Raw genomic sequence first — 72,089 nt, forward strand, 5'->3', positions numbered from 1 at the left:
TGTCTGGTGGCTGTGTGAGACACACAGTTTGGCCACATGAGCGTGTGTCCCTTGTTTTGAGGAAAATTTTCTATATTTTGTAAAAGTTTCGTAAGTTATCGGTTTAGTCTTGAACCACTCCCAAAGCATGTGTAGGGCCCCGTAGTCTCATTTTAGGGACAAATTGATTGAGATTGAATGATTAATGGTTGGATTGAGAAAATATATGCTAAATGAATGTTCAATTGTCTTGTAAGTCTGGTAATGCTCCATAACCTTGTTTTGACATTGAATACGGGTGAGGGGTGTTACATTTATTGGTATCAGAGCTACAATTTAGTCAATTCTAGGACTAACGTAGTGTGTGTGAGAGTCTAGTTATACATGCCATATATAAACTTTGATAGTGTAATAACTCCTGACATTTTTAAAATGTGTTTTCATATAGTAAATGGATCATAATCAAGCTATAGCTGATGAGGTTGAGAGTAATGCGCCCGTTCTTGCTTAAGGGACAGCGCTGTCTGATTCTAGACCTATGAATGGTAGCCAGGGAGGAGAGGCTAGAGAAGCCTTCTTCGAAATGATGAACGAATAGTTCACATAGTATATCCAGATGAATCTGGTTGCTTAACAACCTCCACCCCCTCCTAATCCCCAATCAGTTCTTGAGTCGAGCTTTTAAGATTGAATAAACCCCAAGTTGACAAGAATCGTAAACACGGGGCTGAAGAGTTCAGAGCTAATGTTTATGATGATCTTGAAAGAGTAGAGCTTTGGCTTGAAAATACGATTCGAGTGTTTGATGAGCTTTCTTGCACATCGGCTAAATGTTTAAAATGTACTATATCACTATTGAGGGACACCGCGTATCAATGGTGGAATACACTAGTATTAGTGGTGTCGAGAGAGAGTCATTTGGGAGTTCTTTCAGACTGAGTTCTGGAAAAAATACATAAGTCAACGATTTTTGGATCAAAAGCATAAAGAGTTTTTAGAACTGTAATCGAGTGTGAAAGAGAATTTGTGTGGTTGAGTAAATATGCTCGGGAGTATGTTTCTACTGAAGAGAATATGTGCAAGCGATTTGCTGACGGGCTGAACGAGGATATTAAACTTCTATTCATGATTCTAGATTTGAAAGAATTTGTTGTATTGATTGACCGGGTTACAAAGCTGAAGATTTTAGCAGGGAAAAGAAGAAAGTTGATTCAGAGGCTAGGTATTCAAGAAAAAGACAGATGAATAAATCTTATCATTTTTCATCAAAGAAATCCTGAGATTCATATAGTTGGTCATATGCATCAGTGGGATATCAGAATAGAGATCGTGGAAATCAACATGTGAGTTCTAAAGCTCAAGCAATTTCTGTCTCAGTGTTGGCAGTGTAAGAAAAAACAAACCCGGGTGTCAATAGTGCGGGAGACAACTTTATTGAGAGTGCTGGAATAAGAGTGTCAAAGCTTGTTTTAAATATGGCTTGACAAATCACTTTATTCAGGATTGTCTAGAGCTATCCGATAAAGATAAATTTTAAAACGCAAGACTGAATAAGACGACTGCGAGAGGAAGATCACCGAGGAATGTGGGAAATATGTCCAGTGGTAGAGGTATGACTAGGGATTCAGCTATGAGATCTAAAGCTAGAGCACCAACTAGAGCTTATGCTATTCACGCTTGTGAAGAAGTATCATCGCCAGATGTTATCGTTGGTACATTTTCTCTTTACGACACTAATGTGATTCCTTTAATTGATCCTGGATTGACACATTCATATGTTTGTGAGAATTTAGTGTCTAGTAAGAAATTGCCTGTCGAGTCTATAGAATTTGTCATTAAAGTATCGAATCCCTTTGGAAAGTATGTTCTAGTTGACAAAATATGCAAGAAATGTCTTTTAATGACTTAGGGTTACTGTTTTCTAGCTGACTTGATGCTTTTACCATTTGATGAGCTTGAAATGATTCTGGGCATGGATTGGATAACTCTACATGATTCTATTGTGAACTGTAGACAAAAGATTATAGAATTGAAGTGTCAGAATAACAAAATTCTTTAGATTGAATATGATAAGTCGGGTGGATTGCTTATAGTGATTTCATTGATGTCGGCTCAGAAATATGTGAGAAAAGGTTGTGACACGTATCTAGCATATGTTTTAGATGCCAAGCTGGCTAAAAAGAAGATTGAATCAGTTCCTGTAGTTTGTGAACAGTTGGATGTATTTCCAAAAGAATTGTCAGGGTTACCACTAATAAAAGATGTTGAGTTTGCTATTGAATTAGTACTGAGAACTTCACCGATATCTATAGCTTCGTACAGAATGGCTCCAACAGAGTTGAAAGAGTTAAAAGTTTAGTTACAAGAGTTAATAGATAGAGGTTTTACACGACTGAGTTTTTCACCCTGAGGTGCACCTGTGTTGTTTTTAAAGAAGAAAGACGGGTCAGTGAGAATGTGTATTGACTATCGTTATGTCAACAAGGTTTCGATAAAGAATAAATATCCATTGTTGAGAATAGAAGATTTGTTTGAATAGTTGAAAGGTGCAACAATATTTTCAAATATTAATTTGAGATCTGGCTATTATCGGTTACGAGTTAAAGGCACAGATATGCTGAAAACTACATTTAGAATAAGGTATGGACATTATGAATTCCGTGTTATGCCTTTTGGATTGACTAATGCTCATGCCATTTTTATGGATTTGATGTTCGAATATTTAGACTGTATTTAGATAGATTTGTTGTTGTGTTCATTGATGACATTCTGATTTATTCATGAGATAAGTCTGAGCATGCTGAGCACTTGAGGATTGTGTTGAAAACATTGAGAGATAAGCAACTGTATGCTAAATTTAGTAAGTGTGAGTTTTGGCTCTGGGAAGTCAGATTTTTTGGACATATTGTCTCGGTGAATGGCATTCGAGTTGATCTGAGTAAGATTTCTGCAGTTATTGACTGAAAACCACCTAGAAATGTATCCGAGGTCAGAAGTTTTCTGGGATTGGTTGGTTACTATTGACATTTTGTCAAAGGGTTCTCATTGATTGCTACACCGATGACCAGACTACTACAGAAAGATGTAAAGTTTGAATGGTCCAAGAAATGTCAACAAAATTTTGTTCAATTGAAAGCATTGTTAACTAAGGCACCAGTGTTGGTTCAACCTGAGTCAGGTAAAGAATTTCTGATTTATAGCAACGCGTCATTGAACGGTTTGGGTTACGTATTAATGCAAAAGGGAAAAGTTGTAGCTTATGCCTCTAGACAATTGAAACTGCATGAAAAGAATTATCTGACGCATTATTTAGAATTCGCCGTTATTATATTTGCATTGAAAATTTGGCATCATCATTTGTACGGTGAAAAATGTCACATCTTTACTGATCATAAAAGCTCAAAATACATTATAACTTAGAAAGATTTGAATTTGCAACAACGGAGATGGATCGAGTTATTAAAAGACTATGAGTTAGTAATCGATTATCATTCAGGGAAAGCGAATGTAGTCACAGATGCTTTGAGTAGAAAATCATTGTTTGCTTTGAGAGCAATGAATACACGGTTGGCAATATCTAATGATGGTTTGATTTTAGCTAAGTTAATAGCTAAACCAGTATTTCTTCAGCAAATTTACGAAGCTTAGAGATGTGATAGTGAATTGCAAGCTAAAAGAGTGCAATGTGAGTCGACTAGTGATTCAAAATACCAAATCAGATCTGATGATTGGTTGATGTTTCGAGATAGAATCTGCGTACCGAAAAATTTAGAGTTAATTTAGAAAATTTTAGTTAAGGCACATAGTGGTTGTTTATCTGCTCGCTCAGGGAGTACCAAAATGTACAATGATTTGAAAAAGTTGTATTGGTGGTCAGGTATGAAATGAGATATTTCTGAGTTTGTATCGAATTGTTTGAATTGTCAGCAAGTGAAAGCTAAGATCAAGTGCCTTCGGGTTTGCTTCAACTTGTGATGATACAAAAGTGGAAATTGTAACACCCCTTACCTATTCCCGAGACCGGGACCAGGCACGAGGCATTACCAGACACATACTCGAATATTTTCGGGAAATACAGGTTATAAAATTTCATTCCAATTTGAACCCAATCAAACAATATCTTAATGTCCCTATTATGGGCCTACGAGGCCCAAAACATACATTGAAAATGGTCTGGGACTAAACCGATGACCTAAGGAAATTTTAAGAAAATTTCTAGGTTAATGTCTCACACGCCCGTGTGGAGACAATACACACACCCGTGTGCTTTGGGACACGCCCATGTCCCCAACCCGTGTAGAATTTATTGAATTTATTTCCTATTTCGAGCCTACAGGGGTTTTCACACGGCCGAGCACACGCCTATTTCCCTAGCCCGTGTCCCTCACACGGCCTAGACATGCCCGTGTGATCCCCCGTGTCCAAGAACTTGGACATTCTATTTATGACGTCAACATGCATTTAGAGGCACACGGTCAAGACACAAGCCCGTGTGCTAGGCCATGCCCTCCACACGGTTGAGACACACGGTCGTGTCTCTACCCATGTGTTTACTACCATGCATTCTGACTTAAAATTTTTAGGTGTAAGGGACACACGGCCATATCACACGCCCATGGGGCAATCCGTGTGTCACACATGACTTAGACACACACCCGTGTGTCTACCCGTGTGGACCTTGTTGGGCTATTTTCCAAGCCTTTGGTCACCCTCTAATGTTCATACCCACTTGTAGTTTTCAATAACACTTAACATGGTCTAATTATACTCTTAAATGACCTTAATATACCTCATTGCATGTAAACCTCATCTCATCGGTCTTATACATGCTCTGTTACCCTCTTTATATTAAGGATTTCTATAACTGGTAACTCAATTAAACTTGGCTCATTGTCTTAACTCATTGCCAAATTGTGGCCTAACCAACCCATGTGATTTGGTCATATTACATATGACTAATTGTAACACACTATATTTAATCATCACAAAAACATTGGAACATAATCATGCACAATTTGGTAGGTCGTAACCAACACCAAAATGAGCCAATTCCTATGGCCATACGAGTGAATATGTATACTTTTATAAGCCTTCATATTGGCTAATCAAATGACACATATAACAAAATAACAAAATCCCTATAAATGTCATTGAACAAAACCAAAATATCTATATACCAAAGCTAGACAAGATGATAGTGTGTTGATTCTCCAACCGTCTTCCAACCTCTACGAGTCCTCGAGCTCTGTAAAACATGGAAAAGAGAGGGGTAAGCATTTACATGCTTAGTAAGCCCGAATAACTGGAAAGTAAACATACCAATTAGTTAGCATACATCCATATTAGGCAATGAAACCAACAAGCATGAATTAGTTTTCCCTATCACATGCACTCAATTAACAAGTTAGTCTCATAACAATACAACATGTAAATTTGTCTTATATGAGCTCATCATCCAAAAATTTCATTTTACATCTCATGTTAATCTTGTTGAGTTTCTCGAAAATCTCGATGGATTATCCATTTACCGTCAAGTCATAAAAGCGATCATCTCAAGCACGCACTCTCGCGAACCTCACATCTTACGGCGGGATTACTTGTCCAAGCTAAATCCCTTATAATATCAACTCATAGGGTGATGTTGGGAGTACCAGTCTAGGCTAAATCCCTTTTAGCGACAAACACCCATAATGAGCTCGGATCTGAATTACCAGTCCAGGCTAAATTCAAACCCTAGTCGGATTACCTGTCCAGGCTAAATCCATTATGCACACATATTCTTCGGGAGACTCGATCACGCAAGGAACACCCGTCCGGGCTATATCATTTCTATATTTGAGATCAACGGATTACCATCCAGTCTAAATCCTTTTTCTGCAACACATGCAGGATCTCAAGTCATGTAAGCCATGGTTTATCCATTGAATTCCCCTTTTTACTTCAACCGGGACATTTATTATCATATCATTATTATTAACATATCTCATGGATTTTCATGCCATAATTATAACCAAATATCATGCATTCATAACACATGTAATTAGGCATATTAATAGTTTACTTAAAGTTATTCAAACTTACCTGTATTCGTTTCGATTTTGCATCTCGGTTATTCTAAAACCTTTCATTTTCCTCAATCGACCTCCGAAATTTGTTCCTCGGGGTCTATAAAAATAAAAATGAATTATCAATATCTCACATTATTCTTTTCAAGTCTAAATTTCACCCCCGAACAAAATGATCGTTTTGCCCCTAACCTTTCACATTATTTACGATTTAGTCCCTAGGCTCGTATAATGAAATGCATGAATTTTCTACATTACCCAAGCCTAGAAGAATATTTTTTCCTCTTATAGAAGCCCACATTTTTCCATTATTTCACATTTCTACCACATATTTTATACCTTTTGCAAAAAGGTCCTTTTAGGGGTTTTTTCATGAAAATCACCTAGAAAAAGATGTTTAACATATATCTAACTTTCATATTCCTCCATAAAACATCAAAGAATAAACATGTCACACTAGGTCACTTTACAAACATGAACCCTAACTCAAAATATGGGTAGAAATGGAGAGAGTAAGCTACTGGGATTTTAAAAATACGAAGAACATTAAAAACGGGGCTTGGGAGCATTTACTATTGAGCTTGAAAATGTTAAAAACCCTAGCTATGGAGGGCTTGAGAAATTCGGCTGGACGAGGGAGAAGAATGGCTGATTTTTGCCTTCATTTTCCCATTTTATTTCATTAATTAGCCAAATGACCAAAATACCCTTAAGCCCTTTCTTTAAAATTTCATCCATACATGCCTATTTTTGTCCAAAAACTTAGAAATTTGAGAAATTTATATTTAAGGACTTGTAATTAATAATCTAAAGCAATTTCATACAAATTGCTTCTAGAATCCAAGTTTTGCACGTTATTCAATTTGGTCATTATTTTCCAATTGAACACCTTACTCATAGAATTTCCTTATGAAACTTTAAAACATACATATTTTCATATTCTAGACCTCATAATAATCATAAAATAAATATTTCAACGTCATATTTGTGGTCTCAAAACCACTGTTCCGACGAAGCCCTATTTTGGGATGTTACAAAAATGGGATAGAGTGAGTATGGATCTCGTATCGGGATTACCCCTGTCTCCAAAGAAGAAAGATGCAATTTCGGTTGTCGTTGATCGACTAATGAAATCTACACATTTCATTTCTATACGTACTAATTTTTTTCTTGATAAATTGGATGAGTTGTATATTTCTGAGATCATTAGATTGCACGGGGTGCCAATCTCGATTATTTCGGATAGAGATCCGAGGTTTACGTCGTGGTTTTGGAAGAAATTGTAAGAAGATCTAGGTACAAAATTGAATTTCAGTACAACTTTTCATCCAAAAATCGACGGTCAGTCTAAGAGAGTAATTTAGGTTCTCAAAGATATGCTTAGATGTTGTGTTTTAGAGTTTGAAGGTAATTGGAAGAATTATTTGCCGCTGGTTGAATTTGCGTATAATAAAAACTTTCAAATGAGCATAAATATGGCATCGTACGAAGCTTTATATAGTCACAAATGTCGAACTCCATTGTATTGGATCGAGCTTAACGAGAAATAGATTCACGGGGTTGATTTGGTTAGAGAAACTAAAGAGAAAGTGAAAGTAATTTGTGACTGTTTGAGAGCAGCTTCAGATCGTCAGAAATCATATGCGAATTTGAAATGAAAAGACATTGAATTTCAGATTGGTGATAAAGTGTTCTTAAAAGTATCTCTATGGAAGAAAATACTTTGATTCAGTTGCAAAGGCAAATTGAGTCCGCAATTCATCGAGCCCTATGAGATTATTGAACAAATAGGGCCAGTAGCATATCGGTTAGCAATACCAATTGAATTAGAGAAGATCCATAAAGTTTTTCATGTACCGATGTTGCATCGATATAGATCAGATCGATCACATATGATTTCTCTAGCTGAGAACGAAATTCAACCCGATATGGCATACAACAAAGAACCAATCAGAATTCTAGCTTTAGAGATAAAAGAATTGAGAAATAAATGCATAGCTTTAGTAAAAGCCTTATGGAAATGTCATGGTATTGAAGAGGCTAAATGGGAGCCTGAGGAAGCTATGAGAAAACAATACCCTAACCTATTCACTAGTAAGATTTTTGGGGACGAAAATCTCTAAGGGGGGAGAGTTATAACAGCTCGTTTCTAGTCAAATCAGAACAATAGTTTTGGGACTACAAATTTGAGGTCAAAATATTTATTTAATTATTATTTTAAGGTCTATATCATGAATATATGATTGTTTGAAAATTCTGTGAAGTAAATTTATCGTTTGAATGCTTAATTCGGTAAAAAGGACTAAATCGCGTAAAGTGTAAAAGTGGAGTTCTATTAGCTAAAAGTATTTAATAACTATAGAACCTTAAATTAAAGGTCCTTATGTTGTAATTAGACCATTATAATGGTGGGTGGGCAATTATGGGCATATATTATGTGATATTTAATGTTTTAAACCAAGGTTAAATAAGTAAATCAATAATAAACTTAAGTAAAATAATAACAAAACAATGTATCATCTTTCTAAATGACTTAGTCCACCGAAAATAAAAAGCTTGAGAAGCATGGGAGCTTTCTAGGGTTCAGCTATTATATTTCTTGATTGTAAGTCTGTTTTTGCTCGGTTTTTAATGATTTATATGTTTTTGTGACCGTTACATCTAGTACTAACTAGCCCAGGGGCTATTTTACAAAACTATTAAAGATTTTGAAAGTTTCCATTGATGAATATGTATGAGTTTTGATGTTTAATGATAGATTATGAATATCTATTATGTATTATACAAGTTTTGTAAAGTAATTTTTAGTGAAAATGTAAAATAGGGATTAAATTGAGAAATGTTCAAACTTTGTCGTTAAAATGTGAAATAAATGAAAATTATGGACTTTTTGGGGCATAATAGTAATTTTGCTAGCATGGGTTTAATTGAAATTTTATTAATTTGTGATTTTATGAAATGAGGACTAAATTATGAAAAATGAGAAATATTAGGGGCAAAAGTGTAAATGTGTTTTCAAATGTGTTTTGGACTAAATTGAATGAATAGATGATTGAATAAGTTAATTTTGAATATAATTAGATCAAGAAAGGAGAAATACGAACTTAGATCGGGGAAAGAATAAAGTCAGGAATAGTTGACTTGATTTACTATTTTAGCATTCGAGGTAAGTTCGTATGTTATAATTTCATTTCCAATGTATTCTATATGCTTTGATATAGTGTAAATTGTGATTATTGGACTACGGACAAGTTTGGAAATGATAAAACGATGATTCGACTGTTTGAATTCTGGTTGAACCTTAGGAATAGTTTAGGATACTAGTGACATGTCATTAGGGGATACAGTGAGTTGGCTTCGAGCCATGATATAGCACTTCAGGTGCGAGATAAACCGATTTCGATTTGGGCCATACATATCAGTTGATTTAGGTTCAGGCCATGATATCAGTATTTTGGAGATAAGTTACCTTGATTTAGCTACGGGCCATGGTATAGGTACTTATTGTGTGAGACCCTTGTGTATCCGACTTCTATTCTGAATGGTTCAATGGGTAAATGAAAGATGAGAATATGTATGAGATTAGTATGAGATGGTACAGGTATGTGCATAGACCATATTGCCTTTGAATCGAAGAAATGGTGAAGAAAGTATATAGTTTAGTGAATGAGTTATTGAAAGGTTTGTTAGTTGATGTGAATTCTTATACTTATGATCAGTGGTTGAATTATGTGTTACGATTATATCGAATTTATGTCATACAAGGTTACTAAGCTTAATAGCTTACTTTGTCTATTTTTTTATGTTTTATAGTGAATTCAAAGCTAGCTTGGATTCAGGGATCGTCAGAGACATCGTCACACTATCCACCTATCTCTTGGTAGCTATGAACTTGGTATTTTAAGTATATGAAGTGTATAGGGATTTTAGTCATTTTGGTTATGACATGATAATGATTTTGGCCAAATGAATTGGCTTGTAAGTGTATATGTTTTGGTATGTACAAATAGCCATGAGTGATGGCTTAATTTGGTATGTTTGGTATGTTTGAATCATGTACATATATGTATGATTATGTCTTGTGAATTGAGTTAGTTGATGGTTGTGTGATGAATGATGATAATATGTATTATGAATGTTAAATTGATGATTTGTGGATGTTGGTATGCTTCTGAAATTAGGCCAAATAATGCATATTTGAGTTTGGTCATTTTGATGTTTGAAGTAGTTGATATTTGGTATGAATTAGATGGCAAATTGGAATATTTTGTGTCCTGTATATTTTTGACATTGAAATGGTTTAAATGATAGTTGCTTGAGGTGGATGCCTATTATACATTGAGTTGATGCTTTGAATTGTAGTGTAGGCGTGTGACAATTTGGGTGGCAAAATGGCTTGGTAAATAGCCTATTTTTTGTCCACACGAGTAGAGACACAGACATGTGTCTTAGTCGTGTGTGACACGGTCAAGTACACGGCCGTGTGGAGTGTAACACCCCAAACCCGGCCTAGACATTATGGCCGGATCTGACATACCACATCGAAACGTTTCAAAACATTTTAGTATTGTTGATCTAGAAGAACTTACTTAGTGTTTTAAAAGATAATTTCATTGTAGGTTAAAGTGAATGGAAGTTGTGCACCAGGTAGGAAGGTGAGTCCACCGGACTGCTTAAGTACCAAGCTCCCTTCGGATCCAATCCTAGACATGCACACCGCCATTTCCACACCTCAATGTCATGTATATTTTTAGGAAACCAATTTGATTAAGTCCTTTTTAGGAAAAGTGATTAATTTTGGAAAATATTTTCATTGTGGAAGCTTTGCTTGTTGTCGTGTTATTTTGAAATCAATTACTGTTCTTGAAAACACACCCCAGAGCTATCCAATTTCAACAGTTAAATATAAGTAATACCTATCTTAACAAAACATATTAAAACCATCAAGAAAAATTAAGCGGCCTTATTACATTTAAAAACCCAAAACCTTAAGCATAAATAAAAGGATGTCCAGTTCACCAGAAGAAAATCAACTTGCAGAACGTGTGGCCACTCCGAATCCCTCACAGCTCTAAGACCATTATGGTTGGGGATTACCTGCGTGGATGAAAATAAAGGGGTGAGTTTAGGGAAACTCAGTGTGTAAATTAACCCAACCATAGCCTATATCAATTCAAACCACAGAAAACAGAACGAGTTGGCCTTAGCCTAGAACAGAATTCAGAATAAAGCCCATAGGCCCATAACAGATCAGAATAGATATTACATGGTTATGCAAAACCCAACCCATATCCAACCATATGCACCCCCATACAAACCTTTCACCATGTGGGGAGACAACTCGACCCACCCAACCGCTACAAGCGACACAAATATGCAGCATGGCTACCAAAACAGATAATGTGACAGAGTCACCAGATACAGATAATCGTGGCAGAGCCACCAGAACAGATATATGTGGCAGAGTCACCAGATCAGATAATTGTGGCATAGCCACCAGGATGCTTCCTCCATAATATAACCCATGTCCCAATGCAACAGATATACAGTCATGGCATGCATCATACAGAATCAGATCGTCATGCTTTTCAGTCAAAAGTAACCCTAGGGGTATACTGGTAATTTTACACATAGGGGTATATCAGTAACTTCCATACATAGGGGTATTCAAGTAATTTCACTATTCTTAAGGTTTTCATGCATAGCATAGCCATTTACATACGACCAGAAACACTCACCGTGTTTTCTTACCGAATTGGGCCCGTTGGCCCATTATCCCAATTTTGGCCCGTTAAGCCCAAAAACATCGAAATGCATGGAATCGTGCACTTTGCAATCTTATCACTTTAATTTACCATATACATCGAACTATTAATCTCACGAGCATTCGCACACTCACAAGTTCTCAAAATACCGGCTTTTCGGCATTTCGGCTTTTCAGCTTTTGCTGATCTAGTCTATAAGGGGGTGTCAGTTACGCACCTGTTTGCGACGATATGCTGATGAGATCCACACACGAACTGCCTACAATTGGATCACTAACACGTTAATTTGACTATCAAAAATGAACTACGTATTAACCCCTTACCATAATCGGCCAATAGCACCTTAGGCACTAGCGATCCTACCTTTGTCGAAATTAGCGATTATGTCTAGATCCAGTCATTCCACTTGTCCAAGCCTTTGATCAACAGCCTCTAGATCCCACTATTATCAAAATAAAATAGTTATAACAACCCTTAGAGCTACAAGCCAAAATCAACAGCCTCCCTAACCTTTAGGGGTTTTGGCTTTTTCTAAAACCTGAAATAAAGATTAAATTCAAAAACATACCACCGATTCCTTCAGTCAATGATTCCAATTAACTCCTACTCGATTTTGATGTAGATCTAACCCCTCAAATGATAACAAAAGTTGAGCCTTTAGTGATCTTAGAATTCGGCTATGCCCCTATGGCTATGCGTTTTCGGCTTTTTGTAACAGTGAAGAAAAGATAAGTGTTTTGTAGTGGCTTTGTCGACAGTAGCTTGGGGTTCAGAGGACTAGAGAATCGGTCAAGAAAATAAGGGAAAATAAGAGGGTTTTGACTAGAAGAAAACGACACAAAAGAAATCAGGCTTTCGGGATTTCGACTTTTTGAGGTAATCGACTATAGGCTTAAAAACAACTGATAAAAAAATGAAGATGAGCAGAATGGTAGAGAGATTCAGCAGACAAGAAGAAGAAAAGAAGTTGATGAAGAGAAAAAAAAAAGAAAAAAGAAAAAGGAAGAATGGTCAAGAAACGACACAACTTACCCCTAATGCCGAACTTATACTTGGCATTTGACCTAGCCGAAACTTGCCCCCTAAAGAAAACCCTTGGCCGGCCAACTCTTGCTCCTCAAGAGTCCACCATTTGGCCAACACTGCTCTCCCTAATCAACTCCTAAATCCTCTCCCTTATCCCCTCCTTACTCAATCCCCTGAGCAACTCAAACTCCTCCTGACAGTCTTTTACTTGAGTTCCATTACTTACCCTTTCTAAACATAAAAATAATTCCCTTAATATGCTCCCATTGTGACTTGAACCTTAGTTCTCCCTAGCATCCACACGCCACTTTTATAGTCTTCCCAGTGGCGTCACATGCCACTTTGTCACCTGCTTCTTTGTGTTTTATTTTGCCCAATTAATACTTAAAAGCCTAGTTAACCAGAACCCCTTTTTTTCTTATAGAACTAAAATTAACTAAAATTATCGAGTTTTAACCCAAGCTTGGGCCTTCTAGAGGCCCACTAACATAATTAAACCTACGTTAAACAGACAGAACACAGAAATTTTAAATTTTGCCAACATACATAGAATTCCCAAAAATTGGGGCGTTACAACTCTACCCTCCTTAAAGAAATTTCGTCCTCGAAATTTACCTGATCCAAACAGATGAGGTTATTGCTGTTGCATCGCCTCTTTTGACTCCCAAGTGGCTTCCTCTCTGCCATGATTACACCAAAGCACTTTCACTAATGGGACAGATTTTCTTCTGAGAACCTTAACGTCTCGAGCCAATATCTGCACAGGCTCCTCCTCAAAGGTCAAATCAGTCTGAACATCAATTTCTGCAACTGGCACGACATGAGCAGGGTCAGAACGATAACGCCTTAACATGGAAACGTGAAAAACATCGTGAATCCTGTCTAACTCTAGAGGAAATTCCAATTGATAAGCTACTGGGCCTATTCGCTTCAAAACCCGATAAGGCCCAATGAACCGCGGACTCAACTTGCCCTTCTTACCAAACCTTAATATCTTCTTCCAAGGAGAAACCTTTAAGAAGACCATATGACCTACTGAGTACTCAATCTCCTTACGCTTCAAATCTGCATACGACTTTTGCCTATCAGATGCTTCTTTTAACCGATCCCTAATTATTCTGACCTTATCCTCAGTATCAGCTACCAACTCTGGTCCAAGAACTTGTCGCTCTCCTAGCTCCGTCCAACAACTAGGTGTACGACACCTTCGTCCATACAGTGCTTCATACGGTGCCATTTGAATACTCGCCTGGTAACTGTTATTGTATGTAAATTCTGCTAACAGCAAGTAATCCTCCCAACTACCTCGAAAGTCAATCACGCATCCCCTCAACATGTCCTCCAGAATCTGAATAACCCTTTCCGACTGACATCAGTTTGGGGATGGCAAGCCGTACTAAAGTTCAATCGCGTCCCCAACGCCTCATGCAACTTTTTCCAAAACCGAGATGTGAATCTGGGATCCCGGTCAGAGATAATCGAAACTGGGACTGCATGAAGTCGCACAATCTCCGCCACATACAACTTGGCTAACTTTTGAAGTGAAAAGTCAGTACGTACAGGTATGAAATGGGCTGATTTGGTTAACCTATCCACAATCACCCACACCGAGTCTTTCTTCGATGGTGTTAAGGGCAGCCCACTCACAAAGTCCATGGTTACCCTCTCCCACTTCCAAAGTGGTATCTTCACTTGCTGCAACAGTCCAGAAGGTAATTGATGCTCAGCTTTCACTTGCTGGCATGTCAGACATTTCCCTACAAACTCTGTTACTTCTCGTTTAAGTACAGGCCACTAGTACAATTCTCGCAAGTCGTGATACAACTTGTTCCCTCCAGGATGCATGGCACAAAGTCCCCCATGAGCTTCCTTCAATATTGTCTGCCTCAAATCAGAGTCTTTCGGAACAAAAATTCTTCCTCGGAAGCACAGAACTCCCTCGCCATTTATCCCAAACTCAGAAGTTTCCCCTTCCTTAACTTGTTGAAAATGAACGACCAAGGACTCATCGTTCAACTGGTTTTCCTTAATCTGATCCACCCAAGTTGGCCTCACTTGCAACTCCGCCAACAGACTTCCATCATCATACAGACTCAGACGAGCCAACATTGCTCTCAAATCAGATACAGTTCTACGACTTAGAGAATCGGCTACCACATTAGCCTTGCCCGGGTGATACTCGATCGAATAGTCATAATCCTTAAGCAACTCAATCCATCTCCTTTGCCTAAGGTTCAGCTCCTTCTGAGTTAACAAATACTTAAAGACTCTTATGGTCTGTGAATATAATACACCTTTCTCCGTACAAGTAATGTCTCCAAATCTTAAGTGCAAATATCACTGCTTCCAACTCCAAATCATGAGTAGGATAGTTCCCCTCGTGAGGCTTAAGCTGTCGTGATGCATATGCAACCACCTTACCCTCTTGCATTAACACGCAGCCCAAACCTACATGTGATGCGTCACTGTACACAACAAAATCCTTCCCAGACTCCGGCTGAATTAACATAGGTGCTTCAGTCAGAACTTTCTTCAACTTCTCAAAAGCTTCCTACTGCTTCTCAGTCCATACAAATGGTACTCCTTTCCTTATGAGTTTTGTCAGAGGTGCTGCCATCACAGAAAAACCTTCCACAAACCTTCTGTAGTATCCTGCCAATCCTAAGAAACTCCGTATTTTTGACACTGACCTAGGCAGCTTCCACTCCAAAATCGCTTTAATTTTCTGAGGGTCCACCTTAATCCCCTTTGCAAAAACCACATGACCTAAGAAGGTTACCTCCCTCAACCAAAATTCACACTTGCTGAACTTCACATAAAGTTCCTTCTCCCTTAACACTTGCAGCACTATACGGAGATGCTCATCATGCTTCGCTTCCGTTTCAGAATATACTAGGATATCGTCAATAAATTCGAGTACGAACCAATTCAAAAATGGTTGGAACACATGATTCATCAGATCCATAAATGTTGCGGGAGTGTTTCTCAGTCCAAATGACATAACCAGAAACTCGTAACGACCATACCGAGTCCTGAATGCTGTCTTATGGATATCTGCCTCCTTGACCTTAACTGATGATATCCAGATCGAAGGTCGATCTTGGAAAATACAGAAGCTCCTCTAAGCTGGTTGAACAGATCGTCAATCCTTGGCAGTGGATACTTATTCTTAACCGTCAGTTTGTTCAACTGGCGATAATCAATGCACATCCACATCGTACCATCCTTCTTTTTCATGAATAGCACCGGTGCTCCCCATAAAGACACGCTTGGCCTAATGAAGCCCCTATCCAACAACTCTTGAATTTGTGCCTTTAACTCCACTAACTCCTTTGGTGCCATCCTATACGGTAGGATGGACACGGGCGCCGTTCCAGGCAACAAGTTGATTCCAAACTCAACTTCTCGGTTCAGAGGCAATCTCGGAAGCTCCTCCAGAAAAACATCTTGGAACTCCTTTACGGTCTTAACCTTATCCACTGTCAGACCCTCCTCTTCCGTCTAACTTACAAATGCCAAATAGGCCTCACAACCTTTCTGAATCCACTTTTCGGCTTTTAATGCCGACACCACATTGGACAAATAATCCCTTCGCTCACCTATCACCATAACCTCCTCATCCTTTGTGGTCCTTAACACCATTCGTTTAGCAGCACAATCCAAAGTCGCCTTATGCTTAACAAGCCAGTCCATTCCCAGAATGAAATCAAACTCTCCGAACAGTAACTCCATCAGATCTCCAGGGAAAATCCTACCTTGAGTTTCTAAGGGTACACCCCTATACAGTTTGTCTACCCTAACCGAGTGACCCAAAGGACTTAGTACAGATACCCCACTCACAATCTTCCCAGAGTGCACACCCAACGACCCAGATTTGGCACATGCAATATAGGAATGAGTAGATCCAATATCCACCAAAGCAGTATACGGCATGCTAGAAACCAAAAACATACCAGTTATGACGTCAGGTGCGTCGCCCTCCTCTCGACGATGAGCTGCATACATCAATGCTGGCTGTCGAGCTTCAGTATTTCTGGCACCCCTGCCAGGTGCCCCTCGACCTCGACCATTTCCATTTCTGCCCCTACCTTGTCCACGTCCTCTCGGTGGTTGAGCAACCCTCTGTACAGCAACTTAAGCCTGATCAGCTCTCTGAGGACAGTCCTTAACTCTATACCCCATAGATCCGCATCGGAAACAAGCACCGGAACGTTTCCTACACTCTCCCAAATGTACCTTACCATAGTCTCCACAAATTGGTGGTCTAACAACATTCATCGGTACTGCTCGAACTGGTTCCTCCACTCTTGCTCTCTTAACATTTCTATTAGCACCACCCGAGGGTCCTGAATCCTTCTAAAAATGGTTTTGATCTTTCTCCCGATTCTGCTTTTCAGCACGCTTAACCTCTTCAGCTATCTTTGCCTTCTCCACCAAGACCGCAAAGTCCCACTCCCTCTGTGGAGCAATTAACACCCTAAGGTCATCCCTAAGTCCATCCTCGAAGCACACACTTTGCTCATATTCCGTAGCGACTATGCCCACGGCATACCGGCTCAGCCTTAGAAACTCAACCTTCTATTCAGTAACTGTTTTACCTCATTGCACCAAATTCAAGAATTCCTTTCTGCGGGCGTCCATATAACTTGCCCCAACATACTTTTCTTTAAAGGCCGTCTTACACAGTTCCCAAGTTACCCTATTAGCTGGGGCCCCTTCTCTCACAGTGAGCCACCACTGATAGGCCTTGTCTCGTAGCAACGATACAACTCCCTTCAACTTCTGCTCCACAGAGTAGCCCAAGTCGTCCATAATCTATTCTGTGGCCTCCAACCAATATTCCGCCACATTCGGGTCTACACCAGACACGCCCTTAAAGATCTCCGCTCCGTTAGCCCAAAGTCATTCAGAAGTAGATCCCCGAATTCCGTTGCCTGTACTTGCCCCGGCAACCCTTTCCAGAACACGAAGCATTGCCTGTGATAGGGCATCATCCCTGGCACCACGGTCATGAGACTCCACCTCTGTTCCCGGTGGTACCGGTGCATCTGCTGCCGACATATGTCCCGAAGACGAAGATCTCGCTCGAGCATTTCCTCGGCCTCGTCCACGACCTCTTCTACGAGTGGTACTTGTACTCATATCGTATTATCTGATTACGAATTTTATGCATTAATTCAATATTCCAGTGTTTATTACAAATGTTTTATGAGTCAGACAGTAATTCAAAGTTTATTTTCGCAGAATCAAAGTCTAGCTATAGTTTTAGTCTCTTATCAAATTTTCCTATGGCTTTAGTATCATCCTATCCTAGTAAGGTATCAGTACAGTCAGATAATTCAAGAAAATATCTAGAAAAGTTCAGAGTAATACTTACAGGCTTGGGCCGGAGATTCGGAATGCCACCTTTTAAAGATCTAAATTTTGAAAATCGAGTTTTTTTTTCAAAAATCTTTGTTTTTGTAAACCCATTCCACAGTCGAGTTATTGCAACTTGGCTCTGATACCACTAAATGTAACACCCCAAACTCGGCCCAGACATTATGGCCAGATCCGACATGCCACATCGAAGCGTTTCAAAACATTTTAGTATTGTTGATCTAGAAGAACTTACTTACTGTTTTAAAAGATAATTTCATTGTAGGTTAAAGTGAATGGAATCTGTGCACCAGGTAGGAAACTGAAAAAAGAGGAGGTGAGTCCATCGGACTGCTTAAGTACCAAGCTCCCTTCGAATCCAATCCTAGACATGCACATTGCCATTGCCACACCTCAACGTCATGTATATTTTTAGGAAACCAATTTGATTAAGTCCTTTTTAGGAAAAGTGATTAATTTTGGAAAATATTTTTATTGATGAAGCTTTGCTTGTTGTCGTGTTATTTTGAAATCAATTACTGTTCTTGAAAATGCGCCCCAGAGCTATCCAATTTCAACAGTTAAATATAAGTAATACCTATCTTAACAAAACATATTAAAACCATCAAGAAAAATTAAGCGGCCTTATTGTAACACCCCGTACCCGAGACCGTTGCCGGAGTCGAACGCGAGGTGCTAACAGACTTAATTACTTTGTTTTCACAGTCCATTAAAAAAAGAATTCCAGACAAGCTGGCTAACCGCGTCACTGTCGCCTTAAAAATCATATCTCGAGTTCAAAAACTCAAAAACTGATTCCGTAAATTTTCTCCGAAATTAGACTCATATATCCATCTGTGGATTTATTTCTATAATTTTTGGTTGGGCCAATTGGTACAGTTTATTAGTTAAAGTCTCCCCTGATTCTGGGTTCGACTACTCTGACCTTCATGTATTTTGACTTGGATATCTCCCTGTACAGAGCTTCAATACTCATGCCGTTTGTTTCTATAGAAACTAGACTCAGAGAGGAATCCATACATATAAGGCATGACTTCTAACTATCTCTGGATAATTTATGGTGAATTATCAAAATCGAAACAGGAGATCCAGAAACCGTTCTGGCCCTGTTTCACGAGAACTTTAATATCTCTTAATATACTGTTCATATGATTGTTTCGTTACTTTCATATGAAAATAGATTCATCAAGGTTCAATTACATAATTTATTCACTATTTAATTCCATTCCTAAAATTTTTTGTGATTTTCGAATCCACACCACTGCTGTTGTCAGCAGCTGTTTTCAATGTAAACTTTACCTATTTCGTGGTTACCATGGACCAACTAGGGTTTTGTCATACATAGGTCCACATATGATCATATTTAGCCATTCCAATGGCTGATCATTTGCCCAACACTTCCATTCCAAACCATAGTCACATCATGAAACCATATATACATACATAAACACAAATGGTCTAATGCCATACTCCACTTCTACAAGCCATTTTCGCATGGCTGTACACACGTACATCACAAAAAGTGCTTAAAACAACAAGGGGTAGTCCTATACATGCCATATCCAGAGTTCAACTAAAAGAGTACCAAAAGAGCTTTGATAGTGTGGATGACTTCGACTTCGATGATCCCGAATCCGATAGCTAACGAACAAAATCTATAAAACAGAGAGCCAAAGCAACGGGGTAAGCATTTTAAAGCTTAGTAAGTTTCAAGTAATGAAATCGGCTTTGACTAAAGTACATTCACATAGCTAAATGAATCACTTTATTAATTCACATTCTCATAATCATACTTACTTCACACTTCATCAACATATACACACACAAGGTATCAACCTATCTAAAAGCCGAAAGTTCGTTAGTCGATTGACCGAATACTATTTAAAACGAATCGACTTTTCCGAAGCACATGCAAACATACCTTATCGTTTGGGTTTGTCGAGCGTATTAATTGAATTTATTACAGCACAAAACGCTCACATTCAAACCCAAGTTTCTTCGGAATTTAGCCGGATATAACCACAAGCACAATTGCCTTCGGGTCTTAACCCGGGTATAGCAACTCGCACGAATGCCTTCGGGTCTTAGCCCGGATATATCAACTTGCACAATTGCCTTCGGGTCTTAGCCCGGATATATCAACTCGCACAAATGCCTTCGGGTCTTAGCCCGGATATATGTCAACTCGCACAAATGCCTTCGGGTCTTAGCCCGGATATATCAACTCGCACAAATGCCTTCGGGTCTTAGCCCGGATATATCAACTTGCACAAATGCCTTCGGGTCTTAGCCCGGATGTATTCAAATGCTCATGCACACATATATCAATAATCATAACACATCCATATCTTATTTTCGTTACTAAGGCTCAAACACAAAACATTTATTAAACCTTTCCAATTTCGGCTCAGTAGCCACACACAAAGAGCATGATTTCGATTGGCTTTATAACATAGTCTCTATGCACATTCGACTATCCGTCATAGTATGACTAATCATTTCAATATAATTCAAGTAGGATCATTACTCGAAGACTTACCTCGGATGTTGTCGAACGACTTCAATGGCTATTCAATTACTTTTTCCTTCCCTTTATCGGATTTAGTTCCCCTTTGCTCTTGAGCTTAAGTTCAACAAATTTTAAAATAGTCATTAATCGACTATTCAAGTATTACTTTCAGAATAATATATATATTGATTCGACTTTCACACACATAGATTATAGTAAGCTTTATAAAAATCAATAAATAATTCATTAGCAAATTTTCATTAATGTTTACAACATAATCACATATTCACTACGAATCAAATTTCTCATTTTACAGAATTCAAAATGTGTTGTATTTGATTTCATTTGAAACTAGACTCATTAAGGAGTTTAAGCATATAAATTTTATCTTATAATCATTTTTGTACAATTTATAATGATTTTCTAAAAACAGAACAGGGAATCTAGTAGTCATTTTGACTCAGCCCCACAATACTTCAAATATCTCAAGATCGGTAACTCTTTTGTTTTTATAGTTTCTTTTGTAAGAAAATAGACTCTTCAAGCTTTAATGACATAATTTACTCAGCTTCTAATTCAACTCCTACAAATTATGGCGATTTTCCAAAATCACCTTACTGCTGCTGTCCCCAAGCAGATTATTACCAAATCAAATACTAACATTTGCATTTCACCTTAATAGCTAGCTTAGCAAACCTTAATTTAACATATAATTGTTCATAACACAATTAAAGCATCCTCTCCATTCCATCAATTCAAAACACATACATTGCCCAATAGTATCCAAAATCATATTCGGCCTTAGTACACATCTTGTTAGCCGATTTTTCTCCATTTAGCAACTAATGCACATATGTGCTCATTTGTTAGACTCTACTTCACCTAACTACCATTTTCTTTTTCATCCAAATAACATGAACAACAACCATTTCTTGAACATTTTCTCTTCAACAATTCTTCATAAAACATAAAGACTATAACCCAATCTCATCCTTTAATAACTAAAACCGAATGCTCAAGACACCACACCATTTCAAATTTTGGTCATGGGTTAAGCAAGGAACTTGATGACTAACAAAAAAAAATGCTAAAAATCCAAGAATCATCCTTGAACTTACCTTGATTTAGCTAACCACCATAGCTGAATTTTTCAAAGCTTTTCTCTTCTAGGTACGGCAATGAGGAGCAAGGATGGAGAAACTTTGGTTTCTCCTCCTATTAACTAGTATTTTATTAACCTTATTCCTTATTTTATTTTTTTCTAACATACCTCACTAAGCCAACATGTTCCCAACATGTTTCCACCCATAGCATGGCCAACCACTAGCTCAAATTTTGGGTAATTTGACATGCAAACCCATCATTTTCATAACATGCATTAATAGCCCATTTTAAATTAGCCTATCATATTTTCACCATGTCTCATATCGATCCCTATTTAATAATTTCTCATGCAATTGGCAAAATTGGAGAATGAAACTTCCACATACTCATGTACACACATAATAAGCATAGAATATGGAAATTAATTATTTTTATGACTCGGTTTTGTGGTCCCGAAACCACTTCCCGACTAGGGTCAATTTTGGGCTGTCACACTTATTACATTTAAAAACCTAAAACTTTAAGCGTAAATAAAAGGATGTCCAGTTCACCAGAAGAAAATCAACTTGCAGAACGTGTGGCCGCTCCGAATCCCTCACAGCTCCAAGCCCACTATGGTTGAGGATTACCTGCGTGGATGAAAATAAAGGGGTGAGTTTGGGGAAACTCAGTGTGTAAATTAACCCAACCATAGCCTATATCGGTTCAAACCATAGAAAACAGAACGAGTTGGCCTTAGCCCAGAATAGAATTCAGAATAAAGCCCATAGGCCCATAACAGATCAAAACAGATATTACATGCTTATGCAAAACCCAACCCATATCAAACCATATGCACCCCCATACCAACCTTTCACCATGTAGGGAGACTACTCGACCCACCCAACCACTACACGCCACACAAATATCCAGCATGGCTGCCAGAACAGATAATGTGACAGAGTCACCAGATACAGATAATCGTGGTAGAGCCACCAGAACAGATATATGTGGCAGAGCCACCAGATCAGATAATTGTGGCATAGCCACCAGGACGCTTCCTCCATAATATAACCCATGTCCCCATGCAACAGATATAAAATCATGGCATAGATCATACAGAATCAATCGTCATGCTTTTCAGTCAAAAGTAACCCTAGGGGTATAATGGTAATTTGCACCTAGGGGTACATCAGTAACTTCCATACATAGGGGTATTCAAGTAATTTCACTATTCTTAAGGTTTTCATGCATAGCATAGCCATTTACATACGACCAGAATCACTTACCGCGTTTTCTTACCGAATTGGGCCTGTTGGCCCGTTATCCCGATTTTGGCCCATTAAGCCCAAAAACATCGAAATGCACGGAATCATGCACTTTGCAGTCTTATCACTTTACTTTACCGTATACATCAAACTATTAATCTCACGAGCATTCGCACACTCGCAAGTTCTCAAAATACCGGCTTTTCGACATTTCGACTTTTCAGCTTTTGCCGATCTAGTCTATAAGAGGGTGTTAGTTACACACCTGTTTGCGACGATATGCTGACGAGATCCACACACAAACTGCCTACAATTGGATTACTAACATGTTAATCTGACTATCGAAAATGAACTACCTATTAACCCCTTACCATAATCGGCCAATAGCACCTTAGGCACTAATGATCCTACCTTTACCGAAATTAACGATTATGTCTAGATCCAGTCGTTCCACTTGTCCAAGCCTTCAATCAGCAGCCTCTAGATCCCACTATTATCAAAATAAAATAGTTATAACAACCCTTAGAGCTACAAGCCCAAATCGACAGCCTCCCTAACCTTTAGGGGTTTCGACTTTTTCTAAAACCGGAAATAAAGATTAAGTTCAAAAACTTACCATCGGTTCCTTCATTCAATGATTCCAATTAACTCCTACTCAATTTTGATGCAGATCTATCCCCTCAAATGATAACAAAAATCGAGCCTTTAGTGATCTTAGAATTCGGCTATGCCCCTATGGCTATGCATTTTCAGCTTTTTGTAACAGTGAAGAAAAGATGAGGGTTTTGTAGTGGCTTTGTCGACAGCAACTTGGGGTTCAGAGGACTAGAGAATCGGCTAAGAAGATGAGGGAAAATAAGAGGGTTTTTACTAGAAGAAAATGGCACAAAAGAAATCAGGCTTTCGGGATTTTGGCTTTTTGAGGTAATCGACTATAGGCTTAAAAGCAACTGATAAAAAAATGAAGATGAGAAGAATGGTAGAGAGATTCAGCAGACAAGAAGAAGAAAAGAAGTTGATGGAGAGAAAAAAAGAAGAAAAAAGAAAAAGGAAGAATGGTCAGGAGACGGCACAACTTACCCCTAATGTTGAACTTATACTTGGCATTTGACCTAGCCGAAACTTGCCCCCTAAAGAAAACCCTTGGCCGGCCAACTCTTTCTCCTCAAGAGTCCACCATTCGGCCAACACTGCTCTCCCAAATCAACTCCTAAATCCTTTCCCTTATCCCCTCCTTACTCAATCCCCTGAGCAACTCAAACTCCTCATGATAGTCTTTTACTTGAGTTCCATTACTTACCCTTTCTAAACATAAAAATAATTCCCTTAGTATGCTCTCATTGTGACTTGAACCTTGGTTCTCCCTACCATCCACACGCCACTTTTATAGCCTTCCCAGTGGCGTCGCATGCCACTTTGCCTCCTGTTTCCTTGTGTTTTATTTTGCCCAATTAATACTTAAAACCTCAGTTAACTAGAACCCCTTTTTTATTATGGAACTAAAATTAACTAAAATTACCGAGTTTTAACCCAAGCTTGGGCCTTCTAGATGCCCACTAACATAATTAAACCTATGCTAAAAAGACAGAACACAAAAATTTTAAAGTTTGCCAACATACACAGAATTCCCGAAAATTGGGGCATTACATGGAGCACCCCAATTTTGGGCCTAGTCAGAATAGTGATTTCGAGACCACAAATCTAAAGTAGACATTATTATTTTATGAATAGGTTGAGGTCTATGATATGTTTTCATGATTGTGTGAAAATTTCATGAAGAAATTAAATTGATAAAGTGTCCAATTTGACATTTAGGACTAAATTGAAAAAGTTGCAAAATGTAAATTCTAGAAGCTTTAAGCATGAAATTTTCATGGATTATTAATTAGAGGTCTTTAAATAGTAATTTTCCCAATTTCTAATTTTATGGACAAAAATAGGCATGGATAGGTAAAAATTAAAAGTTTAGTGAAAATGATATTTTGGTCATTTAGTAATTAAAAGATTAAAAAGGGCAAAATGAATCAAATTTTGATCATCTTCTTCAAGCTAGGGCCGAAACTTAGAAGCTCTCCATAGCTAGGGTTTCTTCACTTTCCAAGCTTGATAATAAGTGCATCCTAGCCCCATTTTTAATGTTCTTTGCATTATTGGAGTTGCCATCAACCGATCTAGCTATTTCTACCATTATTTTTAGCTAGGGTTCATGTTCAAAAACTTACCCATGTGTGACATGCATGTATTGTTATGTTTAATGTAGGAATATAAAAATTTTAATGTGTGATAAACATCTTTTACTAAGTGGTTTTTCATGAAAACACCTAAAAGGACTTATTTGTAAAAGTTATAAAAATGAGAAGTAGAAATGAGATTTGATGAAAAATGTGGGCTAGTATAAGTATGATATAGGTTTAGCTAGGCTTGGTAACAAAGAAAATGAATACATTTCATTTTATGAGCCTAGGGAATAATTTGTAACTATGTGAAAGTTTAGGGGAAAAACTATAATTTTTCCAAAGTATTGTTTTTGGACTGATTTGAACAATGTGATGATCAAATGAGCTAAGTTTTCTATTATAGATCAAGAAAAATGGAGTCCCAACCTAGATCGGGGAAAGAACAAGATTTTGGACTAGATCGAATTAGTTGTCAATATTTTGTACCGAGGTAAGTTTGTGTGTAAATAATGCAACTTTATATTATGAATTTTTTATTTGATGTTGCATGAATTTTTTACTTATAGTTATGAGTACGTTCGACGAAGATTTGATGTGATAAAATTCTGATTGAACCTTAGGAATAGATAGGATACAAATGTCATGACATTAGAGTTATGTGCAATTTTTTGTAAGACCATATCTGGGATATGGCATCGATACTAGATTTCGTGTAACACCATGTCTGGGACATGGCATCGATACAGGACATCGTGTAAGACCATAGCTGGGCTATCGACATCGATATATGTGATCCCATGTAAGACCATATCTGGGATATGACATTGGCATCCTAATATGTGTACTAGATTTCCCAGGTATCCTTTAGCATTCCAAGTGGTTCAACGAGCGATTTAAAGGTTTTGTTAATGATGTGAAAGGCTATGATTACGTTATGAAATGGTAGAGGTACGTATGCAAAACTCATGAGAAATGATGTAACGCCTCGATTTTTGGGCCAAAAGTATTGGGCCTTGAGTCTGGGTTCGGGTTGAAGACGGCCTGAATAATTTGGATATTATCATTATTATTATTATTATTATTATTATTTTGGTATGTTTAGTGTAGTAATTAAATAAATTACGAAGGGTTTATGATGTGGGAAAAAGGTCCAGGGCTCGGCCCATAGCTTTAGCAAAATTCTTAAATTTTGCCCCTTAAGGGAATCTAGGCAGTAGGCCTTATTAATAATTTGGGTCTGAGTATGTTAGTGGGCCTTTAAAAGGCCCAAGAGTAAATTTAATTCGAGGCAGTTCCTGAATTTTAATTTTGGAGAGAGAGGGTTCTGGCGATATGGGCTTTTAAAATTGAGGTGGTAAAATAGGACACAAAAAGATCTGTGGTAAAGTGGCATGTGGCGCCACCTAGGTGTTTGGGGAGTGACGTGTGGATGATTAGGGGGAGCCAGAGTTCAAGTCACAAGGTAAGCATGTTGTTACTTTTATTTTTGTGTGCATGTGCCAGGCATGTGATAGAGCTTAAGTGGAAATTTGGCTAGGGCTTTAGGAAGGTTGGGCTGTGGGTCTGAATGGCTATTAGGGCACGCTTTATTTTCTTTTTGTTTTTCTGAATTAGGGTTAGCCACCTAGAGCGTTCACCTTCATTCTATTCTCTTCTCAGTGTCGCAAAAAGCCGAAAAACGCAAAGTTAGATCTCCTGAGTGCCAAACTCTTCCTTCTCTTCTCCACTCTTCTTCTATTTTTTTTTCTCCTTCTTTTCTTCTCTGGCTGAAACATTCCTACCATTCTACTCATCTCCTCTTTTATTCCCATTCTTTTCTAAACCTCTGTAGCCAATTACCATAAAAGTCGAAATCCCGAAAGTTATTTCTTGTGCCGATTTCTTCTAGTCAAAATCCTCCTATTTTCTTCGTCTCTTTTGCCCAATTTTCACATCCTCTAAACAACCCCTGTCGGCAATACCACTGCGAAAACCACCATACCAAATCATCTTCCTCTTCACAGTTCCAATAGCCGAAAACACCTTAGTTTTTAGGGACATATAGCCGAATCTTTAGATCTCTAAGATTTGATTTCTGCTAGTGTTTAAAGGGTGGATCTGTATCAGATCTGAGTAGAAACATAAGTGGAATCGTTTTGGTTGAAAGAAACTGAGGTAGGTACTCAAATCTATTCTTTATTTTGGGTTTTAAAAAAGCCGAAATCCCTAAAGGCGTAGGGAGGCTGTCGATTGGAGCTTAAGGCTCTGAGGTTGTAAAAATTGATTTGTTTTGGTGTTAGTGTGATCCGGAGGCTACTGATCGAAGGCTTGGACAAGTGGAAGGACTAGATCTAGATCTAGTCTCTAGTTTTGGCAAAGGTAGGATCTCAAGGGCCATAGGTATTGATGGCCGATTATGGTAAGTAAGTTTATGATGGTTGCCATTGTATTTTGGAACTGATATGTCTAGTGACAATTGTAGGATATCGTTGGAGATTTCGGTAGCAGTTTTCGCAAATCAAGTGCGTAATCGACACCCACTCATAGACTAGATCGGTAAAAGCCGAAAAGCTGAAATGTCGAAAAGCTGACATTTTGTGAACTTGCGAGCGTGCGAGCGCTCGTGACATGGTTTGGTTGTTAATTTTAGTAATCACAAGCGGTATGATTGCAGAGTGCGCAATTTTGTGCACTTCGGTATATTTGGGCTTAATAGGCCGAAATCGGGTTAATGGGCTAACGGGCCCAATTCGGTAAAAATGCTCGGTAAGTGTTTTTGTTAGTGTGTTAATGGTTGTAATATGAGTGTAAACCCTAAAATAGTTAAATTTACAAAAATACCCCTAAGTATGAAAATTACCATTATACCCCTAGGTGCAAAATTACCATTATACCCCTAGGGTTAGTTTTGGTTGAAATGCATGATATTCTGATTCTGTTTGTTGTATGCCATGACATGTATATTTGTTGCATGGGATATGGGTTATATTAAGGGAGGAAGCATTCTAGTGGCTCTGCTACAATTATCTGATCTAGTGGCTCTGCCACAAATATCTGTTTCTGGTGGCTCTACCACAATATCTGTATCTGGTGACTCTGTCACAATATCTGTTCTGGCAGCCATGCTGCAAATTTTGTGATGTGTAGCGGATGGGTGGGTCGAGTAGTCTCCCCACATGGTGTCAGGTTGGCATGGGGGTGTATACGGATGGATATGGGTTGGGTTTTCTGCATACAAGATATATCTGTTCTGTTTCTGTTAAGGGCCTATGGGCTTCATTTTGAATTCTATATAGGGCTAAGGCCCAACTTAATCTGTTTCTGTGGTTTGAACTGATCTGGATTATGGCTGGGTTATTTTACACACTGATTTTTCCAAACTCACCCCTTAATTTTATCCATGCAGGTAACCCCTAACCATAGCAAACCTGGAGCTGTGAGGGATTCAGAGTGGCCACATGTTTTGCAAGCACAATTTTCTTCTTATCACTGGATTAGTTTCATTTACTTTAATTGCTTTGGGTTTTAAGTTGTAATAAGGCCGCTTTAATTATTTTTAATTACTTTAGTATGATTATTAGCTTAGGCGTGATATGGATTTAAATGTTTGAAATTGAATAGCTCTAGGAAGCGTTTTTAAAAGAGATTACCTTATTTCAAAATATCGTGAAACAAGACAAAGCTTCCGAAATGAAAACGTTTTCAAAAATTAATAAGTGTTTTCAAAGGCTTAAAATGAAATTGTTTTTCCTGAACAATCATTCAGTTAAAGTGTGGCAATGGCTGTGTGCATGTCTAGGAGTGGATCCGTGGAGAGCTTTGTACTCAAGCAGTCTAATAGACTCACCTTCTCTTTTTCCGGCATCCTACCTGGTGCACAACTTCTATTCACTTTAATCTATAACGAAAACACCCTTTAAATCACTAAGAAAGATTTTAGATAAGACATGACCTATACAGTAACGCTTTAATGTGACACACTGGATTCGACCGTAACATTTGGGCTGGGTTTGAGGTGTTACATTTAGTGGTATTAAAGCCAAGTTGCAACAACTCGGCTGTGGAATGGGTTTAAAAAAAAGTTTTAGATTTTCTTCCTACAAATAAATGATTTCAAGAGTAGCATATCCGGTTTTCTAAAATTTGATTCTGAGTAGGTGGCACACCGAATCTCCGGCCCAAGTCTGTAAGTTTTTCTGTTACTCATACTACATTGTATTAAGTTATTACCGTAGATAGAACTAAGACCATATCATTATAGCTAGAATACTAAAAACTCTAGAATATCAAGGCTATAGCTAGACTATGATTCTATGAAAAATAGAAACTTTAAAAGACTATCTCTGCATAAAACACATGAATAAGTACTAAAATCTGTGAATCGAGATCTTGGTAGTTATTGTTATACGTGCTGATAATGTAGAGTGTTGATATGGATTCTGAGGGTAAGCAGAGTCTGCCAACTTCGGGTAGTGGTAACTCGGAGCTTGGGACTGAGGCACTGGCTGAGTTAGTAAGGAAAGTGGTAGAAGAAGTATTGGAGACGAAGGTTAAGGAAATTATAGAAACGCTTCAAGCAGGGTGCTTAGAGTGTAAGAAGAGGAAGGATTCTAGTTCTCAGTAGACCAAGCCTTGTTCTATGAAACATGTTAAGACACGACCAAACTTTCCAACCTGCAAGAACCGCAACGGGAGTCATTCGGGTGAATGCCATCGAAAGACAGGAGCATGCTTTAGATGTGGGTCCAAAGAGCATCAAGCTTAGGATTGCCAAGCTTATTTTATTTGTGTGTTACGAGTTGTATGCGTACTTGATAGATGTTTCTTTACTTTGGTAATTAAACGTTCTGCGTCGTACTAAGAATTATTTTTAATTAGAGTGCGCAGTAGAAGCATAGTGGTTTGACTTGAGTAATACGGTTAGTTGATAGTTTGAAATTTCGAGGAAGAAATTTCTTTAAGGGGAGTAGAGTTGTAACGCCCCAATTTTTGGGCCTAAAAGTATTAGGCCTTGAGTCTGGGTTCGGGTTCAAGACGCCCCGAATAATTTGGATGTTATCATTATATTTATTTTTATTATTATTATTTCGTATGTTTAGTGTAGTAATTAAATAAATTACGAAGGGTTTATGGTGTGGGAAAAAGGTCCAAGGCTCAGCCCATATCTTTAGCAAAATTCTTAAATGTTGCCTCTTAAGGGAATTTGGGTAGTAGGCCTTATTAATAATTTGGGTCAAAGTATGTTAGTGGGCCTTTAAAAGGCTTAAGAGTAAATTTAATTCAAGGCAATTCCTAAATTTTAATTTTAGAGAGAGAGGGTTCTGGCGATATGGGCTTTTAAAATTGAGGTGGTAAAATAGGACAAAAAAAGATCTGTGGTAAAGTGGCATGTGGCACCACCTAGGTGTTTGGGGAGTGACATGTGGATGATTAGGGGGAGCCAGAGTTTCAGTCACAAGGTAAGCGTGTTGTTACTTTTATTTTTGTGTGCATGTGACGGGCATGTGAAAGAGCTTAAGTGGAAATTCGGCTAAGGCTTTAGGAAGGTTGGGCCGTGGGTCTGAATGGCCATTAGGGCAAGCTTTATTTTCTTTTTGTTTTGCCGAATTAGGGTTAGCCACCTAGAGCCTTCACCTTCATTCTATTCTCTTTTCAGTGTCGCAAAAAGTTGAAAAAACGCAAAGTTAGATCTCCTGAGTGCCGAATTCTTCCTTCTCTTATCCTCTCTTCTTCTATTTTCTTTTCTCCTTCTTTTCTTCTCTGGCCGAAACATTCCTACCATTCTACTCATCTCCTCTTTCATTCCCATTCTTTTCTAAACCTCTATAGTCGATTACCATAAAAGCCAAAATCTCGAAATTTGTTTTTTATGCCGGTTTCTTCTAGTCAAAATCCTCCTATTTTCTTCATCTCTTTTGGCTGATTTTCACATCCTCTAAACCTTAACCCCTGTCGGCAATACCACTGCAAAAACCACCGTACCAAATCATCTTCCTCTTTACAGTTCCAATAGCCGAAAACACCTTAGTTTTTAGGGACATATAGCCGAATCTTTAGATCTCTAAGATTCTATTTCTGCTAGTGTTTAAGGGCTGGATCTGCATCAGATCTGAGTAGAAACTGAAGTGGAATCGTTTTGGTTGAAAGAACTTGAGGTAGGTACTCAAATCTATTCTTTATTTCAGGTTGTAAAAAAGCCGAAATCCCTAAAGGCATAGGGAGGCTGTCGATTGGAGCTTAAGTCTCTAAGGGTTGTAGCAATTGATTTGTTTTGGTGTTAGTGTGATACAGAGGCTGCTGATCGAAGGCTTGGACAAGTGGAACGACTAGATATAGATCTAGTCTCTAGCTTTGGCAAAGGTAGGATCTCAAGGGCCATAGGTATTGATGGCCGATTATGGTAAGTAAGTTTATGATGGTTGCCATTGTATTTTGGATCTGATATGTCTAGTGACGATGGTAGGATATCGTGGGAGATTTCGGTAGCAGTTGTTGCAAATCAGGTGTGTAAACGACACCCACTCATAGACTAGATCGGCAAAAGCTGAAATGCCGAAAAGCCGGCATTTTGTGAACTTGCGAGCGTACGAGTGCTCGTGACATGGTTTGGTTGTTAATTTTGGTAATCACAAGCGGTATGATTGCAGAGTGTGCAATTTCGTGCACTTCGGTATATTTGGGCTTAATGGGCCGAAATAGGGTTAATGGACCCGTTAGCCCAATTCGGGAAAAATGCTCGGTATGTGTTTCTGTTAATGTGTTAATAGCTGTAATATGAGTGTAAACCCTAAAATATTTAAATTTACAAAAATACCCCTAAGTATGAAAATTACCATTATACCCCTAGGTGCAAAATTACCATTACACCCCTAGAGTTAGTTTTGACTGAAATGCATGATATTCTGATTCTATTTGTTGTATGCCATGACATGTATATCTATTGCATGGGATATGGATTATATTGATGGAGGAAGCGTTCTGGTGGCTCTGCCACAATTATCTGATATGGTGGCTCTACCACAAATATTTGTTTCTGGTGGCTCTGCCACAATATTTGTATCTGGTGACTCTATCACAATATCTGTATCTGGTGACTCTGTCACAATATCTGTTCTGGCAGCCATGCTGCAAATTTTGTGACGTGTAGCGGATGGGTGGGTCGAGTAGTCTCCCCACATGGTGTAAGGTTGGCACAGGGGTGTATACGGATGGATATGGGTTGGGTTTTCTGCATACAAGATATATCTGTTCTGTTTCTGTTAAGGGCCTATGCGCTTCATTCTGAATTCTGTATAGGGCTAAGACCCAACTTAATCTGTTTCTGTGGTTTGAACTGATCTGGATTATGCTTGGGTTATTTTACACACTGAGTTTTCCAAACTCACCCCTTAATTTTATCCATGCAGGTAACACCGAACCATAGCGGACTTGGAGCTGTGAGGGATTCGGAGTGGCCACATGTTTTGCAAGCACAATTTTCTTCTTATCACTGGATTAGTTTCATTTACTTTAATTGCTTTGGGTTTTAAGTTGTAATAAGGCCGCTTTAATTATTTTTAATTGCTTTAGGATCATTATTAGCTTAGGCATGATATGGATTTAAATGTTTGAAATTGAATAGCTTTAGGGCGTGTTTTTAAAAGAGATTACCTGATTTCAAAATATCGTGAAACAAGACAAAGCTTCCGAAATGAAAACGTTTTCAGAAATTAATAAGTGTTTTCAAAGGCTTAAAATGAAATGGTTTTTCCTGAACAATCATTCAGTTAAAGTGTGGCAATGGTTGTGTGCATGTGTAGGAGTGGATCCGTGGAGAGCTTGGTACTTAAGCTACTTAAGCAGTCTAATAGACTCACCTCCTCTTTTTCCAGCATCCTACCTGGTGCACAGCTTCCATTCACTTTAATCTATAACGAAAACACCCTTTAAATCACTAAGAAAGATTTTAGATAAGACATGACCTATACAGTAACGCTTCAATGTGACACCGGATTCGGCCGTAACGTCTGGGCCAGGTTTGGGGTGTTACAATGAGCTCGGTTCATGATGTATTATCGGTAAGGATGCAAATGAGTAAGATATGCCTATGATCAATTGATGATTATGTGCAAATTTATAATATTCTATGTGTATGTTATGTCATGTTTAATGTTGTTTATTATTTACACGCAAACTTACTAAGCTTAAAGCTTACCCCTCCCTTTTCATTTCTTATAGTGTCGCCAAGCTAGCTCAGGGATCGAAAGTTGTTGGAGCATCGACAGACTATCAACTTAGTCATTTGGGTATAATTGGTTTAGATATTTTAAATATGACATGTATAAGGGACTTGGTCTTTTTGTTTATGTGTCATATTAATTTGGCCCAATGTGTTGGCTAATAATGATTTGGTTTATTTTGTATATGGCCATGAGATATGGCTTATATTGATTATTGGGTTGTAAGCCTATTTATTCATGCATGCATATGCTTATGCAAATGTGACGCGGGTGATGGTTGTGTGTATATGATGAAGTATGTTGTGGCTATGAATGCTTGATGATTTAATTGAGATATGATTAGCATGATGCTAACTAAGATATGAATGTGTAAAATGGAGTAAATTGATGTTACTTATTGCATGTGGCTTGGTAAGCTTGGCATAACAAGGCACGGTGACATGAGCATGTATAAGTTGATATGGTGTTACCATGAACATGACTATTTGATGATGTCTAAGTACTTAATAATTCCATGTTAAGTGCCTTTGAAGTCTTGTATGTGTTTGTGCAAATAAGGATGGCAATTGGCTTGGTAAGTAGCCTCAAAGTTGCCCACAATGGTAGACACATGAGCATGTGTCTAGGCCGTGTGTGACACACAGTCAGCCTCATGGGTGTGTCATTCGGCCGTGTGTCCCTCGCACTTTAGTTTTAAGAAACATAATGCTTAGTAGTAAACACACGGGCATGAGACATGGCCGTATGTCTCGACCGTGTAGGACATGGGCGTCTGCCCAGGCTGTGTGAATCTGTACCTTATTTATGAAAATTCATGAAAATTAAGTTCCCCACACGGCCTAGCACACAGACCCTATTTTGTTGATGATGTCATAAATAAAGAGTTACATGGTGTAACACCCCTAACCTGTATTCGTTGTCGAACTAGGGTTAAAGGCATTACTAGACAAATCAGAACATTTTACAAAAAATTCATATACATCATCCACAATCATAGACAAATATTGGCATAGACTCCCTTAAATAGGTCATAGAGACCTTAAGCATGCATTAGAAAGGGTTTGGGACTAAATTGAGCTCATATAAAATTTTTCAAAACTAAAAAATGTCTCAAAATTATACAGGTCACACGCCTGTGTAAACAGGCCGTGTGTGTCACACGACTTTAGACACGCCCATGTGTCTAGGTCGTGTCAAAATAGGGCATACATACTAACTTGTCCACACGGCCACAAGACAGGCCCATATGCGAGGCCATGTGAAAATTAAAGAGGCTATTGACTTGGCCACACGACTGACCACACGCTCGTGTGTCAAGCCCGTGGTCAAAACTGAATTGGCCACATGGCCTAGCACATGCCTGTGTGTACGACCGTGTGGTCTGCCCAGGTTCATTTTGAAATGGCCCTCGAGTAACACGGCTGAGACAAACGCCCATGTCTCTGCCGGTATGGGAAAAAATAGGCCATTTGCAAGGCCACATTGCCACCCATTAAGGGTCCTCCCTACAAGCATCAAATAGACATCATATTTTCAACCAATTTCAAACCCAAATCATACATAATTCATATCATATATTCATCAACCTATTTCATTCATAATTCACAAATCAAAACATAACATACCAAAACATATGATTTGTAACATCAATTTACCTCATTCATTCTCATGCCAAATTCTTACCAAATCCACAATCAAACATATACAAAAAACTTACTAAATTGACCATTTCTTTTGGCCAACCAAAAACACCTCATAATAGCAACATTGCATCACATATCATATACAAAATTCAAACCATAAGTTTAACCATAATCTAGCCATATCACATGGCATGATATATACATTACAAAACATATTCACATACTTCTAGCTTATACATGCCATACTTCAATATATACATTTTCAAAAGATACCAAAATAGAGTTCGATAGTGTGGTGATGATCCTCAACGATCCCTGAGCTTCCAGTAGCTTCGATATCTATAAAATAGTGGAAAGACACATAAAGTAAGCTTTCAAAAGCTTAGTCAGCCATATAAAAATAAACTTAACAATATAAACATATAAGCATCATAATATACATATACTCTTTAGCCAAATGCAATCACAAACCACATAGCTCAAATACATTTCACATGTAGCATATTTTCTCATACTTTTGTCACATATAATCACTTGATCACAAAGATACATATACTTACCTTTCAACATCAAATATGATATACAATTTCAAATGTACCTGAATTGGATACACATTTCATATAATCATTGTTTCTCAGAATGCCCGTTCAACCGTTCGGAATCATAAAGATACGTGGATAGCTTCAAAAGCTCATACAATGCCAACATCCCAAACTTGGTCTTACACGTATCAAATATCAATGCCATAATCTCAGACAGGGTCTTACACGAAATCAAATACTATGTCGATGTCCCAAACATGGTCTTACATGTAAATCATAAGTCGATGCCAACATCCCAGACGTGGTTTTACACGAAAACACATATCGGATCCTATGTCATGACATATGTATCCTAACTATTCCTATGGTTCGTACGGGACTTCTCGGACGTCAAAACTTTGTCGATACTTTCTCGTATATCTCATACTCAACTCATATAATCATTTATCATTATTCAAAAGAATATAAACAATAATAATTCAATTCAAAACACATTTATTTGTATATCGACTTACCTCATACAAAAATGAATGGAAACGAGCAACTATTCAACGACTTTCATTTTCCCCCGATCTAATTCCGTTTTCTTTAGTTCTTGATCTAAACACATTTAAATTTAACCCTTTTATTCACCAAATCATTTAATTCAATCCCAAAACACATATATAGGGCATTTTACAAATTAGCCCTCACATTTTCACATTTTGACACTTTAGTCCTTAATTCACAAAATCACAAAATACACAAAATTTCAATATATCCATGTTAAGACGAATTCTCATAATATTCATATAAGCCCATGTATTTCATTTATTTTACATTTTAGTCCCTCAAAATCTCTTTTTTACAATTTATTCCAAATTACCCAAATTCATTAAAAATTCAAAGATAAAACTTAGTAATCTAACACATATCTTTCATTTAATACCATAAAACTTCATAAAGTTCACATTATCAACAATGGAATAACTAAAAATCATCAACAAAATCAGAAATTGAGACATGGGCTTGATAGATTACTAAGCAACGGTCACAAAAAACGTAGAAATTATCAAAAACCGATTGAAACACATACCTCAATCAAGAAAAATCTTAGCCAAAACCTAGCAAGCTTTTATATTTTCTATTTATTTTGATTTTTGGAAAACACAACATAAAATGGCCTATTTTCATACTTTGATTTAATTATAATAGATTTATTTCATCATTTACTGACTTAACCTTTGTTTAAACATAAAATAAACACATAATGGATGGTTATTTATGTCCATTAACCTTATCAATGGCATAACAACAACATAAGGACTTCTCATTTAAAAAAACATAGCAAATAGGCACTTTTAACATATGGCAAGCACCTTTTACATTTTACGCGATTAGGTCCTTTTATCAAATCAAGCTCACAAACGATCAAATTTTTGTACGGAATTTTCTCACATACTAATTCACATATAATAAGCACGAAACTCGAATTTGTGGTCCCAAAACCACTATTCTGACTAGGGTCTAAACTGAACTGTTACAACTCTCCCCCTTAGGGATTTTTGTCCCCGAAAATCTTACCGTTGAACAGATTCAGAAATTGCCATCTCATAACATCTTCAGGCTCCCACGTAGCCTCTTCAACACCGTGTCTATGCCAAAATACTTTTACTAACGAATTTTTCTTATTTCTCAATTCTTTAATCTCATGAGCTAAGATACGGATCGGTTCTTCTTCATAGGTCATATTGGATTGAATCTCAATCTTAGACGGAGAAATCCCATGTGATGGATCAGATCTATACCGTCAAAGCATCGATATGTGGAATACATTATGAATCTTTTCTAGCTCAAGTGGCAATAACAATCTATAAGCAATTGGCCCGATACACTTGATAATCTCATACGGCCCGATAAACCTCAGACTTAATTTCCCTTTTCTGGCAAATCAGAGTACTTTCATCCATGGGGATACTTTCAAAAACACTTTGTCCCCGATCTCAAATTCAATATCTTTTCATTTCAAATCTGCGTAATATTTCTGACAATCAGAAGCTGCTTTCAAACTATCTCAAATCACTTTTACTTTTTGTTCAGTCTCTTTTACCAAATCGACCCTGTGCATCTTATTCTCACTGAGCTCAATCCAATACAAAGGTGTTCGACATTTTCAACCCTATAAGGCTTCGTACGGTGCCATTTTAATGCTCGATTGAAAACTGTTATTATAAGCAAATTCAATCTGAGGCAAATACTGTTCCCGCGTACTTTCAAACTCTAGAATGCAATATCTCAACATATCCTCAAGAATTTTAATAATTCGTTCGGATTGACCATTCGTTTGTAGGTGAAAAGCAGTACTGAAGCACAATTTTGTACCCAAAGTATCTTGTAATTTCTTCCAAAATTGCGATGTGAATCTCAGATCTCTTTTTGACACATAGATAATGGAACATCGTGTAATCTCACTGTAATGCCCTGAAGTTTGGGCCTAGAAGTATTAGGTCTTGAGTGTGGGTACAGTTAGGAGACCGCACAAAAAATATTTAGTTGTGCATGAAAGTGACACAAACGCATGTTTGGCTTAGTGGTTGTGTGCTCTGGAAGTGCATGAGAAGTCATGGGTTCAAGCCTTGGCTTCCACAAAATTTTGCTTTTTAAGGATAAAACCCCTATCTTTGGCCATTAGGGTTGTAAGTTTATTTTGGTAAAAACAAGATAGAATGGGCCGGCTGGTCTAGTGGATAATGGCATGTGGAGTGTGCTAGTAGTCTGAGGTTCAAATCCCTGCTTCTGCAAATGGAAGTTATTTTTGCTAGTGGCCTTGGGAGGAAGTTGTGTTTGACTGAAACACCAAGAGTTTGAACAAATTTGAATAGAGTTGTTGTTAGCCAAATTTGAAGAGATGGATGGAAGGAAATTAAGGAGAAAATCAAGCAAGTTCGAATTTGGAGAAGAGTTTTGCCGGTTTTCAACTCTAGCACTTAGTGTTTCGGTTATGTAGGGATGTTAGGGGAGGTGTTTAGTGTGTGGAAGGCTGAACGTAATTAGGGAGTTCTTTTGGGGTAAAATTCGATTATTGGTCATTTTATTTTGGGATTTCGCCAAATCATGGTTTTGCTCACTCTTTGTTTGCTGAAGCTAATTTGTGCTAAGAAGTCTTTCGGTATCTGTTGTTTCTAGCTAGTGCTTTTGAGTACTTTTATTTTGGGACTATCTCGGTTGCTGTTCTTCTCCTTATACTCTTTGACAGCCGGTTTCCCTTGATACCTTTTGTAGCTAGATAACCTCCTTTCTTTCTCTCTCTGACCCTTTCAGTTTTTAGCCTTAGTTTGGATTGAATCTTTCATTCTTCTCCCTGACTCAATTGATCACCTCTTTGATCGAATACATTTTTCTTCCCTCTCTCAAATCTTTCTATTCTTCTTGCTTTCGCCATATCTCCTTGATTGACTATTGCCGAAAGTCATTTGAGTTATTAGCAAGGGTAAGTACAATCGCTTCATTATTACTTTTTTAGCCAAATCTCTGTTAGCTCTACTGCCAAGTTTCATATTTCTCCTTCTCTTTCTCTTTGAGGCCGAATGTATGCTTTTCGTCTAAACATCTTATGATCTGCCTAATCTTGCTAGAAGTGTGGATTCTATTGTGGAAGTTCAGGCTAATTATTCTTCTCATTACAGGAGGTCTATTCATTTTTGGGGTAAGTTCTTTAAGTGAGATGTGTTTTTATTGGACTTTAAATATTTATGAATCGATCGAATATTTCTTATGAAGGATGAAGCTTTGGAGTGGTACGTGGGTGTTAAGTCAGTAAGGATTTGCGATTGTTGGATTGGTAAGTGACAATGGATCGAACGAATACTTTTTGATATTGTGGTATGGATTAACGATGGTTTTAGGCTAATAAGGGATTGTTGTTAATCATAGGTGCATTGATCTCAGAAGCATTTCGGTTACAACCCCATAACAGGTGTGTGTAACACTGCCATTGGATGTGAAACTGCAAAGGCTAAAAAGCCGAAAAGCCAAAAGGCTGAAAAGTTAGAAAAGTAGGTTACAACACCACACGGGCATGTGGGCGCTTGTGTAGTAGGCCATGTGATAAAACATGGCCGTGTGGTTGATGAGATGGCCATGAGCGTCTTCATGGGCCGAAATGATACTAGGCCATTTTGGGTCGAACTGGGATGTAAGCCCAATGGTCCTGTTGGCCCCACAAGGGAAAATCGTACAAAAGTGTGGTAAATATTGGGCCAGGCTGTGTCAACTACACGGCTAAGGCCATTTCTGGGCTATATGGGCCATACGAGCATGTAGGCCCATTTGGGCCCAGAATATGGGTTGTAGGCTCATTATCACTGATTGACTATTAAGGTTGCACAGGTCGCCCAAGATGACTGTGGACCTTCTGTTGGGCCGATAAGTGTACTTGGACCCTTATTCTTGGAAAGATGACTATTTTACCCCTATGTGATGTATGACTGTTTAAGCATGTTATTTTTACTGTATGTACATTTATATCATGTTGCATTGCATAGGGTGGGATATATAATTTTGGAGGAAGTGTATTGAAAGGTTCTAATCCTATTACTAGTAGCTCTGCTGCAAATACTATTTTAGTCCGTAACCGGTACGACTTGGTGTGTAGGGTTGGGTGGGTCGATTTTATCCCTACATGGTGTGTAGGGCTAGTACGGAGATGGTGTGTAGCAAATGGATTGGGTAAGATTCTGTGTTTGTATACTGTACTGAAATGGGCTAAGGCCTAGACTGCCACTAATACTAAAATAGGCCCAGGCCCAGACTGTTACTGCTACTGAAAGAGGGGCTAAGGCCCCTAACTAAAACTGAGGGCTTAGGGCCAAATTATGTTTACACTGATTGTATGCTTTTATGGGATTTCACACACTGAGTTTTCATAAACTCACCCATCTATTAACTGTGAAGGAAATCCCCAGGCTTAGACAGATCGAGGCGACAGAGAACTCAAAGGTGGCCACTCAACGAAGTTTCTTTTAATATTATAATTAAGATTTTATTTTGGGTTTCATTATGTAATAATGCCTCTATAATTTTTAATTTTTGGGGTTTACTTATTTTTGATTTATAACTGCTAGTATTAGGATGCGGGTTTTCAAAAGATATGCATGATTTACCAAAATACAACGAATATGCAAAACTGTTTCAAAAGCTTTCGTGATAAACGAGATTTTTTTGAATTAATAAGTTTTAAAGAGAATACTTTTTTATAGTGATGCAAATTTTAAAATCATTTTCTAGTTCACACAAAGAGGCTTAATAAACGTTGGGCTTTTCAAACAATTTCATGCTTTACAAAAAACACTTCAATACGACATCGCTAGATTTGGCCATAATGTCCAAGCCAGGTTTGGGGTGTTACACTCACAATTTTGAAAATGTATAACTCAGCTAACTTATCAAGCGAGTAATCGGATCGTACCGAAATGAAATGGGCTGATTTCGTCAATCTATCAACCATAACCCAGATTGCATCTTTCTTTCTCATAGATAGGGGCAAACCTGAAACAAAATCCATTGTCACTCTATCCTATTTCTATTTTGGAATCATAATCGGTTGTAACAAACCAGATGGCACCTGATGTTCAACTTTAACTTGCTGACAGATTAAACATTTAGAAACAAAGTCGGAGACATATCTTTTCATTCCAGACCACCAGTAATGCTGTTTCAAATCATTATACATTTTTGTACTACTCGGATGAACAGATAAACGACTATTGTGAGCTTCGTGCAAAATCATCTGATCAACTTTGGATTTCTAAGAATACAAATTTGATCTTAGAATCTCAATCAATCATCTTTATCAACTTTGAATTCCGAATCAAAATCTAAATCATTCTGAGCTCGTTTTACTATTATCTCATTATTAACTTTCTGATAATCAATAATCTGTTGTAAAAACAACGGTCTTGCTTTCAATTCAGCTAAAACTGAAACATCATCAGATATACACAACTGAGCATTCATTGCACGTAATGCAAATAATGATTTTCGACTCAAAGCATGAGCAACAACATTTGATTTTCCAGGATGATAATCGATAACAAGCTCGTAGTCTTTTAGCAGTTCTAACCATCTTCTTTGTCTTAGGTTCAAATCTTTTTGAGTCATCAAATATTTCAAACTTTTATGATCGGAATAAACGTGACAATTCCCACCAAACAAATAATGACGCCAAATCTTCAAAGCAAATACAGTCACAACTAACTCAAGGTCGTATGTCAGATAGTTCTTTTCGTACGGCTTTAACTGTCTCGAGGCATAAGCTATGACTTTGCTTTCTTGCATCAAAATGAAACCTAGACCATTCAACGAAGCATCACTGTAGATCACAAATTCTTTACCCAATTCTGGTTGTACTAATACCGGAGCTTCGGTCAATAGATCTTTCAACTGTTCAAAACTTTTTTGACACTTTTCAGACCATTAAAATTTCATTTCTTTCTAAAGTAGTTTCGTCAAAGGAGTCGCGATCATCGAAACCCTTTCACAAATCGTCGATAATAACTAGCAAGTCCTAGAAAATTGTGGACTTCAGTAACATTTCTCAGAGGCTTCCAATCCAGAGTAGCTAAAATCTTGCTCGGATCAACTCGGATACCTGATGCTGATACTATGTGACCCAGAACTCACATTTACTGAACTTTGCATACAATTGCTTATCTCACAAAGTCTGTAGCACTATTCTCAGATGCTCAGCATGCTCAGTTTCATTACACGAATAAATCAATATGTGATCAATGAATATGACCACAAATTGATCTCAATACAGTTTGAAAATTTTGTTCATCAAATCCATAAAAACAACAGGTGCATTTGTTAATCAGAAAGGCATAACTAAAAACTCATAGTGTCCGTACCTCATTCGAAAAGTAGTTTTCAGAATATCTAAATCTTTTACTTGCAACTGATAATAGCCCGATCTAAGATCTATCTTTGAAAACACAGTCGCTCCGTTCAACTGATCAAACAAATCATCAATTCAGGGCAGAGGATACTTGTTCTTGATAGTCACTTTGTTCAATTGACAATAATCAATGCACATTCTTATCGTACCATCTTTCTTTTTCACAAATAGAACAGGAGCACCCCATGGTGAGAAACTCGGTCTTGCAAATCCTCTATCTGTCAACTCTTGTAAATGAGACTTTAATTCTTTTAACTCGGTTGGAGCAATTCTATACGGAGCTACCGAAATTGGAGTAGTTCCCGGTACTAACTTAATGCCAAACTCAACTTCTCGAATTAGAGGTAATCCTAGAAGTTCTTCAGGAAACACATCAGGAAATTCATAGACAACAGGCACTGATTCAACTTTCTTTTCTGTTACCTTCGAATCGATCACATAGGAAAAGTAAGCTTCAAAACCCTTTCTCACAAAACTCAGAGATTTCATTGAAGATATCACAGCAGGCAATCCATTAAATTACTAGATTCAATTCGAACTATTTCATCATTCTTGCATCTCAAATCAATAGTTTTCCGTTTGCAATTCACAATAGCATCATGCAAAGTTAACCAATCCATACCCAGAATTATATCAAACTCATCAAAAAGTAATAACATCAGATCAGCCGAAAATCAAATGTCTCGAAACATTAACGGACAATTCTTGCAGACTTTTTCAACCAAAACACTTTTACCTTGAGGGTTCGATACTTTAATTACGAATTCAGTAGACTTTACAGGCAAAGTCTTACTGTTCACTAAATTCATGCATATATAAGAATGCATCGATCCTAGATCTATCAAAGCAATCACAAAAGTATCGTAAAGAGTAAAAGTACCTGTAATCACATTTGGAGATGAAGCTTCCTCACGAGCTCGAATGGCAAAGGCTCTGGCAGGTTGATACGTGATATTCTTGATAGGTTTGAAATATTTATAATGAATCGTTCTTGAAACTAACTATTATCACGATGAAGGCAAGTGTACCTATAGAACAGTAGTATAGTTTTAGCAAGACTGGATTGTCGAACCCAAAGGAACTAAAAGTACTAGTAATGACTGTCTTTTTATTATCTAGCCAAAGAATAATGGGGTTTATTTTAACTAACTAATTAACTAAACTAAGAAATCACAAAAAATAGAATTAGGGAATTACTTTTTGGAAAAATGATTGAATTAAGACAATACCTAAGAAAAAATCCACCTAGACTTCACTTGTTATTTGACTCTGAATCAGACGATTTATTCATTTGACTTGATCCATAAATATCCCTAAGTTATATTATTATCCCTCTCGAGACTAACAACGTCTAACCCTACGTTGAATAATTGAAATCTCTTTCTAATTAACTCTCTAGGGTTGCGTTAACTCGATCTATGGATCCCCTTATTAGGTTTCACCTAATCCAGCAAAATCTTGTCACCCTATCTCTAGGCGCGCAATCAACTCCGCTTAATTATGACAAATGTACTCTTAGACAGGGTCTATTCCTCCTTTGAATAAGAGCTTAACTTGAATCAATATCCTGGAATATCAAGACAAGAGTTAAGAACACATAATTAAGAACAAGCCAAATATTTATCATACAATTCAGATAATAATAACAAGATCTGTCTTAGGTTTCATTCCCCTTAGGTATTTAGGGGTATTAGTTCATAACTAAAAAGGTAAACATCTCAGAATAATAATGAATACAAAACATAAAGAAAAACCCAAAACTCCTGAAGGGAAATTGAGGGGAGATCTTTAGTCTTGATGATGAATCCGGCTTTTGAGATGGATCAATTGGCTTTCCTTGAGCAGTTCCCTGCTTCCTTCCCTGTGTGTCCCCTTTTTCCTCCTCCTCTAAGGTGTATTTATAGGCTTTGGAATGCCTAAGAACCTTTAAAAATAGCCTTTTCCGAATTGGACTCAATTTGGGCTCGATAGGGACACGCTGGTGTGCGATTGCTTAAGGCTATGGTCAAGCCTATTAAATAGGCATGGGCGTGTGGTCCACCCGTATGAGTCGTGCTTCGATTCTGCCGAATTGACATGACCATGTGGTCTGTCATGTGAGGAGGTCTAGGCCGTGTTGATTTCGTACGTTGGCCCATTTTCTCTGTTTTTGGCTCGTTTCTCATTCCTTTCACTCTCCTATGGTCACCTAAGTATAAAACATGAAATTAAGGTATTAGGAGCATCGAATTCACCAATTTTAAGGAAAAATCATCCATAAAATGTGCTAAGCATGGGATAAAAATATGTATGGATTACGGTTTATCGCAGGTACGCGAGCCTTAGATTGAACAGTAGTGTCTTTAGTTCCCCTCTTGCTGCCAGTCACGTTTCCCATATTTCTGGGTGGTCTACCTCGAGTTGAAGTGTTACTCGGTCTCAGATTTTGCACAATTTCTTGCTCAATAGACTCGGTACAGTCTCGAATAAAATGATCTAAAGATCCACATTTAAAACAAGCCCGACCATACAGTCTACAATTACTAGGATGTCTTTTACCATAGTGTTTACACTCAGGTTGATCGGATCAGACATTTCCAACACTAGCAACAGAAGTAGCTAAAGCTCTGAAGCTCGAATGTGATCTTGCACGATCTCTACTCAAATTTCCCACACTATCCTTTGAACGACTATAATCGTCTGAGAATTTCTTTGACATAAACTGAAATGATTTACTTGCATATCTCTTTCTCACATCTCTAGCTTCGAGTCGACTTTTCTTTTCTCTTTCTCGAGTTCTTCAGCTTTACATTCTCGTTCAACAAGCAAAAAAAATTCTTTTATCTCTAGAATCTCGACTAATAAATGGATATCTTCATTCAACCATCATCGAATCTCTTGCACATAATTGCTTCAGTCGAGACACATTCTCGTGCATACTAACTCAATCTCATAAATTCTCGCTCGTATTCCGTAACAGACATATGGCCTTGTTTAAGCTCAAGAAACTCTTTGCATTTCTGATCGATAAATCTCTGACTGATATATTTCTTTCAGAATTCAGCTTAAAAGAAATCCCAGGTGACTCATTCTCTCGAAACCACCAATATCAATGTCTTTCAGCAATGATACGCCGTATCTCTCAAAAGTGATACAACACATTTAAGGCATTCGTCTAGAGTCAATGACAATTCATCGAACACTCGTATTATATTCTCTAACCAGAACTCAACTCTCTCAGTCAGCATCATCATTCGTAGTAGCACGGAATTCTTCAGCCCCATATTTTCTAATCTTATCAACTGTCGGCTTACTTAACTGAATTGGATTCGCTTGTGGCATGACAAAAATTTGAGGAGGATTAGGCGGACTTAGGGGTTGTTGAACAGTCGGATTAGTTTGGGTATATTAGCTGAACCAATCATTTATCATCTGATAGAAGACTTGTCTCACCTCTCCTTCATGGCTACTCGTAGCCTGTCTAGAGTCGGATGATGCTATCCCTTGCGCAGGAGGAGGTGCATTACTTTCGGTATTGTCAGCTACAGCTCGTTCGGGATCCATCTGCTATATAAAAACACATTTTCATTTTCAGGATTCATCACACTATCGCAATTCATAAATATGGCATGTATAGCTAGACTCACATACGCTATGTTAATCCAAGAATAGACTAAACTGTAGCTCTAATACCAACCAAATGTAACACCCCTAGCCCGTATCCATCGCCAGACTAGTGTTAAAGGCGTTACTAGACAAATCAGAACATTTTTCGAACAATTCATATACATCATCCACAATCATTGACAAATATTACCATAGAGTCCCTTATATAGGTCATCGAGACCTTAAGCATGCATTAGAAAGGGGTCGGGACTAAACTGAGCTCATATAAAATTTTTCAAAACTTAAAACATTTTTCAAATTTATACAGGTCACACACCCGTGTAAACAGGCTGTGTGCCTCGTACAACTTTAGACACGCCTGTGTGTCTAGGCCATGTAAAAACAGGGCATACATACTGACTTGTCCACACGGCCACAAGACATGCTCGTGTGCTAGGCCGTGTGAAAATTAGGGAGGCTACTGACTTAGCCACACGGCCGACCAAACGCCCTTGTGTCTAGCCCGTGGTCGAAACTAACTTGGCCAAACTACTTAGCACATGCCCGTGTGTGCAACCATGTGGTCTGCCCAGGATCATTTCAAAATGGCCCTCGAGCAACACGGCTAAGACACATCCCCGTGTGGGCAAAAATAGGCCAAATTACCACCAATTAAGGGTCCTCCCTACAAGCATCCAATAGGCATCATCTTTTCAACAAATTTCAAACCCAAATCATACATCATTCATATTATTTATTCATCAACCTATTTCATTCATAATTCACAAATCAAAACATAACATTCACAAGCTAAAGACATACCAAAACATATGATTTGGAACATCAATTTACCTCATTCATTCTCATGCCAAATTCTTACCAAATCCACAATCAAACATATACCAAAAACTTACTAAATTGACCATTTCTTTTGGCCAAGCAAAACACTTCATAATTGCAACATTTCATCACATATCATTACCAAATTCAAACCATAAGTTTAACCATAATCTAGCCATATCACATGGCATGATATACACATTACAAAACATATTCACATACTTCTAGACTATACATGTCATACTTCAATATATACATTTTCAATAGATACCAAAATAGAGTTTGATAGCGTGGTGATGATACTCAATGATCCCCGAGCTTCCGATAGCTTCGATATCTATAAAACAGTTGAAAGACACACAAACTAAGCTTTCAAAAGCTTAGTAAGCCATATACAAATAAACTTAACAATATAAACATATAAGCATCATAATATACATATACTCCTTAGCCAAATGCAATCACAAACCACATAGCTCAAATACATTTCACATATAGCATATTTTCTCATACTTTTTTTCACATATAATCACTTGATCACAAAGATACATGTACTTACCTTTCAACACCAAATATGATATACAATTTCAAACGTACCTGAATTGGATACACATTTCATATAATCATTATTTCTCGGAATGCCTGTTGAACCGTTTGGAATCATAAGGATACGCGGATAGCTTGAAAAGATCGTACAATGTCAACGTCTCAGACGTGGTCTTACATGTAATCAAATATTGATGCCACTGTCCCAAATAGGGTCTTACACGAAATCAAATACGATACCGATGTCCCAGACATGGTCTTACACATAAATCATAAGTTGATGCCAATGTCCAAGACGTGGTCTTACACAAAAGCACATATAGGAACCTATGTCATGACATATGTATCCTAACTATTCCTATGATTCGTACGGAACTTCTCGGACGTCGAAAATTTATCGATACTTTTTCAGATATCTCATACTCAACTCTTATAATCATTTATCATTATTCAAAAGCATATAAAAAATAATAATTCAATTCAAAACACATTTATTTGTATATTGACTTACCTCATACAGAAATGAATGGAAACGAGCAACTATTCAATAATTTTCGTTTTCCCCCGATCTAATTTCGTTTTCTTTGGTTCTTGATCTAAACACATTCAAATTTAACCCTTTTATTCACCAAATTATTCAATTCAATCCAAAAACACATCTTTAGGGCATTTTACAAATTAGCCTCACATTTTCACATTTTGACAGTTTAGTCCTTAATTCACAAAATCACAAAATACACAAAATTTCTATATACCCATGTTAAGCCGAATTCTATAATATTCATATAAACTCATATATTTCATTTATTTTACATTTTACTTCCTCTAAATCTCCTTTTTATAATTTAGTCCAAATTACCCAAATTCACCAAAAATTCAAAGACAAAACTTAGTAATCTAACACATATCTTTCATTTACTATCATCAAACCTCATAAAGCTCACATATAAACAATTGTATAACTCAAAATCATCAACAAAATTAGAAAATGAGACATGGGCTTGGTAGATTACTAAGCAACGCTCACAAAAACGTAGAAATTATCAAAATCGATCGAAACACATACCTCAATCAAGCAAAATCTTAGACGAACCCTAGCAAGCTTTTATCTTTTCTATTTCCTTGATTTTCAGCAAACATAACATTAAATGGCCTAATTTCATATTTTATTTTAATTATAATAGATTTATTTCATCATTTACTTATTTAACCTTTTTTTAAACATAAAATAAACATATAATGGATGGTCATTTATGTCCATTAACCTTATCAGTGGCATAATAACAACATAAGGACCTCTCATTTAAAAAGACATAGCAAATAGGCACTTTTAACATGTGGCAAGCAACTTTTACATTTTACGCGATTAGATCCTTTTATCAAATTAAGCACACAAACGATCAAATTTTTGTATGAAATTTTCACACATACTAATTCACATTTAATAAGCACAGAAAATAATATTAAAATATTTTTTTGACTCAAATTTGTGGTCTTAAAACCACTAATTTGACTAGGGTCTAAACCATACTATTACACACGGGCTGAGGACACGAGCATGTCCCAAACCACACAGGCGTGTGACCCTTGTTTAGACAAAATTTTTCTAAGTGTTGTAAACTTTTCAAAAGTTCTCAATATAGTCCTGAACCATTCCAAAGCATGTTTTGGGCCTCGTAGGCTTGATTTAGGGACAATATGATTGCTTGTTGAAAAGTTTTAATTTCATGCCAAATTTATGACTTAAAATTGTGTATTTACTTGTGTTTAAGTCTGGTAACACCTCGAACCCTGTCCCAGTATCAGATACAGGTAAGGTTGTTATATTTAGTGGTATCAGAGCTACGATTTAGTCGATTCTCAGACTAACATAGCGTGTGTCTAGCTATACATGCCATACATAAATCGTGATAGTGTGATGACTCCTGACCATTTAAAATTGTGTTTTCATATAGTAATGGATCCCAATCAAGTTGAGGCTGATGAAGCCGAAAGTAATGCACCTGCTCTCACTCAAGGGGAAGTGTCGTCCGATAGTAGACACCCAACAGTTAGTCAAGGAGAAAGAGGCAGGGAAAATGTTTACCTATGGGCTGAATACAAAGAAATAGTAAACGTTCAATGTCATCTTTAGTTTAATCTTAATATAACGTCCCATTAAATGAATTTGCACATATATAACTAAGACTGCATGTTCATGTGGCCAAAATTAACATATTATATTTTAACTTCTAAAGCCAAATAGTTATTAAATCTAGTTCACATACATTCAAGTATATAAATTCATGTAATACCATACATTTTCACATACATAAATTAGCTACATAACCAAATACACATTATCACATATGCATACAATTAAGACTCATTCAATACTATTCACAAGGCTGAATATACTTAACTAGTTCACATAATAATCTTTATATTGAGTAAATATCAAATTGGTTCATACCTGCCATTCAGCTATATACATGCTAACTATATTACTTTCAATTTATACTTACCATTCGGCCATACAAACATATCTCTATCTTACTTTCATTTCATAGTAGCCAAATTAAACATTAACGATGTACTTTAATCCAATTGAGTTAACTTGACCGAGTACTCAAAGTCAATTATACCATCACATAATTACTTACATATGTGGCCAAGTATATACAATTCACCATATATATATATACATATATTTATACGATATATCCTTACATGAAATTCAATCCTTTAATTAAATGAAACACTTCATATGACAGAATATGCAATTTCTATTCAATTCCCCACATAAACAAATATATCAACTCAATATAGGCTTATATGTTTCACCAATTCAATATAACTTACCTTCAATTGGATAGACCAAATCAATATCATTTAAATCATAACCATCAATCAATCATAAATTACATACAAAAATTCTCATAACTATTCACATGCGTACCTTATTACGAATTAATAACAATTTAACTCATACTTGGCTTTACACTCATTTTTAACTTGTTCAATAACACATCAATTCTTAGTCACAAAAAATCATACCAGCATGTAGCCTGCTAGAATTATAACCTGAATCATATCGCCGACAATATGCCTGCTAGGCTTTTAGCCCGATGTAACAATCATTCACTATTTAGCTCATTCCTAAGATCACACATAGTATGAGTCGTAACACAACTACTTTGATACACATCAATTTCATCAATCCTTTCATTTAAAAATACCTTCGGCACCTTGTCTCAATGTCTATTTCAATTCAAAAAGTATAGCCACATTCGGCTCAATTTATTTATTCAAACACACATGCAGCACATTATATTTCTGTGTCTATTTCAGATTAATAATTTAGCCACATTCGGCTCTAATCATTTCTCCAAACATATATCCATCACATTATATTTATACATCTATATAATCAAGCATTTTACCTTACTATGTTTATTTAAATTCTAAGCATACCGAATTGAATTTAAATTACTTAAGAACTTACCTCGACAACTTCGTACAATAGTGTCGACTACTCGGCTAACTTCGCCTTTCCCGATCCAAATCTCGGTTCTTTGGGTCTTGAGCTTGAATTAAAGTAAAGCAGCTATTTAATCGATCAATTGATCCACTTAACATTACCCCATAGATTATATATATTATATATATAATAACACAACTTAAAATTAATTCGCATAACAGCCCCCTTTATAGAATTCGGACATTAACAATTAAGCCTTAACATCCTTAACATGTAATTACTCAACATTCTATCTATTTCACTTCATTCGAATATTCCTTAGTATTTTCAAGTCCTTACAAATTAATCTAAGTTCATACAAAATAACAAGAACAAATTTGTCAAAGATACTCTTAACCGAATGCCATCTCTTCACATACAAGTCCCTCCAACTCATTATTTTACCATTTAGTCACTTATAATTATAGATTCATAAATTTCTCTCCTTAATTAAGACAAATAACCAAATTTGATTCAATTTCCTCTATGACCGAATGCACATACCTCAACCGAAATCAAAATTTCAACATGTGCTTTAACACTAATTAAACAATGATCAAACATCTATTAAAAATTAACAAAAACTACATGATATTTACCTTAAATTTTTAGCTTGCTACATTGCCGAAATCCTCAAAGCATATTTCTTCTTTCTTTCTCAAACATTCGGCAAGAACAAGGAAAGGATGTATGGCTTTCATTTCTTTTATTAATTTCTTATGTTTATTATATTATAAACTAGCTTTTAACATGTTTTACATCTTTAACCTTGAAACAAAAATAATATAACCCTATACAATAAGGGTACATTCGGCCATCCCTCAATAGTGGACTAATTCCAACATAACTACTCCATATGAAAAAAAATAACCACAATTCAGCCATTACACATTTAACCATCAAATTTCCATCTTATGTAATTAAGCCCTTTTTATTAAATCGGGCACTCAGACAATAAAATTTTTATACGAAATTTTCACACATGCAAATTCACATATGATAAACACGAAATAAATAAAAAATATATTTTTATTTTTATTTTTTATTTTTTATTTTTTATTTTTTTTACTCGGATTCGGGGTTCCGAAACCACCATTTCGATTAAGGTCGAATTTGGGATGTTACAGTTGCAATTCAATCTAGCTAGCCCATACCTTTAATTTTGAAACTGTTAAAGATTTTAAGAGTTTCCATTGATGATTTTATGTGTTCTTTGGTGTTTAAAAATGAAATATGAATTTTTGATGATAGATTTTCATGTTTTGTAAAGTGATTTTTGATGAAAATGTATAATAGGGATTAAATTGTGTAATGTGCAAATTGAGTGGTTGAAATGTGAAATAAATGAAAGTTATGGGCTGCTAGGGGCACTATGGTAATTCGACTAAGCTTGGGTTTATTGAAATTGTGTGAATTTTGCGTATTTGAGAAATAGGGACTAAATTGATTAAATGTGAAAGCTTAGGGGCTAATGTGCAAATAGGCCTAAATGTATGTTTTGGACTAAATTGAATGAGTGGTTGATTAAAGAAGTTAATTTTGAATACATTTAGATCAAGGAAAGAGGAATCCGGAATTAGATCGGGAGAAAGGCAAGATTATCGAGTAATTGACTCATTTCGTCGTTTTCATACTCGAGGTAAGTTCGTATATTGTAATTTCATTTTAAAAGTATGTTAAATTCTTTGATATTACATAAACTGTGATTTTGAGATTATGGATAAAGTTCGAATTGTGAAAATGACTCTACGAATGCATTCAATGAAAGGAACGAAAAGTGTGATGTCCTAGTTGAACTTTAGGAATAGATTTGGATACTAGTGTCATATTATTAGATGATAAGTTGAGTTGGCTTCGGGACATGATATTAGCACTTCGGGTGCGAGTTATACCAAATTGGATTCGGGCCATGCATATCGAAAGATTTGGCTTCGGGACATGCATATCGGATGATTTGGCTTCAGGCCATGATAATTGATCTTTGGATAAGTCACTTTGATTTGGCTACGGGCCATGGTATAGGCACTTATTGTATGTGACTATTGAGTATCCAATTTCTTTTCTGAATGGTTCAACGGGTAAACAAATGATGTGGTTGAGAAAAAGGTTAGTACGAGGCAATACAGGTATGTACAGAACCTATTCGTGTATTAAGTAGAGAAAGTTAAATGAGATGGTATTTAATCATGTTTTAAGACATGAGAAAGGTTTGTAGTTAATGTGAAATTGGTTGATTTACATTTATGCAATGAATTAAGTTATTTAGATACGAGTTTACTATGCTATGAACCTTACTTTGTGTTATTTTTCTATGTTTTATAGTGAATCAAGGCTAGCTCAGATCTGGAAGTCGTCGGGAAGATCATTGCACTATCGAACATCTATTTGGTAATTTATATATGGTATATGGCATGTATAGGCTAGATGTGGTATTTTGGTTGTGATTATAGCCATGAGATTTGGCTTGTAAATGATGTTAATATTGATGTATGTTTGGCTAATAGGAATGGCTTATTTTGGCATGTTTAGTGTGAGCTTATTTTGGCATGTTTAGTATGAGTTTGGTTAATTGAAATATGGAGTTTAAATGTTTGAGAAATGCTTCAATGAAGTATGATTTTAAAAGTCGAGTTGATAAGTATTTGATTAGCTAAATGGTATTGAATTGAGTATTGAAATTGGTTGAAACTGATAGTGTGTGAATTGTGCATTTGGTTGATGTTTTTGTCTACCGAATTGAATGATGAAATGGTACCATTTTGGTTGTTTAGGTGAGCATGAGTTGGGGTGGCATATTAGCCTTGAAAATGACCTATTTTTATCCACATGAGCGTGTGCCTCGGCCGTGTACGACACATGGTCTTGTTACACGGCCGTGTGTCCCCTGGTGTTGCTATTAAAAATGTGAATGTAGGATCTCGATCAGAAATAATTGACACTAGCACTCTGTGAAGTCGCACTATTTTCGCCACATACAATTTGGCTAACTTCTAAAGTGAATAATCAGTGCGGACAGGTATGAAATGAGCAGATTTGGTCAACCTATCCATAATTACCCAAATCGAGTCCTTTTTCGACGGTGTCAAGGGTAACCCACTCACAAAATCCATGGTTACCCTCTCCCACTTCCAAAACGGTACTTTCACTAGCTGCAAAAGTCCGTAAGGTAATTGATATTCAGCTTTCACTTGCTGACAAGTTAGACATTTTCCCACAACTTTCGTTACCTCTCACATCAATCCAGGCCACCAATACAACTCTTTTAAGTCGCGATACATTTTACTCCCTCCAAGATGCATAGCACACAGACCTCCATGAGCTTCTTTCAGAATTGCTTACCTCAAGTCAAAGTCCTTTGGAATACAAACTCTACCTCGGTAACAAAGAACTCCCTCACTGTTCAGTCCGAACTCAGAAGTACCCCCATTCTTAACCTACCAGAATCGAGAAACCAGGGACTCATCCCTCGACTGTTTTTCCTTAATCTCATCCACCCAGGTCAGCCTAACTTACAGTTCTGCTAACAGGCTACCGTCGTCATACAAACTCAAACGAGCAAACATGGCTCTCAGATCAGATACAGTTCTACGACTTAGGGCATCAGACACCATATTAGCTTTGCCTAGGTGATACTCAATCGTGCAATCATAATCCTTAAACAACTCTATCCATCTCTGCTTCCTAAGGTTCAGCTCCTTCTGAGTCAGCAAGTACTTAACACTTTTATGATCTGTGTATATAATACACCTTTCTCCATACAGGTAATGTCTCCAAATCTTAAGCATAAAGATTACCGCTGCCAACTCCAGATCATGAGTAGGATAGTTAACTTCATGTGGTTTAAGCTGTCGCGATGCATAAGCAACCACTTTAACCTCTTGCATCAGCACACAGCCCAACCCTACATGTGATGCATCACTGTATACGGTAAAATCTTTTCCAGACTCCGGCTGAATCAGTACAGGTGCCTCGGTCAGAACTTTCTTTAGCTTCTCAAAAGATTCATGTTGTTTCTTAGTTCAAACAAACGATACTCCCTTCCTTATAAGCTTTGTCAAAGGCGCTGCCATCACAGAAAATCCTTCCACAAACCTTCTATAGTACCCAGCTACACCCAGAAAACTTTGAATTTTCGACACTGATTCGGTGGCTTCCATTCCAGAATCGTTTTAATCTTTCGAGGGTCCACCTTGATCCCTTCAGCAGAGACAACATGCCCCAAGAAAGTTACCTCTCTCAACCAAAACTCACACTTACTGAATTTTGCATAAAGCTTCTTCTCCCTTAGCACTTGCAGCACAATACGAAGATTCTCATCATGCTTATCCTCAGTTTCAAAATAAACCAGAATATCATCGATAAAGACGACCACGAATCGATCCAAGTATGGCTGAAACACTCGATTTATCAGATCCATGAATGCTGCATGTGCGTTCGTCAACCCAAATGGAATAACCAAGAACTCATAGTGACCATGCCGAGTTTTGAATGCCGTCTTGTGAATATCCACCTCCTTAACCCTCAACTGATGATACCCAGATCGAAGGTCAATCTTGGAAAATACTGAAGCTCCACTAAGTTGGTCGAATAAATAATCGATTCTCGGCAGTGGGTACTTGTTCTTAATCGTCAGTTTGTTCAACTACAGATAATCGATGCACATCCTCATTGACCCATCTTTCTTCTTTACGAACAACACTGGTGCTCCCCACGGAGACACACTTGGTCTAATGAAGCCTCTATCCAATAACTCTTGAATTTGGGCTTTCAGCTCCACCAACTCCTTCGGTGCCATCCTATAAGGTGCTATGGACATTGGTGCCGTTCCAGGCAACAAGTCGATTCCAAACTCAACCTCTCAGTTTGGGGGCAAACCCGGAAGCTCCTCTGGAAAAACATCTTGAAAATCCTTGACGGTTCTAACTTTATCCACTGTCAGATCCTCAGTTTCTGATTGGCTTACAAATGCCAAATAAGCCTCACATCCCTTTCGAATCCACTTCTCGACTCTCAGTGCCGACATCACATTAGACAGATAATCCCTATGCTCGCCTATCACCAAAACCTTCTCATCCTTTGTGGTCTTTAACATTATTTGCTTAGCAGCACAATCCAGAATAGCCCTATGCTTAACAAGCCAATCCATTCCCAAAATGAGATCGAATTCTCCGAAAGGTAGCTCCATCAGATCTCCAAAGAAAACTTTTCCTTGAGTTTCTATAGGCACATCTCTATACAGTTTATCTACCCTAACTGAGTGACCCAAAGGACTTAGTACAGATACCCTACTCACGGTCTCCTCAGAGCGCATACCCAGCGACCCAGATATAGCACATGCAACATATGAATGGGTAGATCCAACATCTATCAACGCAGTGTATGGCATACTAGAAATCAGAAATGTACCAATTATGACGTCAGGTGCATCACTCTCCTCTCGGTGATGAACTGCATACACCAATGCTGGTTGATGAGCCTCAACAAATCCAGCACCCTTGCCAGGCGCTCCTCTTCCTCGACCATTTCCATTACCACCTCTGCCTTGCCCACGTCCTCTCGGAAACTGTGGTCCACCCCTCACTGGTTGAGCGACCCTCTGCTCTAAAACTTGAACCTGATCTAGTTCTTGGGAACAATCCTTAACCCTATGCTCCATAGATTCGCATAGAAAGTAAGCACCAGAACGTTTCCGACACTCACCCATATGCATCTTCCCACAATTCCTACAACCCTGTGGTCTAATAGCATTCATCGGTACTGCTCGAACTGGCTCCATTACCCTTGCTCTCTTAACATTCCTGTTCATACCACCTGAAAGTCCTGAATCTCTTCTAAAACAGTTTCGATCTTTCTCACGATTCTGTCTTTCTGTATGCTTCACTTCCTCAGCTATCTTAGCTTTCTCTACTAAAGAAGCGAAGTTACGCTCCCTCTGTAGAGCAATCAGCACCCTAAGTTCATCTCTCAAACCATCCTCGAAGCGTACGCTACGCTCATACTCTGTAGCGACAATCCCAGAAGCATACCGGCTCAGTCTCAGAAACTCAGACTCATACTCAGCCATTGACATACTCCCTTGGACCAGGTTCAGAAATTCTTTCCAGCGAGCGTCCATGTAACTAGCCCCAACATACTTTCCTTTGAAGGCTGTCTTAAACAGCTCCCAAGTCACACTGTCAGCAGGAGTTCCATCTCCCACCGTGAGCCACCACTGATAAGCCTCATCCCTAAGTAACGATATGACTCCCTTTAGCTTCTGCTCCATAGAGCAGTCCAGATCATTCATAATCCGCTCTGTGGCTTCTAACCAATACTCAGCCACATTCAGAGCTACACCAGATACGCCCCTAAATATCTCTACTTCATTAGCCCGGTGCCGCTCAGAAATAGACCCCCGAATTCTGTTTCCTATACTTGCCCCAACAACCTTTCCACAACTCGAAGCAGTGCCTGGGACAGAGCATCGTCCCTGGCACCTCGATCATGAGACTCTACCTCCGTTGTCGGTGGATCAGTGCATCTGCTGCCAGCACATGTCCTGAAGACGAAGATTCAGCCTGAGCATTACCTCGGCCACGCCCACGGCCTCTTCCACGAGCTGCTCGTGTACTCATTTTGTATTATCTGGTTAAGAATTTTATGAATCAGTTTAATATTTTAGTGTTTGCTTATTATAGATGTCTTATGAATAACAGTAATTCAGAGTTTGAGTTTGTTTCCTTTTGCAGTAGCCTAGCTACAGTCTCAGTCTACTTATCAGAGTTTCTATAGTTCCAGTGTTAGCCTAACTAAAGTACCATGATAAGGTTTTGTACAAGCATATAACAGATATTTCAGAAACAATCAGAAAGGCTCAGAAAACTTACAAACTTGGGCCGGAGATTCGGTGTGCCACCTTCTAAAAAACCTAATTTTAGAAAACTGATTTTAATCTTTAAAATCATCTATTTGTAAAGAGAAAATATTGGAAACATTCTCGAAAACAATTTATAATCAAGTTCCAAAAGAAAAAAGATTTTCGACAACCTTTATTCAGTGTTTCTTTACAAACTCCCATTTTTAGACCCGTTCCACAACCGAGTTGTTGCAACTTGGCTCTGATACGACTAAATGTAACACCCCAAACCCGGCCCAGACTTTATGGCCAGATCTGACGTGTCACATGGACTTACGACTTAGTATGCATTCGCTGGTTTAAGTGATTGGGATAGTCTTTGTAAAAACAGCGGTTGAATGAAAAGCCGGTTTATCAATCTTTAGGCTATCCATTTGTTGTGCTTGTTGAGTCTTGAAAACGTTCATTAATTTTGAAAACCCGCGCAGCCGAACACTAGCAGTTTCGTCATAGTATAAATATAATCAGAAAATAAAACCATAGCGGAAAAAAGAAATTTAAATAGCAGCCTTATTACAACTTCAAACCCAAAATTAAATCAAAATATAAAAATAATAAAAATAAACTAACTTAGAAAAACCAACATTGTAGATGATGATGCCACTCCGAATCCCTCACAGCTCCAAGCCCACTATGGTTGGGGATTTCCTGCAGAGATGAAAATAAAGGGTGAGTTCGGTAAACTCAGTGTGTAACATAACCCAACCATAGCCCAAAACAGATCAAACCTCAGAGTCAAACTTATCTGGGCCTTGGCCTAGTACAGAAATCAGAATGAAACCCATAGGCCCATAGCAGATACAGAACAAATATATCATGAATACAAAAATCCCAACCCAGAGACATCCATAACACCCCCGTACCAGCCTTACACCATGTGGGGAGACTACTCGACCCACCCAATTGCTACACACCACAAAAATTGTAGCGAGGCTGCCAGATATTGTGACGAAGTCACCAGATACAGATATTGTGGTTAGGTCACCAGAACATATCCTCGAGTATTTGAATTATCCGCTCGGATTGACCATCGGTTTGGGGGTGAAAAGCGGTGCTAAAATGCAACTTGGTGCCCAAAGCTTCTTGCAATTTCTTCCAAAATCATGAGGTGAATCTCGGATCTCTATCCGACACAATAGAAATCGGTACCCCGTGTAATCTCACAATCTGGGAAACATACAATTCAGCTAGTTTATCCAATGAAAAATCCGTACGTACAGGGATAAAATGAGCCGACTTAGTCAGTCTATCGACAACAACCCAAATCGTATCCTTCTTACTTGCCGACACTGGCAACCCAGATACAAAATCCATCGTGACTCGATCCCATTTCCATTCAGGTATCATGATCGGCTGAAGTAAACCCGTAGGCACTTGATATTCCGCCTTCACTTGCTGACATATTAAACACTTCGAAACAAAATCGGAAATGTCTCATTTCATACCATGCCACCAAAACTGACGTCTCAGATCGTTGTACATTTTCGTACTCCCTGGGTGAATCGACATTCGGCTACAATGAGCTTCGTTCAGAATCACCGAAATGAGTTCTGAATTTCTTGGAACACACAACCGATTTCTGAACCTCAAACAATCGTCATCATCAATTTGAAACTCTGATTCCACATTCGGAACACATTCAGCCCGTTTTGCAACCAATTCATCATCAACTTTCTGAGCTTCCCGAATTTGATGAATCAACAATGGTTTGGCCTTTAATTCTGCCACTAACACATTGTCGGATAGAACAGACAAGTGTACATTCATCGCTCATAAAGCAAATAGTGATTTACGACTTAAGGCGTCCGCAACCACATTAGCTTTTCCCGGGTGATAATCAATGACAAGCTCGTAATCTTTCAACAACTCAAGCCAACGCCTTTGTCGCAGATTCAAGTCTCTTTGAGTCATCAAATATTTGAGACTTTTGTGATCCGAATATACATGGCACTTCTCACCAAATAAATAATGTCGCCATATTTTCAAAGCGAATACGATGGCAGCTAGTTCGAGATCATGGGTCGGGTAATTTTTCTCGTGTGGCTTCAATTGTCTCGACGCATAGGCCACAACTCGACCTTCTTGCATCAATACGCAACCCAACCCAAGTAGGGATGCATCACTATAAATGACAAACTCTTTGCCTGATTCGGGCTGCACTAGAATTGGAGCTTCAGTCAAATAGGTTTTCAGTTGATCAAAACTTTTCTGACATTTTTCCGTCCATTCGAACTTAACATCTTTTTGAAGTAGCTTCGTCATTGGTGTGGCAGTCATCGAGAAGCCTTTTACAAACCGTCGGTAGTAGCTGGCAAGTCCCAAAAAGCTCTGAACCTCAGTAATAATTCTCGGAGGCTTCCAGTTAAGTACGGCTGAAACTTTGCTCGGGTCCACTCGAATACCCGATGCGGATACCACATGACCCAAGAAGCTAACCTCTCTTAACCAGAACTCACACTTACTGAACTTAGCATATAGCTGCTTATCCCGTAAAATTTGCAACACTAACCTCAGGTGCTCAGCATGTTCGGTCTCATCTCTTGAATAGACCAAGATGTCATCAATGAACACGACTACGAACTGGTCCAAATACTGTCTGAAGATCCGATTCATCAAATCCATAAATATCGCAGGGGCATTAGTGAGCCCAAACGACATCACTAAGAACTCGTAGTGACCTTATCTCGTTCTGAAAGCAGTTTTGGGTATATCCGAATCTCGAATTCGCAACTGGTAATAATCCGATCTCAAATCTATCTTTGAAAACACCGAGGCTCCCTTTAGTTGATCAAACAAATCGTCAATACGCGGTAACGGATATTTATTCTTTATTGTCACTCTATTCAGCTGATGATAGTCGATGCACAACCTCATGGTTCCGTCCTTCTTTTTCACAAACAATACTGGTGCACCCCAAGGAGAGAAACTTGGTCGAGCGAAACCTCTATCCGTCAATTCTTGCAACTGAGCTTTCAACTCTTTTAACTCGGTTGGTGCCATACGATACGGAGCTATCGAAATCGGCGTAGTCCCAAGTACAAGCTCAATACCAAACTCTACCTCTCGAACAGGTGGTAAACCCAGTAATTCCTCGGGAAAAACATCCGGGTATTCACAAACCACCGGCATAGATTCGGGTTTCTTTTCTAACTCTTTGTCATCAAGTACATACGCAAGGTATGCTTCGCACCCCTTTCTTACATATTTCTGGGCCAACGTTGATGATATTACAGCTGGCAACCCCTTTAAGTCCGTAGACTCCACTCGGATTATCTCGTTATTTGCGCACCTCAATTCAATAGTCTTGCTTTTGCAATTCACAACCGCATCATGCACGGTCAACCAATCTAAACCGAGGATAACATCAAATTCATCAAACGGCAAAAGCATCAAGTCTGCCGGAAAACAGGAACCTCGAATTACTAGGGGACATTTCTTACACATTTTGTCGACAAGCACGTAACGACCCAAGGGATTTGACACCCGAATTACGAACTCAGTAGACTCAATAGGTAAAGTCTTACTGGATGCTAAGGTTTCACATATATAAGAATGAGTAGAACCAGGGTCAATCAAAGCAATCACATTAGTATCAAAGAGAGTAAAAGTACCGGTAATAACATCTGGCGAGGAAGCATCCTCGCGTGCGCGTATAGCATAAGCCCTAGCAGGAGCACGAGCCTCAGATCTGGTCGTTGCATCTCTAGATCCTCTCTGACCACCACTAGCATTGCCTGTATGTCTAGATGGTCTACCTCGAGCAGTGGTAGCACCCAGTTTCCCACTCTGATTTACATTCTGTTTAGACAACCTCGGGCAATCTTTAATAAAGTGGTCAACTGACCCGCACTTGTAACAGGAGCGGTCATGGAATCAACAACTCCCCGAATGCCATTTACCACAATACTGGCACTCCGCTCTGTCTCGACAATCAGTTCCAACACTGGCGACTGAAGTGGCTCGTGCACTCACAAGGGGTCGATCGCGATCTCGTCTAGAAAAGCCCGAAGTGTTTCTAGATCGGCCTAAATCATCTCTAAATTTCTTCGATGACTGTTGAAAGGGCCTCCCCGAAGACCTCTTATGAAACTTTTTTGCTCCCATATCAGCTTTTCTTTTCTCCATACTAAGCTCCTCAGCTTTGCAAGCTCGCTCGACGAGTACCACAAATTCTCGGATTTCTAAAATGCCAACACACAGCTTTATATCATCATTCAGTCCATCCTCGAAATGTTTACACATCACGGCCTCTGAAGAAATGCATTCTCGCGCGTATCGGCTAAGCCTCACAAATTTTCGTTCATAGTCGGTAACCGACATGGAACCTTGTTTGAGTTCAAGAAATTCCTTTCATTTTTGGTCGATGAATCTCTGACTGATATACTTCTTTCGAAACTCGGTTTGGAAGAACTCCCAAGTTACTTGCTCTCTGGGCACGACAGAAGTCAACGTGTTGCACCAATAGTAGGCAGAATCACGTAGCAAGGAGATGGTACACTTTAGGCACTCATCGGGTGTGCAAGATAGCTCATCGAGTACCCGGATAGTGTTTTCCAACCAAAATTCCGCTTGCTCGGCATCATCGCTGTCCGTAGCTTTAAATTCAGTAGCCCCGCGTTTTTGGATTCTGTCAACTGGGGGCTTATTTGACCTTATTTGGTCAGTTACCGGAGGTATTGTAGGTGCGGGGGTGGTATTTGTCGGGAATGGAGGTTGTGGAACAGCCGTATTAGTTCGAATGTATTGGTTGAACCAATCATTCATCACGCTATAGAAAGCTTGTCTAGCTTCATCATTCGGGTTACTAGCATTAGGTTGAGAGTCCGCCGGTGCTGTCCCTTGTGCGGGAGCAGGCGCTACACTCTCAAGATCATCAGCTACCGCTCGGTCGGGATCGGGATCCATTACTATAAATAAACACGTTTGCAAATGTCAGAAATCACCACACTATCAAATAATCACATAAAATGGCATGTATAGCTAGCCCCAAACGCATTACGGTAGTCCTAGAATCGACTAAACCGTAGCTCTGATACCAATAAAATTGTAACACCTCGTACCCGAGACCGTCGCCGGAGTCAGACACGAGGGGTTCGCAGACTTAAATCACTTATTTGCACAGTCCATTTTAAATTTTTCCAGGCAGTTGGCTAACTGCGTCACTGTCACTTTAAAAATCATATCTTGAGTTTCAAAACTCGAAAATCAATTTCGTAATTTTTCCCTGAAACTAGACTCATATGTCCATTTACAGATTTTTTTCTAGAATTTTTGATCAGGCCAGTTAGTACAGTTTATTAGTTAAAGTCTCCCCTGTTGCAGGGTTTGACTACACTGACCTTCTTGCATTGCGACTTAGATAACTCCTTGTACAGGGATTTAATACTTATTCCATTTGTTACTAATGAAACTAGACTCAAAAAGGAATCTATACATATATGGTATGACTTCTAATTGTCTCTGGTTAATTTATAGAGAATTTCCAAAGTCAGATCAGGGGATCCAGAAACCGTTCTGGCCCTGTCTCACGAAAACTTTAACATCTCATAATATACTGTTCATATGAACGTTTTGTTACTTTCCTATGAAAATGGATTCATCAAGGTTCGATTACATTATTTATTCACTATTTAATTCCATTCCTACTATTTTTAGTGATTTTCATATCCACATCACTACTGCTGCCAGCATCTATTTTTAAGGTAAACTTTACCTATTTCATGATCCTCCATGGATCAACTAGAGTTTGTCATACATATACCAAAAGTGATCCTGAATGACCATTCCCATGGCTAACCGTTACCAACATTTCCATACCTCTCGACGAACAACATACAAAATGATTATAATGCTATGATCAAAGTATATTTAAGCAATTTTCGCATGGCTATCCAAATTTACACAAAACCGAAGGGTACATGACCAATAACAAAAAGGGTAGTCCTATACATGCCATTTCAAAGTTCAACCAAAAGTATATCGAAAGGGGCTTTGATAGTGTGGGTGACTTCGACTTCAAAATTCCCGAGTCCGATAGCTGACGAACCAAAATCTATAAAACAGAGGATTAAAGAAACGGAGTAAGCATTAAATGCTTAGTAAGTCTTGAGCAAAGAATTTATGCACAACTGAAGTATAGCATTCATATAACTAAACGGATAATCCCATATATACATATTCTCAAATCATTCCTACTTCACATTCCAACCCCTATATTCATACATAAGGGATCATCTTAGCCAAATACCGGAAGCTCATTACTCGACTAAGCGAATATTATTCGAAGGGAATCAACTATTCCAATGCACATATGAAACATACCTCATTGTTGGGATTTTACAAGCGTATTAACTGAAATTTTTACAGCAAGATCGCTCATTCCCGAATCACATACCTTCGGAATTTAACCGGATATAGCTACTCACTCAAATGCCTTCGGGATATAGCCCGATTATAGTAACTCGCAGAAATGCCTTCGGGACTTAACCCGGATTTAGTAACTCGCACCAATGCCTTCGGGCTTAGCCCGGAATTAGTAACTCGCACAAATGCCTTCGGATCCTAGTCCGGATATAGTCACTTAGCACAAAAGCCTTCCGAACTTAGCCCGGATATCATTCGAATAACCAAGTACATATATCAATAAATCATGACACATCCGTATTTCATTTTCATTACCAAAGCTCAATCACAAGACACTTATCACACTTGCAATTTCGGCTCAATAGCCACATACAAAGAGCGTGATTTTGATTTGCTTAAAACATGATCTAATCAAATCATAATCTAAGTTCTATTACTCAAAAACTTACCTCGGATATCGTCGAACGATTTCGATGGCTATTCGACAACTTTTTCCTTTCCCTTATCCAACTGTGGTCCTCTAAGCTCTTGAGCTAATTCAAACAAATTTAACTTATTAAAGTCTCATTATGCTAGCTTATGGCCGAATATGACAAGGAGTTTGATTGGTCATATGGCCACCTTCTAGCTCAACTACACAATGGTCATATGCATTTTTAATCACATCAAGCAATTTAATACAATTCATTCGAACATCAAAAGAAAACCTCAAGGTACTTAGCCCATATATACTTTAGGCATTAGAGTCACATATATATATGGAATCATGAATCAAACTCAACATTTTAGCTAATATTCCCCCTTGGCCGAATTTTCTAAGCCAAGACAAAAGCATCAATATGCTTGCCTCTAACCGAATACATATAACACCAATCTTCTTCCTATGGCCGAATATGCATGTCTATGTTGAGGCCGATTATATACTTAATACCACACATAAATGGCATACATTTTACTAACTAATGCATTACATATTATAACTCAATACGCATCCATCATTTACTCCATAACCGAAGCACCATCATGTGTAAATATATACCTTGAGATAATATATAGGTCATACCAATACATCATGTGCAATCATATATATATATGTGCAAGAGCCGAATCACAAATTTGATTATAACCAAATATAAACATATATCCAAAACTTAAATCTTACCTACCATGCAATAAGCATAAATCACACTTATGGATATACCATTGTAACACCCCGAACCCGAGACCGACACCGGAGTCGAACACGAGGTGTTAACAGACTTTAAACCCCTTATAAAAAATATTTCCCAGACACTGCCAATCTGCGTACTAGTCGCTTTAAAAATCATATCTTGAGTTTCACAACTCGAAAATCAGTTTCGTGATTTTTACCTGAAACTAGACTCATATGCCCATCTACATATTTTTTTCTAGAATTTTTGGTTGGGCCAATTAGTACAGTTTATTAGTCAAAGTTTTCCATGTTACAGGGATCGACTACCCTGACCTTTGCGCATTACGACTTGGATATCTCCTTGTACAGGGCTCCAATACTGATGGCGTTTGTTTCTATAGAAACTAGACTCAGAGACGAATCTATACATATATGTTATGACTCCTAATTATCTCTGGTTAATTTATAATGAATTTCCAAAATCGGAACAGGGAATCCAGAAACCGTTCTGGCCCTGTCTCACGAGAACCTGAATATCTCTTAACATACTGTCCGTATGATTGTTTCGTTACTTTCCTATGAAAGTAGATTCATCAAGGTTTGTTTACATAATTTATTCACTATTTAATTCCATTCCTACTATTTTTAGTGATTTTCCAAATCTACATCACTGCTGCTGTCAGCATCTGCCTTTAAGGTAGACTTTACCTATTTCATGGTTTCCATGATTCAACTAGCCCTTTTTGCATAAATAGCACAATTTATGAAAGTGATTAACCATCCCCGTGGCCAATCCTTGTCAAGCATATCCACACCAAATGATTATAACATTATACTCAAACACATATAAGCCATTTTCGCATGGCTATCCAAAATTTATACAAGTCCAAAGGGTCCACGACCCACAACAAACGGGTAGTCCTATACATGCCATTTCGAAGTTCAACCAAAATTGTACCAAAAGGGGGGCTTTGATAGTTTGGGCGACTTTGACTTCAAGATCCCGAGTCCGATAGCTGGAGAACCAAATCTATAAAACAGAGGAGCAATGAAACGGAGTAAGCAATTTATGCTTAGTAAGTTTTGAGCAAGGAATTCCAGCACAACAAAAGTATAGCATTCATATAGCTAAACGGATAATTTCATATGCAGAAATTTACGATATCGTACTTGCTTCACATTATCAACCCTTATGTACATACACAAAAGATCAACTCAGCCAAAGGCCGGTAGCTCGTTTATCAACTGAGCGAATACTTATTTGTAAGGGCTCAACTAAATTCAAGCACATACGAAACATACCTCAATGTTGGGATGTTTCGAGAGTATTAACTGGAATTTTACAGCAAGTTCATTCATTCCCAAATCACGTACCTTCGGAATTTAACCGGATATAGCTCCTCGTTCAAATGCCTTCGGGACATAGCCCGGTTATAGTAATTCGCACAAATGCCTTCGGGACTTAACCCGGATTTAGTAACTCGCACAAATGCCTTCGGGCTTAGCCCGGAATTAGTATCTCGCACAAATGCCTTCGGGCTTAGCCCGGAATTAGTATCTCGCACAAATGCCTTCGGGCTTAGCCCGGAATTAGTATCTCGCACAAATGCCTTCAGATCTTAGTCCGGATATTGTCACTTAGCACAAGCCTTCGGGACTTAGCCCGGACATCATTCAAATAACCATGCACATTTAACAATAAATCATGGCCCATTCGTATTTCATTTTCGTTAGCAAAACTCAAACACAAGACATTTATCATTCTTACAAATTCGGCTCAATAGCCACACAAAGAGCATGATTTTAATTTGCTTAAAACATGATCTAATCACATCATAATTTAAGCTCTCTTACTCAAGAACTTACCTCGGGTGTTGTCGAACGATTCCGATAGCTATTCGACCACTTTTTCCTTCCCTTTATCGGATTTAGTTCCCCTTTGCTCTTGAGCTTAATTAAACAAATAAATTGATTTAATCATTTGAGCATCGAAAAGAGGAACACAAGGCACTTAGCCCATATTTATACATTAGACATTAAAGTCACATATGTACGGAATCATGAATCAAACTCAACATTTTAGCTAATTTTTCCCCCTTGGCCGAATATGCATGTCTATTTTGGGGCCGATTTCAACACTTAATACATTCTACAAGTATGGTCACTTGTATTGACTAAACACCCTTTTGTTTCAAGTTCAAAACTTGGCTAATACACACATATACACACTAGTAAAGCATCCTCTCCCTTTCCATCAATTTAACACATGCATTGCTCATTAACATGCAAAAGTTATATTCGGCCTTAGCACACAACTTGCTAGCCGATTCTTCTCCATTTAGCAACCAATGCACATATGTGCTCACTCAAAAATGCTAAAAAGGAGGTTCAAGAATCATCAAGCCACCATCACATGCATCATTAACAAGCTTCATATTTAGCATGCAATGGCATTAACACAAACTCCACCTAGGCCGAATCTTAACTCATCCTCATGCCTCATCACCACAACATCAAACATCAACCAAGAATGATGCATCCATGGCCGAGTGTCATTTCCATCACATAGCAAGATTTAGACCATGGGCTAGGTAGAACTCAAGCTAACAACTAAAACATGCATGCATCTCATGGAACATCATCAAACATACCTTAGCCTAGCTACATGCATGGCCGAACCTCTTCAACCTTTCTTCTTCCTTCCTCCTTAAAATTTTTGGCCAAGGATGAACCAAAGGATGAGCATTTTTTTCTTTGTTTTTTTCTTTCTAGTTTCGGCTAAATGAAGATGAGAAAGGATGAACAAAAATTTTCTCCTTTCTTTTCTTTAGCTCACGGCAATGGGGGGGAAAACAACTACACACATTTTTTTTTGTATTCATCATACTCCTTTTCATTATTTTATGCCCATGCCCCTTATTTTATTTTTTTTCCTACATACCTCACTAGGCCAACATGTTCCCAACATGTTTCCACCCATAGCATGGCCAACCACTAGCTCAAATTTTGGGTAATTTGACATGCAAACCCATCATTTCACAACATGCATTAATAGACCATTTTAAATTAGCCTATCATATTTTCACCATGTCTCATATCAATCCCTATTTAATAATTTCTCATGCAATTGGCAAAATTGGAGAATGAAACTTCCAGATACTCATGTACACACATAATAAGCATAGAATATGGAAATCAATTATTTTATGACTCGGTTTTGTGGTCCCGAAACCACTTCCCGACTAGGGTCAATTTTGGGCTGTCACAACCATGGCCGATAGTTCCAACAACACCAAATAAAAATATATTTTATGGATCTATGGTAGAACCAAGAAAGGAACTCATAATCATCAAGATGTAAGCAACTACCATTGTTCATCTAGATTTAGCATGAAACACAACCATCACCCTTATAATCTCCATAGCCGAAAACCTTACTTATTCCAAAATCACAATTTCAACATGGGTTACCAACAATAACTTGATATCTCACTCAAAATCAACTAGGATTTCAAGAACTAGTATGAACTTCCTTACCTTAATATCGACCTAAGATGACCGATTGCTTCACTCCTTCCTTCCTCCTCTCAATTCGGCCAAGAAGAACCAAAGAACACAACTTGTTTTCTTTCTTCCTTAGAACATTCGGCCAAGAGAAATGAAAAAGATGGACACTTTTTTTTTGTTTTCTTTCTTACATTCACGGAATGGGGAGGAGGAGAAACAGTCACACACATTCTTTCCTTTTTCCATTTCTTTATTACCCATACTCCTTATTTTATTGTTCCTAACATACATCACTAACATAACATGTTTGTGACATGTTTCCACTCATAGCATGGCCGGCCACTATGCTTTCATTTGGGTAAATTGACATGCAAACCCATCATTTTCACAATATGCATTAATAGCCACTTCACATTTGCCTAGCACATTTCTAAATTTTCTCACATAAGTCCTATTTGATAAAATTCACTTACAATTAACAAAATTCAAACATGAAATTTTCACACATGCATATGTACATATAATGAGCATCAACTATGGCGGTTAATTATTTTTATGACTCGGTTTAGTGGTCCTGAAACCACTTCCCGACTAAGGTCACATTAGGGCTGTCACAGAGCTTTACATACATAGTATCATCTACCACATAGGTATCGTACATGCTTGAATCTTACATACTTATTCACTTTCATTCTCACCTTTCATTTAAATATTTTAAGACTTTTCATAAATTATTCGTGCTTTGAACATCCGCACATTTAGTGCTGTAACAGTTAGTGTAACATCCCGAATTAGGGCCTAGTCGGAACAGTGATTTCGGGACTACAAATTTGACACAATAAAATTTTTATTATTATATTATTATGGTCTAAAATTTCACGAGATGATTTCGTGAAAATTTTGTTCGAAAAGTTTGACGTTTGGGCACTCAATTTGGTCAAAAGGACTAAATTGTAAAAAGTGTAAAAGTTGAGTTCTACATGTTAGAGGTGTCTAATTGTTAAAAAATTTTAAATTGGAGGTCCTTAAATGGTAATGAGACCATTGGATAATTTTTTGGACAAAAATGGACATGAAATGGGTGAAATAGAATATTTTTAAGTTAGGGGCATTTCCATAATCTAGTAATTAAAATGAATTAAAAACAAAATTAAAAGCCATTTTTTGTCCATCTTCTACCCCATGGCTGAAACTTGCATGGAGAAGACATAGCTAGGGTTTTTCAAGCTTCCAAGCTCGATTGTAAGTCCGTTCTAGCCCCATTTTTAATGATTTTTACGTTTTTGAAATCCTCGTAACAAGATCTATTCATTTCTACCCATATTTTGAGCTAGGGTTTGTGTTTAAAAATTTACCCATGGATGACATGCATGTTTTTTTATTTGTAATGGTAGAATATGAATGCTCGGTGTGTAATAAACGACTTTTACTAAGTGATTTTCGGTGAAATTGTCAAAAAAGACCGTTTTGTAAAAGTTACAAAATTTGTCATAAAAGTGTGATTTAGTGGAAATTAGGGGCTGCTACAATTATGAAAATAATTTGACTAGGCTTAAAATGCAAGGAAAGTGAAAAAAATCATTTTACGAGTCTAGAGGCCAAAGTGAAAATATGTGAAAGTTTAGGTGTCAAAATGCAAATTTGTAAAAGTATGATTTTTGGACCCATATGAACAATGTGACTAATTAGTAAGCTAAATGTGATATTATAGATCAAGGAAAATGAGATTCAGGCATAGATTGGAAATGAATGAGATTATGGACTAATTCAGAATATATAGTCATACTCGAACCCAAGGTAACTTCATGTGATTTTAATAATGCAATATTGTATTTGAATGATAATGCTTCAATATTACACAAGTTGTAAGTATATATATGAGAATAATGTGATATTATATGATTATTTTGATGATATAACATGTTCTTGATGTTTTTCTATTATGATGAAATGTTGCAATGCCATGTGATTATGAGATATTGCTATGTGAATGAAGCCACAATTCGAGTACGCCTGGTAAAGGTTTGGAAGTTTGATGGAATATGATGTTTCTTTGAAATGAGTAAGTTTGTATGTAAATAATATTTCAATTCCTTTTATGTTATTATCTTTTGTTATTATATGAGATGCGGCTACCTATAGAATGATCAATTGATGTAAACTACGAATTAGAATTGACTAAGAATGAGTTAGTAAAATGTTGAAAAGTGAAGAATTTCCCGATTGAACCTTCGAAATAAAAGAGATACAAATGATCCATTGCGAGTCATGTGTATAGTACTAAGTGCAGGCTACTATGTGTATCAGATGGTTAAGTCACGTGTGTAGTACTAAGTGCTGGCTACTACGTGTACCAGGTTGATAGGTCGCATGTGTAGTACTAAGTGCAGGCTACTATGCGTACCTGTTAACTTCGATCACGTGTGTAGTACTAAGTGCAGGCTACTACGTGTATCAGATGGTTAAGTCACGTGTGTAGTACTAAGTGTAGACTCCTACGTGTACCAGATTGATAGGTCGCATGTGTAGTACTAAGTGCATGCTACTATGCGTGTCAGAGAGCTTCGGTTACAAGGATGGTATATGAACAGGCCATCGGGTATCTGTTCTTATTCCGATGAGTTCAATGGGAAATTTACTAAGTGAAAATACATATGTACATGACTATGTGATGAATAATTTCAAATATATCTATGTGAAAAGTTGTGAGCAATGTGCTCGATAGTTTAGCGAATCTTTTGGTAAGATAGAATGGAGTAAGTGAAATTATGTAAAAGTGAAATTTTGTAATAAAACAATTTTGGACAGCAGCAGTTGTGTGACTTTGAAAAATCACCAAAAATGGTAGAAATTGAATTATAGGTTGAATAAGATATGAAATTAAATCTTAATGATTTATTTTCTCATAAAAGAAACGGTGAAGGCAAAAGAATTTCATGTTCTGTGATAATTGAATTTTTGTGAGACAAGGTCAGAATGATTTTGGAATCCCCTATTCTAATTTAGGAAAATCATTAAAAGTTGTAAAAAGTAATTATGAGTCATAATTTGCATGGTTAAAATCCTCAATGACTCTAGTTTCTGGGAAAATTAGCGGTCCTTAATTTGGAATCCCGTACCATGAGATAAATAA

Source organism: Gossypium hirsutum, chromosome A05 (genome assembly GCF_007990345.1).
Source record: "Gossypium hirsutum isolate 1008001.06 chromosome A05, Gossypium_hirsutum_v2.1, whole genome shotgun sequence".
NCBI lineage: Eukaryota > Viridiplantae > Streptophyta > Magnoliopsida > Malvales > Malvaceae > Gossypium > Gossypium hirsutum.